Raw genomic sequence first — 72,089 nt, 5'->3', positions numbered from 1 at the left:
GGCAAAGGATTCCCCATGCACTACGGGTTAGCTATAGAGACAACACAGCAGTAGTAGCTTGCCTTTTGTCTCTCTTTGAATGAAATTTCAGACTGCTCCATGCATTTGGGGATGAGCCAAAGCTAACATTATATTATCCACATCTGTGTAAACAGACTTTACAGCCTGGAAAACCTGAAAAGTATCCTAAAGTCACGGTGAGTTCTACAACGATCACACTTCTTTAACCCATTTACAACAGCAATACGCATATATGCAGCGGCAGGGTGGGTGGGCCTTAACACCCAGCCACAGCACATTTGCCTTGTTCTGGGGTGCGCTCCATCAGCACCCCCAGAACTGTGACCCAGGATTGGGAGCTGATAGGTGCAGCCCCCAATTACATCAGCACTGTGCAGCCAGTCACAGTGTGTCATCATGGCCTATTTAAAGTTCTGGCTGCAGCCAGTGTAAATGGGTTAAAGTGGTTGTAAAGCCACAAGGTTTTTCATCTTCATGCATTCTATGCATGAAGATAAAAAACCTTCTCTGTGCAGCAGCCGCCCCCAGCGCCCCCAATACTTACCTGAGTCCTCCCTCGATCCAGCGATGTCCACGAGAGCCTTACTTCTCTTGGAACTCGCACTCCTGATTGTTTTTTGGCAGTGTTTCAGCCCTTGTACAGGCTCCTAAATAGCATCCAAGTCGGATCAAGTTGGAAAGAAGTCACAGGGAAAGTCATACGACTTTGCCGTTGCAGCAGTGTGAATTGAGCCAAAATAAGAAATGCTTCTAAATATCAATAACAGCTTATCTAATCTGCTATTGATAAACAATAGTATTCTCTGTTAAATCCTGCAAATTATACAATTCTTTAATAAATATTAAATATAATAAATATTAAATATTAAAAATTGTAAGTTTAAAAAACAAAAAAGAGGTTTATTAGTTTCCTAGTAATAAAAAAAAAAGCAATATGACTGCAGGCATACACCTTGTACTTTGGGGAGTATTTCTGAAGGATTAAGTAAAAATGTTCTCTCCATGTTGCAGACTTCTGGTACCAGAAGACATTGGTCTGTAGAGTATGACTTTGCTGTAACACTCCTTCACTATAATGTTTCGATGCTAGATTGGCCGACGGCCAACACAAGCATCGCTCTCTCCAACTTTGCTTTCTTAGTCATAAATCATTAGAACAGAATGAAAACATGTCATTTTCCCTGCCACTATTATACTGAATGCACACTGAACACCAGATAATGCCTCACTGTCTTTAATAAAATGTGGTTATTGAAGTGTCTACGAATGTCGGGGCTCAGCAAGGCTTTGGCTTGGGACAAGCAATCTATATGTTATGACCAGTAAGTAGAGAGGACGTCTGCGAGCTTGTAGACAAGGTAATTCCACCTGCATACCAAGCCCTAGGACTCCAGGAATTCTGGTGCAGAGAAAAAGCAACTTGACCTCTTCACATCCAGGAAAAGTATGACAGCGGATGCAAAGTGAAATAAAATTTCAACTTCTTTGGGTTGAAAATATCACGTAAGATAGATACATTTACAATTGTGCACATTTGCAGCTAAAATTAAGGTATCTATTGAAAAGCCACACGCTACTAATGAAGCAGGATCTCCCATTCTATGGATAGCGTAGGACCCACTAACTACGGGGTACTTTGTCGCAGATTCTGAGTCCGAGTTGGTCCATGAACTACCATCCATCACACTCCCCCAGTCACGCTGGACACGGAGAAGCTGTATCATCCGCTGTGTTTTCTGGGCCCTGGTCCACATACAAGCCTTAGGTCCACATACAAGCCTTAATAGCTTGCTTTCTGGTAAGCGTGAAATTCATGTGGTGGCGGATCACTACAAGTGGTGTTTATTTCAAGGTTTTCACACTTATTTTCACTGTGAACTATTGAGGGATTATGCCTTGGGACTTTTTTCACTTTTATGGAAGATTTTCTGTATCTCCCATCTTATGAACTTTGTTATGCATTATTGATTTTTTTTTTTTGCACTCACCTATTCATGTTAAGCGCAGGTTTTTCCTGTTTACTGTTGTTTTTTGTGTACATCTCACAATTTGAACTGCTGCTTTTTTGGGGGGTTTCTGTGTGGCAGCGCGGTATTTCTTTGTTTCTTTATCCCACACGCTACTAATGTTTTATTATACAGGTACTCCTCACTTAACGACCAGGTTCTGTTCCGGCGACCAGGTCGTTAAACGACGAGCGTTCTTAACTACTGTACTGCACTGTATTGTGAAAAAAAGGTCTAAACACAAAACTCCAGCTCAATAATGTTGTTTTTAATTTGCATAAGTACAGAACACAAACGAAAATTCTGTACTGTACAATACAATGATGTACAGCACGTCATTCGGGTGGGGAGAGCTGGTTGTAAGTTCGAGCAGTCGTTAAACAGGTTAGTCATTAAACAAGGAGTATCTGTACTGTAAGACCTTATGCACTCTGGGCATTTAGCCTCAGTGCATGAGATCCTGGCTTTTAGACCCCTTTCACACTGGGGCGGGCGGGCATCAGCGGTAAAGCGGCGCTATTTTTAGTGGGGCAGTTATAACCCCCACTAGCAGCCGAAAATGGGTTAAATCTGCCCGCAAAACGCTGCCGCAGCTGCCGGTGGTATAGTAGCGCTGCCCCATTGTTTTCAATTGGCAGTAGCCCTTTAGGGGCGGTGAGTTCACCGTTCCTAATGCGCTCCAAAGAAGCTGCTGGCAGGACTTTTTCTGACGCCCTGCCAGCGCACCGCTCTAGTGGGAAAGCTCTCGGGCTTTCCCACTGGAGTGAATGGAGCCGCTGTTTCAGGGCGCTTTGCAGGCGCTATTTTTAACACTATAGCGCCTGCAAAGCGCCTCAGTGTGAAAGGGTCTTAGGGTTGAGAGGACGGCACAGGCGCACCATACAGCCCCGGTGCCGGCAGCCTATTAAACTTTATGAGAGGCTAAGAGCTGCTGAAGCTGGGCGGTGCTATTTTAAGGCAGTATGGGCTCAGGGATAAATGCCCTGGATGCAGACTATTTGCATTCTGATTTATTGTCACTGGGCTCCAACAACCTCCCGTGTATTAGCAAAACTTAAGCATTTCAGGGCGCACCCCCTTCCTCAGCGCCCCCAAAATGTGTCAGCTTGATAGTAGAAGGGAGGTTGTTGTTGGAGCATTTGTACCTTACACTATATGGCATCTTCCGACGCGCGTGTTGGTTTACACTGCACTTTTGTGAGTATGCATTTTATTGGTTCCATTATCTTTGCATAAAAAAACTTTTCTCGGGTAATACACCAGGTGTTTTTCCCCTTTCTTGTTTTTGTAGTTTCACATTGGATTGCCCATGTATGTGACGTATCACCTGTATAGCCCTCTCTCTGTGGAGGACCTTTCCTGTGGAGTAAATAAAGCTTCTCCTATAAGCAAATAATTCCATGCACTAATAAACACAATCATAGCTTTCTTGTATAATGCTGGGAAAGCGCGCTTGTTTATCTCCAAGTAACACAGACAGACGCTGGTATCAGGTTGAGCTTAGCAAATCCTGACATAGAATGCTCTATTGCTTTTATTTATACTGTAAATATGAATAACAGGAAGGTGGTGGCTTCACAATCAGCCAATCAGACACTTGTATTCACAGTAGTGATGTGTGCAGATGATCGTGTGCAGATCCATGCGGCAAGCGTCCTGTGAGACACAAAGTGTCTCACAATTTGAACACTACTTACATGGCTATGAACACGATCGTGTGCACATTCCCACTGCTACCAATGAAGCGAGCCATACTCTATCATGTGTGTGCCCCCCAAGTATGTTTTTGTATTTTGTTTCCATACTCTATCATGGCTCAGTGGGCCATAATTTTGTATGGTTATGCTATGGTTCCCATGTACGCAGATCTGCTTGCTTGGAGCGTTATTGCAGTCGCCATGAGGTGGCCAGTCTCTTGGTGAAGCATACACAAATATCCCTAAAAGAGCAAACAGATCTGCCGTGTCCACGGGAAGGTTTCCGCAACCAATGATCTTCCACCATCTGTATGTGCGAATACGCTCGCATGAGCGTATTATAGCAAAATTGACACTGGGGGACATCTGACAACATACATTAATAAAACTGTCAACACCACCTTGGAGCGTTGGGAGCAATGCTTTTCTTTTCTTATTAGAACAGGGGTAGGCAACCTTTGAGAGGTGGAGATCTACCTGAGCATTATAGAGATCAAATATCACTGGGAGTCAGCTTCTTTTTTCCCCCACAGTTTACTATGCCTCAGTTAAGAATGAACACGGTGCACAATCGGTACCAATCACTCGCAGTGTTTTCATTCAGAAAAAGGAATGGGTTGGTAAATGACATACTTACTAGCCCCTTCCCCTGTTCTTTATCCTAAAAGGATCCCTCACAGCAGCCGGCAGGAGGGAAAGGAGGGGTACCTGGCAGCACTGCAAAGATGAGGGAGGGACCAGGGGAGCACCCAAGGGGGCCCATGCTCCAGAAAGAAGGGGAACCTGGACAGGAGAGGCGGCGAGGATGGCATTTACTGGAACTGATTCCCCTTTATTTTTCCTCCTGCAGCAGCTGAAATCCAGCTGGAGAAGCCAAATTTCAGCTGCTGCAGGAGGAAAGTACAGGGATTGGGTTCCAGTGAATGCCTCCCCCACTCCTGTCTGGGGGTCGATAAGAAAGGTTTTCAATATACCCGTCACCTGCCCGTGATCGACAGGTAGACAGCGGGTTGCGGACCCCTGATATATATAAATACATCATCTACATCAAAATTAAAGTCTTCATTAATAGGGATATATCAGGAGCTGCAAAACAATCACTGTGTGTGTGTTTTTAATATATATATATATATATATATATATATATATATATATATATATATATATATATATATATATATATATATATATATATATATATATATACACACACACACACACTATATTGTCAACAGTATTGGGACGCCTGCCTTTACACGCACATGAAATTTAATGGCATCCCAGTCTTAGTCTGTAGGGTTCAATATTGAGTTGGCCCACCCTTTGCAGCCTTAGGCAAGCCCCACGCCGCACATGACCCCCACACGCCCAATCACAGTGCTCCGGGAAACAATGAACACGGCGGCCAGAGCGCGGGGGAGACAAGCACTGGAAAGTGTGAGCCGCCGGGGCCGCTGTCTTCGCCTCCTCCTCCTCCTCGTATCCTCCGGACCGATGCAGGACAAGAAGGTGAGGAATGGATAAACGGGGGGGGGGGGGGGGCGCCATATATGTAGTGTCAGTATAGGAAGACTGTAGGCAAGACAGTATAGTGTACAGTGTAGTATAGTGGTCAGTATAGTGTAGTGGATAGTATAGTGGTCAGTGTAGTGTAGTGGACAGTATAGTTGTCAGTATAGTGTAGTGGACAGTATAGTTGTCAGTATAGTGTAGTGGACAGTATAGTGGTCAGTGTAGTGGACAGTATATTGGTCAGTGTAGTATAGTGGTCAGTGTAGAGGACAGTGTAGTATAGTGGACAGTGTAGTATAGTGGTCAGTGTAGTGTAGTGGTCAGTGTAGTGTAGTGGACAGTGTAGTATAGTGGTCAGTGTAGTATAGTGGACAGTATAGTATAGTGGTCAGTATAGTGTAGTGGACAGTATATCGGTCAGTGTAGTGTAGTGGACAGTATAGTATAGTAGTCAGTGTAGTGTAGTGGTCAGTGTAGTGTAGTAGACATTATATTGGTCAGTGTAGTATAGTGGACAATATAGTAGTCAGTGTAGTGGACAGTGTAGTATAGTGGTCAGTATAGTGTAGTGGACAGTATAGTGGTCAGTGCAGTGTAGTTCTCAGTGTAGTGGACAGTGTAGTATAGTGGTCAGTGTAGTATGGTGGACAGTATAGTATAGTAGACACTGTAGTGGACAGTGTAGTATAGTGGTCAGTATAGTATAGTGGACAGTATAGTGGTCAGTGTAGTGTAGTGGTCAGTGTAGTGGACAGTGTAGTGGTCAGTATAGTGGACAGTATATTGTAGTGAAAAGTATAGTGGACAGTATAGTGTAGTGGACAGTATAGTGATCAGTATAGTGTAGTGGTCAGTGTAGTGTAGTGGACAGTGTAATAGTCACTGTAGTGTAGTTCTCAGTGTAGTATAGTCGTCAGTATAGTGTAGTGTAGTGAACAGTGTAGTGTAGTGGACAGTGTAGTTCTCAGTGTAGTGGTCAGTATAGTGGACAGTGTAGTGTAGCTGTCAGTAAAGTGGACAGTATAGCGTAGTAGACAGTATAGTGGTCACCGTAGTGGAAAATATAGTGGTCAGTGTAGTGTAGTGGACATATAGTCTAGTGGTGTGGACAGTATAGTATAGTGGTCAGTGTAGTGGACAGTGTAGTGGTCAGTGTAGTGTAATGGTCAGTGTAGTGGACAGTATAGTGGTCAGTGTAGTTCTTAGTGTAGTGGACAGTTTAGTATAGTGGTCAGTGTAGTGTGTAATGGTCAGTAAAGGAATCAGGTTGGTCAGTGTTGAAATCAAGTAGGTTAGTGTAGTGGTCAGTATAGGAATCAGGTAGATCAGTACTATTGTATTTGAAGGGACTCGGGGAGTGCTAAAAGTCCGCAGGTTGGGGGGCACAAATTACTTGCCTTGCCCTAGGTGCTGACAACCCACGCTACGCCACTGAGTGTACATAGATTTGCAAAACAATGGGATAAAGGAATATTCCTGAACTTTGTTTTATCTCATGGTTACTGTGAAATTGTGTGAATGCATCAATGCCGTGCATGTTATCTCAGCTTGCAGAGCTTCGACTCATTGAATGAGTTTACAGAAAATGTAAATATTGCAGAATATACAGCCTCATGCTCCATATAATGCTGAATAAACGAATTGATAAATGTATCTCAAATAGAAAACTATCTTTAGATAGATTTTTACGTCAAAAGCATTTTATTAAAATAATAATCTTTTTTTTCTTTTTTTTTTTAAATCATTGATTTTTATCTACCCTGCCACAAAGTTATGCGCATGAAATTGTCCAAAATGTCTTGGTATGCTGACACCTTAAGAGTTCCCTTCACTGGAACTAAGGGGCCCAACCCCTGAAAAACAACCCCACATCATAATCCCCCCTCCACCAAATGATTTGGACCAGTGCACATATCAAGGTCCATAAAGACATAGATGAGCGAGTTTGGGGTGGAGGAACAGGCTGGGTGCAGGACAGGCCAGTAGCTCGATTGCATAATTGAACACGTTCTGGCCAGTGGTCCATCCTCAAGACCCAGTAACCCAGCGGATGCTCAGTTGGAAAAGCCTCCAAGTCTGCTCTTGCCTCTAGATAATCCTGCACCATATGATGCAGATGCTGCCAATGGTTGCTTAAACCTAACAGCCCTGGGCGCTGAGGACTAAATTGTTTGAAGGCATCGATCAGCCGGCCGCCTTCTCCACCGCTCTTCTTCTGACCGAACGAAGCTTCAGAAACACGTTGTCCAGGAAACGGTAACTTGCCAGTGTCTGGAAAGGGGTTACACAATTTTATTTTCAAGGTTTCATCCTCTGCGAAGGCAGGATGAGCTCTGCAATTTTAGCCTTGTAACGTGGATCAAGAAGGGTTGCCAACCAGAAATGATCCCTCTCCTTGATACCACGAATCCTCGTGTCCTTTCGCAGGCTTTGCAGAAGCAGGAAGCCCATGCAGCGTAAGATTGAGGAGGCATGAGAGTCCTCTGGGTCACTAAGGATGACATTGTCAGGAACTACCTCCTACCAGCCACGTACAGCTCCTTGGTTTTCTGGGGACTGAAAACCATCCCTTGAAAACTGTTGTATGTTATCCTCTACATCCATGCTGGCACAATCCTCCTCCTCCTCTTATGTGTTTGGCGGCCCCCGCAGGAATGGTAGCTGCATAAAGGGGGCCTTAAGAGGAAAGGAAGTCCTCCTCTTCCTCCTGCTGTTCTGCCTCAAGTGCCTTGTCCATGATTCCACAAATTGTGGGCTCCAGCAGGAAGACTAGAGGGACAGTGTCACTGATGCATGCATTGTTGCGGCTCACTATCTTTGTGGCCTCCTCAAATGGTGACAGGACAGTGCATGCATCCTTTATCAGTAGCCAATGGCGTGGTGAGAAGGTTGGTGCCATTGTCACATAGAACAATTCCTGGCTCAAGCTGCCGTGGCATCAACCACCTATGAGCCCACCCCTGCAGAGCTGACAATCTCTGCCCCAGTGTGGCTCCTGTCCCCTAGACAGACAGACTGAAGCACTGCGTGGCATATTTTAGCCTGACTGCTTGCGTAGCCCCTTGAACACTTAGGAAGCACTGCTGGTTCAGAGGACATTTCAGCAGAAGAGGCCATAGCAAAGAAGAAGAGGAGGGGGTGGAGCAGACAGATGTGGCAGAATCACCACCAGCTGTTTGGAGGCGTGGTGGCTCCAGCACTGAACCCTGTCCTGTATCCTTCCCAGCTGCCAGCAGAGTTACCCAGTGGGCTGTGACCGAAATGTAACGTCCCTAAACATGCCTGCTGGACCATGAGTCAGCAGTAATGTGAACCTTGCTGCTGACTGCCCTGTCCATTGAGGCCAAAACATTGCCTTCCACATGAAGGTACAGAGTTGGAAATGGCCTTATGTGAAAAGAAATTTCTCTTTGGAACTTGGCACTGTTGTAGAGCACATTCTGCAAATTCATGAAAGGGGGCAGAGTCTACCAGATGAAAAGGCAGTAGTTGTAGTGCTAGCAATTTGGCCAAGCTAGCATTTAGATGCTGAGCATGTGGATGGCTGGGACAGTATTTTTTTTTTTACGGTTCAGCAACTGGGGTAGCAAAATTTGCCTGGTGAAATCATAGCAACGAAGTAAAGAAAGTCATACGCTTGGGCGGGCATACACATGTATATAATATACATGTTACAAATAAATTTGTTCCTCTAGTGGGACTTTATAGGGCAGGAGCACCCCCCAAAAAAATCAAAATTGGATATAAAAAATATACATTTTATTGGAAAAGTTAAAACAGGAAATTGAGAATGCATAGTGGTAAGACTACAGAGGGTGCGAGTACAAACATAGATACATCACATATAAACTATATATATAACCACTGTCTCTGTCTGGTGGACACACATAGACAGAGTATGTACCCAACACGTTTCGAGTTAAAGCGTTAGTCCTCTTCTTCATATCTTCCAGATCTGTGCAGTAATCCAATATGAATCTTCATCTCTGTGCAGGAGCGTTTTGTAATAAAGACCGGGCTTGCCTCTGTCCCTCCCGTAGTTTTCTGCAGGCAGCCTGTAGCGGGTGGAGCCTGCTGGGCCCCTCCCATAGCTCTGCTCCCTGCACAGGACATATACAGCAATATTGATGATGTCACTGCCACTTCCATAGCTCCCAACTGTCCCTGATTTCAAGGGCCTTTCCCTGATTATGAGCAATGTGCCTCTGTCCCTCTTTCCTCCTCATTTGTCCCTCATTTTGGTCTGATCTATATAGTTGTATATAAAATGCACTTTTTAGCTTTCAAAAAGTGTTTGCAAGTGCTAAACCTTTGTTCCAAATTCTAAATTGCTGCATTTGTAAATTTTAAAAGCCAATATAAAGGAATATTAGTGGTTAAAAAAAAGCACTTGTGGATTTAATTAACCTTTTTTGGGGGTATGTCCCCTTTAAGGGGCATGGCAGGGGGCGTGTCCTATGCCTACATACGTTTGCTAGTAGGTGTCCCTCATTTCCATCTCAAAATGTTGGAAGGTATGCACTTCTGCATGGTAATATTTGGGTTTGCAAAGGCATTTGGTGGAATATAAAGTGGATTTATATAATTTTTGGATAATGAGTATACTTAAATTAAAGTTTTTGTGCTTGGAGCTCAACTTTAAGAACTGCGTCCAACAACTCTCATCTACCAACTACAGAAATATAATACAAGGCCTTTCCCACTCTAATCAAGATCACCCTCTTCATGGTTCCTCAAAAAAGAGGTACAATTGGTTCATGTCTGACTTCTGATATGAAAGAACTGATTTGCTAAGGATTTTCTAACAATAAAACCTTTATATTTTAAAGACATACCTTTTTTTAGACCCAGTAATATCATCATTGTTCTCTGTGTTTTTCTATGCAATGCAGACAGATCTGAAATCCAATGAATGAAAAGGATGGGCCAGGGACAGTCAGGCTAGAAAGGAAATGAGACAGGTTCTTTCCGAATTGCTAAAGATTTTATTGCAAGAAGCTCATAGTGAAATCAGAGTAAGCTATTTTAGTATTGGAGAGGAGTCTTTACAACTGTGCAAGACTGAAGGGAAGGCTGTAGTTCAGATGTAAAGTGGTTGTAAACTTTAGACATGAAATATGAACAAAGTATATCCCTCTATAGTATGTACTTGTCTCAATTAAGAGCCCGAAGTGTCATTTCTGTCTGCTACTTCATTCCTCTGCTATCAGCATAATTCACTTCTGACAAGTTTTCCTGACACCAAGAGAAAAAAGGTGACAGAGGAGGGACCTCCAGCACACAGCCTGTTTGACAGTCTCAGCTCTGTTCCTACAGTATGTGCTGTGTGAAGGATGGAGAAGAGAAGACTGCAGATAAACAGGTACAACTTATGTAGGAGGATTTGTTTAACCTCTGTGTATCACCTGAGGCCAATGACTTCACTGGGTATATGGAAGGGTTTACAACCACTTTAAGAAAACCATAGACCTGGGATAGATGCTAGCATATGCAGAGATTATGACGTAAAGTAGCTTTTGTATGAATGACCATAACAGCTGACCTAGGCTTGAGAACATCATCTGAAAAATCATTTAGACATGCATGAAAATTTCGGATGCCAAATTCTTTTGAAGTATAAACTCAGAAATGTATGTGATGAGGAACAATCAGTATGGGCAGAGTACATATATCAGGAGAAAAAAACATTGTATCCTTTAAATTGTGATTAAAAAAACTTGTAATAGCACTCCATATACAGTATTGCCAACCTACCGGATTGAAATTTACTGACATGACACCCAAAATTTACTGGCACAGCCAAGTTTTTTGCTGGTATTTCCAAAAGTTACAAAATTACGGTTTTAAGTGCAATTTTCAGTATTTAGGCTACAAACAAGTACAATATGCAATTAGCAACGTAATTAAGGAAGATATTAAGGCAAAAATCATATGTCTTATTTTATTTTCGACATAGTAAGTAAGTAGCTCAGGGACAAGACTCAAGAGGGTAAGAAATTACATTGGGCGGCTGACACACATGAAATTGACTCTCCCAGTGACATTGACAGCAGTGTGCAGCAGCTCCAGGTCAAAAAGCCCTGACAGTCCCGCTCCCAGCTTGCCTTGCTCCCGTCCCACAGACTTGCACATGAGACTCCAGACACTCCATTCGGCTCCCTTGCACTATGACATCACTCAACACACTCAGGCACCGCCTCTGCCAGACCCGTCCACCGCCGGCGCAGTCCAAACACACTGTAGCAGGTACTTCAATAGTCTCAGCCAACATGAGCAGTTCCGAGCCAAGCATCACAGTCATATTTTTTACTGCCAACCTTTTCCTGTCACCGGCATTTACTGGCAGTAGAAAATTGCCCGATTTTTACTGGCTGCCAGTAAAAATACAGACGGTTGGCAACACTGTCAATATAACCTACACCATCTACTGAAGGTGATGCATAGGAACCATTGTTACCTTGGTAAATACAAAGTCCTAACTGATACACAGAGTGCCCATCTTGGGTGGATCATAAAGTTTGCAAATTGCTAGCAGAGTTCTGTAAAATATCTATTCTGACTGCTTTAATTTTTTTAATTTCTTTTTTTTACTGAATTTCATGCTTTGCCTACAGCTCTCCTTCAACCACAGCACAGTAAATGCACATCATAAAAAATGAAAAAGTATGTGGATTTAAATGTGTTAATTTGCCAAAATGCGCACAAGCAAAGAAAACACAGATGAAAATGTTCCAAATTCATGTCATTGTACCACAACATACATTTCAAAATTTGCACTCTTTTTTTAGTACCGAGCCAAAATCGTTGTTGCTCAAGACAAAGTTTTTGAAAATTGCTGTGGAAACGCAGTTAACAATCCCGGTGCAATTCTTTTTAATAATAGCACGAGGAAACTTTAATAAGAAGAGCTATTAAACAGTATTCCTAAGTGAAAACACGTACTGGAAAAGTGACGACAATTCTTTTGGGAAAGTTGCCAGGTTTCTGAGAAGGAGGTGGGGGCAGAGATTTCTATGAACATATAGTGAAGTTGTTTTCTATTCATTAAACCAGCCCTTGCCATTCTAGGCCCCGTATACAAGAAACACTAAAACTGAGTTTAAACTAGAAAGTCCACTTAATGTCTCTTTATTTTGAGTATTATGTAGTTTCTGGCAGCCAAATTCATCAGGGTTTTTACCAGGGCGGGATTTTCGTTACTGGAGCCTGTAGGCACACAACCTTTGGCGCCCAGAAGAAAATACCCTCTGCTATGATCACCTTCTTTACAGAGAATGTTTTCTTGTTTTACTGGTCTTTACACAGCTTGGAATATTGTTATTGTGTAAATAAATTTGAAGGAGATGACTGTACTCTGCTGATGGTGGGGAAAATGTGGAGGCAATAACTGTACAGGCAAAACCATCCTTTGCCTTTTGTGCCTATAGGCATCAACTTACTAATGGTCCTGTCCTGGTTTTCACAGAGCTTCTGGGATTGACTATAACATCTCATTACACAAAATTCTGTGCAACCTCCCTCTCTGAGAACTAGAGAGGGTAGAACTAGAACCAACGAACACACTCTTTAGCCCAATGTTTCCCAACCAGGCTTCCATGAAACTCTAGGGTTCCTCCAAAGGTTCCTAGGGTTTCCTTGAGCAACAATCTATTTCTGTCTCTCAGATAAGCTATCACAATGATCTTTTTAGCTATCAGTAATGAGGGGATTTTTCCACTGACTACAAATTTAAAGAGAATTTTTCCCATTGACCATCACACTAATGTACCATTACCTGTGGATAGAGTAATTATTAGCAGGGGTTCCCCAAGACCAGTCAGTTATTTCAAGGGTTCTTCTATGTTAAGAAGGCTGCGAGAGCCTGCGCTAGCTTGTTTTTCTACTCAGGTCCAGAAAATAAATAGTATTAAAAAACAGCATGGCGAGGAGCTCCATTCAGTGGATAGGTTTTTTCCCTGTCTTAAGTCAAATGTTCATTTCCTGTTCAAAGAGGGCCAATAAACACCAAATAGAACCTAGAGGGTGGCTCATGACGTGAAGGCAACATGCGACTAGATAGAGCCGTTCAGGACTGGTCACGTGACATGTGATATGAGATACCTAGCCTGGATATTCAAGCACCTCAGGACACTGGCTGTCAACTACAAGTATGCCTACTAAATTATCTTTGACAGAATCTTAAAAGCTTAAAGTGATATTAAAGCCGTGGTTTTTTCTGTTTATAAAAAAACATTTTATGAGAAATACAACAAATAACCTCCAAATACATTATGCCATCATAACGACAAACCATGAAATAAGTCAATAAATTAACAGAGCCTACCGTGAGGTAGGTGATAGGTGGAAGACACCCTAAAGAAAATATAACAAGCTATACAAGCATTATTAATATTGAGCCATACTAATGAAAGCATTTCCTGAGATAACCAGTTAATGGCCACCATATGAACGTGAGGAGCATATAGGTCATTTATGGGGAGGTTGGTCTACAGGCAATAAAGAACATGAAAATAATAGGCAGCTATCTCGGGTCATTCCTTTCCCTTCCATCGACATCCACCAGAGCCAAACTATGGTAAAATTAAAAAAGGGAGGGGGGGGGGAATAGAAGTGGGGAGAGGGAGGAAGCAGATAAAAAATAAGGAGTGGAGAAGGGGTGGGGCCACCACCAACTGCCCTCTCCACCCATCTCTGATGAGTATACGTAGTTATATGACACCAGAGGCAAGATTTTTAATAACAAACATGTTATACTTACCTGTTCTGTGCAGCCCAGATCCTCCACGCCTGCACTCCTGGCTCCTCCCTCCCGCTGGGTGCCCCCACAGCAAGCAGCTTGCTGTGGGGGCACCCAAGCAGGCAAGCTCCTGAGCCATGGCTCTGTGTGTCCATTCACTCATGGAGCTGCGGCTCGGCCCCACCCCCTCTGTCTCTTGTTTGGCTCACTGGCTGTGATTGACAGCAGCCAGAGCCATTGGCCAAAAGCCAATCAGGAGTGCCTGGAGAGGCGAGGCTCTCGCGGAAATCGCTGGATTGAGAGGGGGCTCAGGTAAGCATTAGGAGGGGCTGGGGGCTGCACACAAAAGTTTTTTTTTTTACCTTCCTGCATAGAATGCAAGAAGGTAAAAAGCCTTGTGGCTTTACAACCACTTTAAAGCTTAATTTGAAAGTCTAGTGGCTGTGAGGATAAGGCTCACACTAATTTAAAATAATGAACAACCTTTTTTTTATTGGTCTTAAACTGTAATAAAATGCAAAGCTTTTTTTGGTTTCAATAGAGTGGGGAAAGAATCAGCTTCCCACAAGGCCACAAACATCAGTAAAAACCTGACACTGGTTCTAACACCTTCCTTCTTTGTCTGAGGCTTAAAATTAGCACAGCCATGTTAGAAAATATTCTGTGCGATTCCTACAACTGCACCATGGTTTAGAGGTCCAAGGGACCAGGATAAACCCATCTCTGAATACCTACTATTAGGAGTGTTAAAGCTCCAAAGGGTTAATATCTACTCTCTATTCCCACTTGCTACACACAAAGCTCGGTAAAACTCCATTGGCTATTAAGACCAAATGGCAGAGCCTATTACCTACTACGTCTACAGAGGAATGGGATAATATATATGCTCCTCTTATATGTTGATCTCACAAGTAATTTATAATAGTTTTATTAAATTGTATATTATACACCAAAACATACCTATCTCCTGGTCGACTGCACAGAATGGGATGTAGCATGGCTACATCCAACTGTATACAAAGTAATGAACCCCAAGCCGATTTCATGCCCTGCACTTGTGGATGTCAGATTATATTTGAACTCTGGTTCAAGTTATTACTGTGTTCATCACCTTACTGTAGTCCCTTTTACCCTGTACATCTAATGTTTATATGGTATACTAGACCAGTCCAATATGCGGCCCATGGGCAGGATGTGGCCCTTTGCTTGCCTTTATCTGGTCCTTGGGGCACTATTCTTCATACTGCTACAAGGGACTATTCCTGCCACTGACACTAATGATGGGGCACTATCCCTCCCTTTGATACGAATAATGGGGCACTATTCCTCAAACTAACTCCAATGATGGGGCATTATCCCATGCATTGATACCAATGATGGGGCACTATTCTGTCAACTGACACCAATGATAGGACACTATTCCTCCAACTAACACCAATGATGGGGTACTATTTCCCCAACTAACACCAATGATGATGATGATAATGACGGGGCACTATCCCTCCCTTGATACGAATAATGGGGCACTATTCCTCAAACTAACTCCAATGATGGAGCATTATCCCTCCCATTGAAACCAAAATTGGGGCACTATTCCTCCAACTTATACCAATGATGGGGTGCTATTCCTCCTCCTATTGACTATGTAATTATTTTACTCTCACTAACCTCCAAGCTATGTTTACTCCCACTGATTTCTGGATATTTTTCACTCCCACCACCCACAATAACCCCCCCCCCCCCCCCCAAGGTCCAAAGGACAGTAAACTGGACCCTTTATTTAGAAAGACTGGAGACCCCTGTACTAGACAAAGAATATTGGCCATGCTATACTAGAATATTATTGCAAGAAACGATGTTTATGGCTCGTAGTGCTATTAGATGGATGAGACCATCCTTCTCTGTTGTAACCCAGTAGAAATCATCGGTTAACCAGATTATCCCTTATGGAAAAGTTATATATGAGAGTAGGAACTGTCCGATAAAATCCAACAAAATATGGGACCTGTGGTGTAATTCTACTCCTCAAATAAGTTTGGGGTGACCTCCACAGACTTAAAGTTATAACTACAGTAAGGGAAAAAAGTATTTGATCCTCTGCTGATTTTGTACATTTGACCACTGACAAAGAAATTATCAGTCTATAATTTTAATGGTAGGTTTATTTTAACAGTGAGAGACAGAACAACAACAAAAATATCCAGAAAAACGCATTTCAAAAAAGTTATACATTGATTTGCATTTTAAGGAGTGAAATAAGAATTTGATCCCCTATCAATCAGGACGATTTCTGGCTCCCATGTGTCTTCTATACAGGTCTCTTGAAGGGAGTGCTCCTAATCTCAGCTTGTTACCTGTATAAAAGACACCTGTCCACAGAAGCAATCAGATTCCAATCTCTCCACCGTGGCCAAGACCAAAGAGCTGTCCAAGGATGTCAGGGACAAAATTGTAGACCTACCTAAGGCTGGAACGGGCTACAAGACCATCGCCAAGCAGCTTGGTGAAAGGATGACAACAGTTGGTGCGATTATTCGCAAATGGAAGAAACACAAAATAACTGTCAATCTCCCTCGGTCTGGGGCTCCATGCAAGATCTCACCTCATGGAGTTTCAGTGATCATGAGATTGGTGGGGAATCAGCCCAGAACTACACATGAGAATCTTGTCACTGATCTCAAAGCAGCTAGGACCATAGTTACCAAGAAAACAATTGGTAACACTACGCCGTGAAGGACTGAAATCCTGCAGCACCCACAAGCTCCCCTGCTCAAGAAAGCACATGTACAGGCCCGTCTGAAGTCTGCTAATGAACATCTGAATGATTTAGAGGTGAGCTGGGTGAAAGTGTTGTGGTCAGATGATACCAAAATTGAGCTCTTTGGTATCAACTCAACTCGCCGTGTTTGGAGGAGGAGGAATGCTGCCTATGACCCCCAAGAACACCATCCCCACCATCAAACATGGAGGTGGAAACATTAGGCTTCAGGGGTGTTTTTCTGCTAAGGGGACAGGACAACTTCAACGCATCAGAGGGATGATGAACGGGGCCATGTACCGTCAAATCTTGGGTGAGAACCTCCTTCCTTCAGCTAGGGCATTGAAAATGTGTAGTGGATGGGTATATCTGCAGGACAATGAACCAAAACACAAGGCAACAAAGGAGTGGCTCAAGAAGAAGCACATTAATGTCAGAGTGGCCTACCCAGTCTCCGGACCTTAATCCCATAGAAAATATGTGGAAGGAGCTGAAGGTTCACGTTATCAAACATCAGCCTCGAAACCTTAATAACTTGGAGAGGATCTGCAGAGGAGTGGGACAAAATCCCTCTTGAGATGTGTGCAAACCTGGTGGACAACTACAAGAAACGTCTGACCTCTGTGATTGCTAACAAGAGTTTTACCACCAAGAACTAAGTCATGTTTTGCGAAGGGGTCAAATAATTATTTCACTCATTAACATGCAAATTAATTTATAACTTTATAAAATGTGTTTTTCTGGATTTTTTTTGTTGTTATTCTGTCTCCCACTGTTATGCCCTGTACACACGGTCAGATTTTCCGACGGAAAATGTGTGATAGGACCATGTTGTCGGAAATTCCGACACACAAAGTTTGAGAGCTTGCTATAAAATAATGGATTTTTGTTGTCGGAAATTCCGATCGTGTGTACACAAATCTGACGCACAAAGTGCCACGCATGCTCAGAATAAATTAAGAGATGAAAGCTATTGGCTACTGCCCCGTTTATAGTCCCGACGTACGTGTTTTACGTCACCGCGTTTAGAACGATTGGATTTTCCGACAACTTTGTGTGACCGTGTGTATGCAAGACAAGTTTGAGCCAACATCCGTCGGAAAATATCCTAGGATTTTGTTGTCGGAATGTCCGATCAATGTCCGACCGTGTGTACAGGGCATTAAAATAAACCTACCAGTAAAATTATAGACTGATCATTTCTTTGTCAGTGTACAAAGGTATGAAATCAGCACGGGATCAAAACTTTTTTCCCTCACTCACTGTACCTCCTTCAGTATATGTGAACTTCTTGGCAATGTTTTTTAAAATGTATGCACAGTATGTAAAAAAAAAAAAAGCACATGTGAGGCTGTCCCAGTTCTTTATTTTAGGGAACATATTTAGGTGTTCTATATGATTACTGTAATTGTGAATACATACAGTATGCACTTTTATACTTATGTAGAAATGTTTGAGTTTAATAAACAGTTAAAAAAAAGTAAAAACATATACAATGCTCAGCATAAATGAGTACACCCCTTTTGAAAAGTAAGATTTCAATCAATATCTCAATGAACACAAGAACAATTTCCAAAATTTTGACATTTTGTTTAGCTTATTACATGAAAGTAAGGTTAATATTATAACTTAGATTACAAAATCTTTAGTTTTACTCAAATTAGTTGATGCAAAAATGAATACACCCCACAACAAAAACGACCACATCTAGTATTTTGCATGACCTCCATGATTTGTAAGGACAGCACCAAGTCTTCTAGGCATGGAATGAACAAGTTGGCGACATATTGCAATCTTTTTCCATTCTTCAAGAAAGACCTCTTTAAGAGCCTGGATGCTGGATGGAGAATGATGTTCAACTTGTGTCTTCAGAATTCCCCATAGGTGTTTGATTGGGTTCAGATCAGGAGATTACTTGGGCACTGAATCACTTTCATCCTGTTCTTCTTCAGAAATGTAACAGTAGTCTTAGATGTGTGTTTTGGATCATTGTCATGTTGGAAAAGTGCACAACGACGAAGGGCACGAAGTGATGGTAGCATCTTCTCTTTCAATATAGAGCAGTACATCTGTGAATTCATGATACCATCAATGAAATGAAGCTCCCCGGCACCACCAGCACTCATGCAGCCCCACAGAAGGACACTGCCACCATCATGTTTCACTGTAGGCACCATGCATTTTTCTTTGTACTCCCCACCTTTGCAACGCCATACAGTTTTGAAGCTAATAGTTCCAAAAACATTTCTCTTGGTCTCAGCACGCCAGAGTACAGAGTCCCAGTAGTCTTTTTCTTTTTTAGCATGGGCTCTGGCAAATTCTAGGTGGGCTTTTTTGTGCATGGGCTTTAGGAGAGGTTTTCTTCACAGATGACACCCATTCATGCCCTTCCTCTGCAGTGTAAGCTGTATTGTGTCACGGGAAACAATCACCCCAGTTTGGCTTTCTACTTCTTTAGCTAACTGCAGTATACTTGCATGGTGATTTCCTTCAACCTTTCTCATCAGAAGATGCTCCTGCCGAGGTGTTACCTTCGTTGGACGGCTTGGACATCTCTGTGAAGATGGTTGCAGTTCCATCTTTGTTAAATTTTTGTATCACTTTTGCTACAGTATTCTGACTGATAAGTAAAGCTTTGCTGATTTTCTTGTAGCCTTCATCTTTCTTGTGTAAAGAAATTATTTTCTTTCTCAGGTCTTTTGACATTTCTCTTCCATGTGGTGCTGTTGCTGACAGCATGAAATGGGAAGGGGTTTTCTTTGTTAAGTAACACCCTTTTATAATAAAATGTCTGCTGGATACCTGTTTAATTCATAATTAGACTCACCTGTAGTTGTTTAGAATTCTTGTTAAAGCGGAGTTCCACCCAAAAATGGAACTTAAGCTTTAAGTGCTGGTGACCCCCTGACATGCCACATTTGGCATGTCATTTTTTTTTGGGGGGGGGGAGCGGGTACCCTGTTTTACAGGCCGCGGAGCCGGAAAGAAGATCACCTTTCCCCCTCCCTGCAATCTTCTGGGATGCGTCACAGGTCCCAGAGGATTACCAACCACAGTGCGCAGCGTGGCTCGCGCATGCGCAGTGCGCGCCCCGCAGTGAAGTCACAGCCGGGCACCGACAGTTAGAATGCCGTCGCTGTGGAGAGGCGGGGAAGAGGAGTGGGGCTTCGTGCGCCCCCATCTCTGGACCGTGGGACAGGTGAGTGTCTGATTATTAAAAGTCAGCAGCTACACTTTTTGTAGCTGCTGACTTTTAAATGGGTGGAACTCCGCTTTAATTGGGATTTTATTATCTAAAATTTAGCTTTGCTCCTAAAGTCTGGTAAACACGATCAGATTATCGGACGGATAGTCGTCCGTTTTTTTGTTGTATGTTAGTCTCATAAGAAAATTCTCGTATGACAAAGTACAACTTCGGAAGTAATATAATGTGTTGAATTGTTTTGTAATATATTTTTTTGTTTCCGAGCATGTAGAGTCATGCTCCTATGATTTTTTTGGGCCGAAAACTGTACTAATTAAACGAAAATTGGACGTTGTGTTCACGTAAGATAAAAATTTTATAGCACGCACCTTTGGGTTTTGTCGTCCGATAATCGGACGATCATTCGTCGCATGAAATTTTACTTCCAATTTTCTTGTTGTATGTACGGGCCTTAAGACTTTCTTTGGGGTGTATTCATTTTTGCAACATGGTCTTGAATGAATTTGTTAGGAAAAACACTTTTTGTGTGTGCAAATTAACAAATCTTGGTTGCAATCAATGGCCCACATTTGTGGGAGTATTTTGTAATTTAGTGTCCCATAGAAAATGTTGATTCTGAAAAGAATTTAAAGGTTTTCTAACAAATCTGTTGGGGTGTAACTGTACCATTCACTGCCCCGCTGCCATCATTCAGCTTCAAGCTGTCATGGTTATGCAATAGAGTTTTCTCTGTCAGCTTACCTGTCTCCATGTGTTCATCTCTAGAGACCAGCTGCCTCTCACCTGACCAGTTTTATAACCTCTCCTCTAAGCATGGCCCCACCCCAGGCCCTATCAGGGAACCCTATATTAACCTGTGCACTGCAAGCCAGCAGTGCTGATCAACCATTGTGTGTTAGCCTCCGTGTGTACTTGCTGTGTTTCCTACGTCTGATTCCTGTTACTGACTTTGGCCTGTTCTCGACTCTCCCTGTCTGCTTTTTACCCTGACCTTTGACGAGCTATGTTTATCCTTGTCTGCTAGTCACGCTGACCTTTGGCTTACCCCTTACTTCCCTGTTGTTCCAGCCTGCTGCCTCCTTCCTCTTCTCCTGTAAGTCTACGGTGAGCGTGAGCTGTGAGACCCTGGGGGCCGCGACCTGGAGCCAGACTGTAGCGCATTCCATCCTCACCACTAGAGGCTCTGGTGAACACCCGCTGGCTCTTAGACTCCGTGCCCTGGGGAATCTATGCTCTAGCTCCCACTGGGATCCATGTTAGTTATCCTGTAGACCTGCTTCCTGAACCTTCCAGGGTTCAATCCGCAGCAGTCAGTCCTAGGGTCCACTACCTTAGCGGTGCACTTCCGACTCCTACAGAGTGCATCTGTCACCTGGTCTCGGGTGACCTGACACAAGCTTTCTTTCCCCAGTCATGTTTTCTGTTCAGATTTCAAACTGATGGTGGATGTGAGGCACTGACTTGGCTTTTGAGAAGTCACTTACCATGTGCACACTTGACTGTTACTGAATTAATGCATGAGCTTATGCAGTAATATGAATATTTAATATTTTATTATGATTTTGCAGTATTATAAAGACCACTCTTTCACTAAATTAAACAAAAACAGAAAAAAAAATGGAATGAGGGTAGTAAATACATTCATCGTTGCCCACACCGTTAAACACTGCAATGTGAAATGTTTGGATAAAAGCCACTTTATTAGCCTATCAAGATCCCGGGGTAACTCTGAATTTGGAATCCAAGCTCAGCTTTCAGTAGTTCACTTTATAAAGCTGTGAGATAAACAATGCAGCCAGCTTCTTAGGGCCTGTTCACTTCACACCTGAGCGATTTTCTGCTTGAAGTTTGTAGCAAAAACGCACAACAAGCCAAATACCATTCATTTCAATGGTCCCTGTTTACAATCCGGCACGTTCTGTCACCTGAAGCAAAATGCTTGTCGCTCAAAAAAAAAACCCATGAGCTTCTTTTTGGAAACTTGGAGGCAGATTGGGCCCCATAGACTTCAATGAGAATGCCTGAAAATGTGCGACATGAGAGTTTCATGAGTGTTTGGACAATTGTTTTTTGCTCACCCCTAATCTCTTCCTAATCTCATCTAGTGCTTTCTATTGGCTAAACAAAAATGCCTGAAGCTGTAAAACTCTTATAATACGCTTCTAAAACACTCAAAATACACTTCTAAAAATGCTCAAAAACTCCCAAATAAAAATGCCTGAAAGTCACTCTGCTCAGATATGAATGCATCTTCACTGAAGGTATTAAAACCTTGGAAACTGATTCATCCATGTGGGACATCCTAGCCAAGTCTGTGGCCCTTATTTTTCAACATTGCACATATGGTTGATCACCAATTTGCCCAAGGCTTGCTGATTAGTCAATGAAGGAGCATCACCACACTGATGAGGTTAGTAAACTCCGCCTCTTATCAAACTTCCAGTATTACAATGATGGCAAAGTGCATACCATCAAAGCCTGCCTTCCTCAGACTTATAGTCTTCCATTTTCCAGTCCTGCTCCACAGAAATCTACATGACTAGGGTAAAAACAGATGTCACCAATCACTCCCCCTTAATACCACTATGCCTTAAATGCCCTTCCTATCTAATATACCTAAAATAAATCAGACCAACATCAGATTGTGATGAAAAATTGGCCATAGCGGCCATTTATTTACAAATAACCAATGTAATATTCCTTTCAAAAGAAACATACTGACAATAACGATAATAACCACAGTTGCCGATCTTTGAAGACACCAAAAGACTAATCCTCGGTTTATGTCTGCGGAACCAACTAAAGGTCCCCAGCCACAAGAAACTGGCGCGGGGACAATCCAAACTCTCCGCAGATACCTCCATGTCCCAACTTCCAATTTAACCAAGCGTTAACTGTAACTTCTCCAGAGGACGCCATACCTTAGATAGGTCCCTAGTATGTGATATCACTGATAATTTAGATTGCCTCCAAAGATCCCAACCGCCTGGCCACTACAACCTCTGAGGAGCACCAATCCCAAAAAAATGATAGGTGGGAGGAAGGGAAGTTTATTTTTTGTCTGTTGTCTTCCAACTGCTTGAACTTTTCTCCAACCGGCCCCTTTGGAGCCCTTTCTAAAATGTAATCCCACCAATCATGGTGAGTAACCTCATATCTCCTGACTCCTGACATCCCAGATGTTAACCCTTTATCTCCTTCCCTCCCCTGTTCACCCAGTCATGTCCGCCCGTCGCCTATTTTTAATAAAAGAAAAATAAAAGATTTGAGTTTTTGCACTTGCTGAATTTAAAATTACAGTATATGTATAGCCTATTTTTTAAATAAAGGGGGATAAGGTTAGACTATGCCTTCGTTTCCAGTCGATGCCTTGTATGAGGAAACGCGTCAGGGTGGAGCTATAGGTCTTGACGTCACCACGCATCAGCAGGCTGGCTTGAGTCGCGGCTGTTTTGAATATACTGAATGCCGTTTGTTGGATGTCAGTGCCTACGAATTTTGAATAAAACCTTTTAAGTGGAGTACTGCAAAATGAAGCCCCTTTTTTTCATTTTATAAAATATCCCATGTTTGGAGTCTACCTGGAGAAATGATATTCCTCACTGATAAGGCAGAAAACCTATCAGAGTCTGCTATAGGAGGAAAGATCCCGCTATCGGATGAGCATGTGGACATGCTTTCTTCGGCTGAGTGATCCCTTCTGTGTGTGCCCATTTGATCTCTATAATTTGAGATCCATCAAATCTGGTAAGCGGCGCTGATTGCTTTGTTGTTTGATGAACAGAACAATTGATTGCTCTCTAGAAAAGTCCGTTATTGTCATTTGCACAGATTGACTATATGGACTATAATATATAGTCTGTTATTGTCATTTGCACCAATTGAAGTACTTTATGGACTATAATATATTATATTGCACTTGCATGATTATAGCACATATTTGCATTTTTATATATGCAGAGAGGTTTTTTTTTCATTTTTTTGGGTTGGCAACTTTGTTACAAGTTTTTACTGCTACATGTGTCCCTGTAGGGGAGATTCATCCCTCTATTTTTAATGGTCACAATTGTTACTAAAAATAAGGAATGGGAAATCCAAAATTGTAAGGTGGTCCCCAGAATGAAAGGTTGGAGTAAATTGTCTAAAGAAGGACACCTTTTCTAGGGACAACCGTCTAAGAGGAGAGGTTTCCTCACTTTGGTAGATTTCTTCTACCATTCCTGTTGAGCCTTTGGTACAAGAAGTAAAGGGAAATTACCCCAACGGTACAAAATCAGCAAAAAATAATCTGACTGGGTTTTTAACCTTTCCCTATTCTATCCAAAAATGGAAAGGTTTTGGCTATGCACACACTTTTATATTTATTGATTACATAACTGGATTAAATGATCATCTTTTATATCATATTTAAAATAGGCAGGAGAAAATCTGATTGTACATGATATTTCTTTTTAAAGAACAAACAAAAAAGCCATAATCCGCAACAGCACCATCTAGATGGTCAAGACCATGCAAAACCTTTTGAAAATGCCACTGAATTATGGGAGTCAAGATGAATTATCCATAATATTAGTATGTAATACTGGCCAAGCTGGAGGAATGTGAGCTACGGATCTCCAACAATTTACTAGGCTCCGAGGATGGAAAAATAGGATTAGCCATGGGCTGAACGTTTCAGAGCAGCTGGATAAATGCTAGTATCTTGCCCCACATCTGGACAGCAGATGTCTCTTCACGTGACCTGTGTGCTCTGTTGGCCAGATGGAGAAGTGAGCCTGAAGGGCTTGTTAAAGAGCCTCTCAGAGGGCCAGCTACATTACATGGACTGGTCAACTAAGGCCATTTCCTGACCCCAATTCCTCTGCCATACTGGACATCATATATAAAACTGGAGTGGAGGAAGGCATTAATAGTGGCTGTTGCAGCCATTTACACCCTACCTTTGATGTTCCAACTTCCAACCACTGGTACATAGACAGAAATTAATACAAACGTGTCTCTAAAAAAATAATAGAAAAATCTATTGGAACCTAATGAGCAGTGGACGTAATGGTACTTTCACCATCTGTGCTATGCATTGTTATGTCAGTTAAGTTGCAAAGAGTTACAGCTAACCTGCTGCACATAAATTTAATATACATGTGCAAAGGTTAGCTGATTTCCTGCCCGGTCCCGAACAATATTTAAATAGATAATGTTGGGGTGGCAAAGATGGTGACAATCCATATACAGTGCCTTGAAAAAGTATTCATACCCCTTGAAATTTTCCACATTTTGTCATGTTACAACCAAAAACGTAAATGTATTTTATTGGGATTTTATGTGATAGACCAACACAAAGTGGCTCATAATTGTGAAGTGGTAGGAAAATGATAAATGGTTTTCCAATTTTTTTACAAATAAATATATGAAAAGTATGGCGTGCATTTGTATTCAGCCCTCCTGAGCCAATATGAGAAGGGGGGAGGGTGCTGCGCTAACCAGAAATTAGCTATAGATCTCCGTGTGTGATCCCTTACTATGTGCTAATAGCCTATAGCACATAAAATCGCATCAATAAATACAAATACAAAGGGTTGCAAAATAAAATCGCATAGGTTGGTGTTAAATACTAAAAACCTTGTGAACTGTAAAATTGCTGTATTAATGTGATAATCCAGGGAAGTGATATAAATTAACTGATAATGAACAATAAAACATAAATATATCTATAAACCATACGATGCATATGTTATAATAAATAGTGCAAAAAATAACCATATAATAAAGTGCTAGTGCTTGGGTGACCTGAATATAGTAAATCAGACAGATTATAACAAAGCATATAGTGAATAGATGAATAAATTATAAATCAACATTGCAGTGAACAGTGGCCAAAATAGGTAATATAATGACCCAATATAAGTGATTTAAATAAATGACATGCCAGTAATCCAGCAGCAAAACGTGCAAAAAAAGCCTTATACGGGTGCACAGACAACAGTGCTCAAAAAACAGCAGTGGGGTGTTGTGGGATGCAATATACTCTGTGTCCTCTTCGTGCAACATACACTAGTGTGGGTAATGGCCCCTTACCTAGCTGTGCTAGGTCAACCGCAATAAGAGTCGCTACAATGCAGGGTCTTGGGCCTCAATCGCGTCACTATGTCCACGCTTGCCGGCATTAAAAGATCCTTATGGCAGCTGGATGTGTATAGCTATAGTCCTAGCTGGGGTCCTGGACCAGTGCGGGTCCTAGCTCCTCCTCCACAACTCAGATGTATATATGAAAAATGGATATGCAGGACAAAGATACCAGATAGTGAAGTATGTTTTGAACAGGGGGGTCACTTTATTCAAAAACATAGGTTAAAAGTACTCACATTGAGCAGTACACAGATCAAAGCCTATCTCCTACGAGCAGCGAGCTCGTAATGCTTCCAGCAGTATGAACAAGCCTATTCCGTCCCTACGCGTGACGTCACCGAACACGTGACTTCTTCAGGGGATGAACAAAATAGGCTCATTGTGGCCTCCTGAGCCAATACTTTGTAGAACCACCTTTCTCTGCAATTACAGCTGCAAGTCTTTTAAGGGATGTCTTTACCAGCTCTAGATAGAGAGTGACATTTTTGCCCATTCTTCTTTGCAAAATAGCTCAAGCTCTGTCAGATTGGATGGAGAAAATTGTTGTTCACAGATGCTCAAGTCTTGCCACAGATTCTCAATTGGATTTAGGTCTGGACTTTGACTGGGTCATTCTAACACATGAATATGCTTTGATCTAAACCATTCCATTGTAGCTCTGGCTGTATGTTTAGGGTTGTTGTACTGCTGGAAGGTGAACCTCCGCCCCAGTCTCAAGTTTTTGGCAGACAGGCTTAACAGGCTTTCTTCTAAGATTGCCCTGTATTTGGCTCCATCGATCTTCCCATCAACTCTGACCAATTTCCCTGTCCCCCCTGAAGAAAAGCATCCCCACAAAATGATGCTGCCACCACCATGTTTCACGGTGGGGATGGTGTGTTCAGGGTGTTGTGCAGTTTAATTTGCCGCCACATAACGTTTTGCTTTTAGGCCAAAATGTTTAGTTTTGGTTTTCCCTTGACCAGAGCACCTTCTTCCACATGTTTGCTGTGTCCCCCACATGGCTTCTCACGAACTACAAACGGGACTTCTTATGGCTCTCTTTCAACAATGGCTTTCTTTTTGTCACTCTTCCATAAAGGCCAGAGTTATGGAGCTAACTTAAACTACGAACCTCGCTAGACGATAAAAATTGGAATAAAATCTTAGGAACAAAGAACACGGAGGAGAGGTGGGTTCGCTTTAAGAGCATATATTTAATAAGGACATTAGCCAATGCATCCCATTGGGTAATAAATTTAAAAGAGCGAACAAAAGTCTTGGATGGCTTAACTCCAATGTAGAAATTCATATAAAAGCAAAGGGGAAGGCCTTCAAAAAATTCAAGGTTGAGGGATCATCATCAGCATTCAAACTTTATAAAGAATGCAACAAGAAATGTAAGAGTGCAATTAGGGCGGCTAAGATAGAACACGAAAGACACATAACGGAGGAGAGCAAAAAAATCCCAAGGAAATCCCAAGAAGTATGTAAACAGCAAAAAAGGGAGAACAAACCATATTGGTCCCATTAAGAATGAGGAAGGACATCTGGTTACAAAGGATGGGGAGATGTGCGAAGGTATTGAATTTATTCTTCTCCTCAGTCTTCAGGAGGGAATTGGGGGGCTTCAGTAACCAAAACTGCAGTGTTTATCCTCATGACACTTAGCCGGATCAGAGCAGATCAACAGGTCCGTCGGTGCCCACGATCGTTCCGTACACAGACAGAAGGGCGGTCTACCTAAGTAAACAAGGCAGATCGCCGTTTTGTCAGTATGGAAGACATTGATCCTGTGTTCCTGCAAAGCAGGGACAGGGATCTATGCCTTCCCCTAGTAAAAGCCCCTCCCCCACAGTGAGTAAACACTTGTTAGGGACACATTTAACCCTTCAATTGCCGTAGATGTTAATCCCTTTCCAGCCAGTGTCATTAGTACAGTGACAGTGCATATTTTTAGCACTGATCATTGGTTCCCACAAAGTTTTAAAAGTGTCACTTAGTGTCCGATTTGTCCACCGCAATAGCGCAGTCCCGCTATAAGTCGCTGATTGCCCCCATTACTAGTAAAAAAAATATGTCCCCGGATTTCATTTTAAAAATCTGGTCAAATTATCTTACATGTTTTACAGCTACACACTATAATATCTATGCCTTTTTAAAAGATGTATTGTGCCAGGACAGAAAGAACTAACTAAACTGAATTATCTGAAATATTTGCCCCACAAACAAAATGGCTTCATGGAATTATATACAGTCTAACAGGTATATGTGGATCAAAAGGAAGTGAATTAAGCAAACTTGTGAACTGAAATGTGCCTTTAAACATGGATGTATCGAGTATCTTGTGGTCGGTGTCTGAATTACATGGGCCTCTGTAAGTATTCAGCATCAGTCTGAAGACTTCTTGACAGCTATGTAAACTGCGGCGGCCTGTGTTTATATAGCTCTAGTAAGCAGTACTTTGCAGTGTTTAATATTCTCTTCCCTCTGGATCAGCTGAGAGCCAGTGAACCGTAAGAAAACTCCTCACACACTATATATAACATCATTCTTTGCCTGTCATCATCTCCAGGCCGACTCCTCTGTGCTATGGGTATGCTAAATAAGCCATGAATCCAGGGCCTTATGTTAACTATGGACACACAGCAAAATGAGCGCAACTGCTTCATCCTACCAGTAAATATACAATGAAAATAAAATTATACGATGTGAAAGAGCTATCACAGGCAATCATAACTACTGTAAGTATGTCATCGTTCCCACGCCTTCACAGAAATAGTATACTTCTTTTCTATTTACTTTTATTATCTAACATTTTACTATATGGTATGAATCCAATATTTCTAATAGGTAACTGAAGTTCATGCGACAATATATATTTTATGAAAGAAGAGGCCCTGGAGAACAAAATGGTGGCTGCTGAAATTTTTTATGTCAAGTGACATTTGCGCAGCTGTTTATAAAATGCTAATTTTCATGAAAAAATATACCTAAAAGAGAAGTATGTTTTTTTTTTTTTCTTTGGCTATTCATACTTACCTACTGTAGGTGGATGCAGCATCGGACCAATGCTGCATCTGTACTGGGAACCGAGCCACCGAACATCTCCGATGGCCAGGGCTGTCTTAATGAGAGGGCACACCTGGGCACTGCCCAGGGGCCCCAGCTGCATGGGGGACCCCTGCACTTTCCCCAAAGCAGTTGGTCCTCGTGCCCACGCTGCCCCGAAATTGGCCCCATGATGGCACTGAGAATGATGGATACACAGGGGAGGCAGGCTGGTAGCGGTGCGCAATGCTGTGCAGAATGATACCTAATATTTCACAGCCAGCAGGGAGCGCCAGTGATGCTCTGACCCCGCCCCATGCAGCTTGAATGCTCGGGACACGAAGGCTGTGGGGTAGCAGCTGGAGTGGGAGCTGCTGAGTCGGCAGCACTGAGAGCCCACCTGCGGAAGTAGCATTGTGGATGGTGTCAAGGTGAGCCCAGCTGTTCAGCACGTTTTGCACGAAAGGCTTGGAATGCCCAGGGGGATGCTCCCTCCTCCGCCCCTCCTTTTGCCTAGTTGATTGGTATAGGTGAGTGCAGTGCTGGAGGTGGGCACATAGCCAAAATGGTTTACATGCACTGTATCTCCACTGGAAAAGAGGGGACTACATGGATGGAATAATGGTGCTGGGGGATATCAGGGGGATCTGGGGTGTATAGGGGTAGCAATGCTTGGGGTAGCTTGGGTGGCTATAGTGCTAGAGGTATCAGGGATGTAGAGAGGCCATCTCTGGGGTGTAGAGGGGTTAGAGTGCTGGGGAGGCATCAATCTAGCAGATATATTATATGCACAGGACAGCTTTGTTACTGTATGTATGTAGTATTTTCCCACTGTTTTTTTGCTGTACAGAATGATTGGTCATGTAGTTAATGCGGAGCTCCACCCAAAAGGGGAAGCTCCACTTGTCTGCCTCCTACCTACTTGATGTATGTTTACCTGCGCTGTCTCCATTGTAGGGGCCCCAGAGAATTACTTTGCCCAGGGGTCCATGATGCTATTAAGACGGTCCTGCCGATGGCTCCGTTCTCTCACCTCCCCGAGCAGAGAGATGCTGCCTGTCAGTCAGCATCTCTCCTGCTCTGCTCCTCCACGCTCATTGGAGCATTGAGCTGTGGAGGGGCAGGGAGCGGCCGTCTCAGCCTCTCAGCAGCTCGCTGAGAGGCTGAGACTGCCATCAGTCCAGGCAGCTGGCAGATCCAGACTTCCTAAGTCGGGATGACGCGCTGTCTCAAAACAAATTGCACTCCTGTGACCCTTAGGAGAAGCCGAGCCTAAAAAGCTCAGGCTGGACTTCTCCTTTAACCACTTCCCATCTACCCGAAAGCAGTTTTATTGCACCTGTGTGCCAGATCACGTATATATAAGTGATCCGACACTCCCAGGTAGGATGCAAGCCGCCAACGGCTGACGACTCGATGTCCGTCGGCATCCGCCGATCGCGCGGGGGGGGAAATACACAGAACTACGATCTGGCTATGTAAACAAGGCAGATCGCCGTTCTGACAGGAGGGAAGGGATGGAATTTGTGTCCCTGCAAAGCAAGAAATAAATTTCATCTTCTCCCCTAATACAATCAACTCCAACAGTACACTAAAACACTGGCTAGGCACACAGTTAACCCTTTGAGCTCCCCTGATGTTTAACCCCTTCCCAGCCAGTGTCATTAGTAACAGTGACAGTGCATATTTTTTATCACTGATCACTGCATTAGTGTCACTGGTCCCCAAAAAGTGTGGCACTATGGCAGTCCCACTGATCTGACAGTCACTGATCTCCGCCATTAGTAGTAAAAAAAATAAAATAATTATATATATATATATATATATATATATATATATATATAGATAGATAGATAGATAGATAGATAGATAGATAGATAGATAGATAGATAGATAGATAGATAGATAGATAGATAGATAGAGAGAGAGATTTATTAAAAATATCCCATAGTTTATAGACGCTATAACTTTTGTGCAAATCAATCAATATACGCTTATTGGAATTTTTTTTACCAAAAGTACATATTGGCCTACATTGATGAAGAAATTAGATTTTTTTTTTAAAAAAATTTATTGGATATGTTTTATAGCAAAAAGTAGAAAACATTTATATATTTTTTTTTTTCAAAATTGGTCTTTTTTTGTTTCTAGAGCTAAAAATAAAAACTGCAGAGGTGATCGAATACTGAAAAAAAGGATATTTGTGGTAAAAAAAGGATATACATTTTATTTGTGTACAGAGTTGCTTGACGGTGCAATTGTCAGTTAAAGTAACAGTGCTGTATCACAAAAAAAGGCCTGGTCATGAATGGGGGTAAATCTTCCAAAAATTAAGTGGTTAAATGTGTTTTGGTGCACACAAACACAATTTAACCCATTCATGCATAAGCCTATTTCTGCCATTTGTTGCTTACTAGTTAAAATCCATATTTTTTGCAAGAAAATTACTTAGCACCCCCAAACATTATATATATATATATATATATATATATATATATAAGCAGAGACCCTAGAGAATAAAATGGCGATCGTTGCTAATTTTTTATGTCACATGGTATTTGCGTAGCAATCTTTTAAACAAATTTTTTTTGGGAAAAAGACACTTTCATGAATAAAAAACCCCCCCAAAAAACAGTAAAGTTAGCCCACTTTTTTTGTATAATGTGAAAGATGATGTTACGCTGAGTAAATAGATACCTAACATCGTTTGTAGAGTTGTGACCGACTAAAGATGAACACCCAGTATTTAGCACCTCATCCCAAATAGTCAAATATTCAAAGAAGGGGGAGGAGTTGGGAAGGGATTATCACAGTGCTTGCAAATAATGGAAACCATATATATAAAAAGTTAAAGTTTAATAGAAACAAAATTAAAAACCAAACAAAGCCCTTTGTTGAGTAATGTTTAACATTTGATTGTGATGGTGGTCACGTGGTGAAAGTTCATGTTGAACCCAACATGTTTCGCCTAATGGCTTCATCAGGGGATATACTAATCAACCAATGACTAGGTGAGACTGTACAAAAAATATAGAAAATATAACATAAACAAAATATATCAAATATAAACATGCATCAATGCATAAAACATACAAAATTACATCATTTGCCAATGTCCACCCCAAAAAAGGGGAGCTTACCGCCTTAAAATTCCCAGAGAGGGCCACCGCCAGGAAAGGGACCACCAAAAGGGGGAAGGCACTATGCGGCCACAGAGGACACACAATGACCAGGCTAAAAAGCAGAACAGAAAACCGAAAAAAAAGGGACGTAAAAACCCACATGTTTGCAATATTAGTCATTTTTAAAAAAATCGCACCAAAATCACAAGAAGGTGCATAAAGATTAAATCTATGATTGATAGAGATTTTTCAGACAAAATACTTACTTAAAAGAGAATGAGCTCAGAGCATATGGTGGAGGGTACCTAAGATATAGAACAGCTTATGTCCAATAAGGATGGAATAAGTAGCTCTGGAACAAAGAGGAGGAAAAAATAAATAATTGATTAAATAGAAGTTTAGAAATACAAAATGCAACCGGAAGAAGAGAAATGTGAAAAGAATAATTAAGAACAAAGTATGAGAGTAACTAAGAGTTTTACTGAAACAATTGAAGGAATAAAGGGATCTGAAATTTACATTTTTACATAGCCCATACATTGAAGTATTTTGGAATATTGGCAAATGAACCACAATAATCAAAATTAATTATAAAAATATCCATTTAAAGATTCGATTTCGTAAAACGGTACCACAAGGTACGCATGTATTCTCCATTCCCAGATATATTCCATCTCATGGTGTCCACCTCTTTTTTTTTTCAGCACACCAATTCCACCTATCAGTGTGGTGTTTTTCTCTCCCCCTAGCTCCATTTGATTTGCATGTGATTCTTCTTCTTCTGATTTTGGTGCAATTTTTTTAAATGACTAATCTTGCAAACATGTGGGTTTTACGTCCCCTTTTTTCAGTTTTCTGTTCCACTTTTTAGCCTGGTCATTGTGTGTCCTCTGTGGCCGTGTAGTGCCTTCCCCCTTTTTGTGGTCCCTTTCCTGGCGGTGGCCCTCTCTGGGAATTTTCAGGCAGTAAGCTCCCATTTTTTGGGGTGGACATTGGCAAATGATGTCATTTTGTTTCTTATATGTATAGATGTACGTTTATATTTGATATATTTTGTTTATGTTATATTTTCTATATTTTTTGTACAGTCTCACCTAGTCATTGGTTGATTCCTATATTCCCTGATGAAGCGATTGGGCAAAACACGTCGGGTTAACCACTTAAGGACTAGCCTCGTTTTGAGATTTTGGTGTTTACAAGTTTAAAATAGTTATTTTTGCTAGAAAATTACTTAGAACCCCCAAAAATGATAGACTGATTTTTTTTCTAACACCTTAGAGAATAAAATGGAGGTCATTGCAATACTTTTTTCACACCGTATTTCCGCAGCGGTCTTACAAGCACACTTTTTTTGGAAAAAAATCACTTTTTTGAATAAAAAAATAAGACAGCAGTAAAATTAGCCCAATTTTTTTATATTGTGAAAGATAATGTTATGCCAAATAAATTGATACCCAACATGTCACGCTTCAAAATTGCGTCCGCTTGTGGAATGGCGTCAAACTTTTACCCTTAAAAATCTCCCTAGGAGAAAAGATTCTACAGGTTGCATGTTCTGAGTTACAGAGGAGGTCTAGGGCTAGAATTATTGCTCTAACGATTGCGGAGATACCTCACATGTGTGGTTTGACCACCATTTTCATATGCGGGCGCTACTCATGTATGCTCGTCGGGACGGGGTGCTTTTAAAATATATATTTTTTGTTCTTATTTATTTTACTTGATTTTATTTATTTTTTCACTGTTTTTTTTTTTTTTTTAAATTTGGGTCACTTTTACAAGGAATGTAAACATCCCTTGTAATAGAAAAGCATGACAGGTCCTCTTAAATATGAGATCTGGGGTCAAAAAGTCCTCAGATCTCATATTTAAACTAAAATGCAATAAAAAAAAAAAAAAAAAATTGTCATTTGAAAAAATGACTCTGAAAAAAATGGCCCTTTAAGACGTATGGGCGGAAGTGACGTTATGACGTCGCTTCCGCCCTGCTATGGTATGGAGACGGGTGGGGGCCATCTTCCCCTCACTCGTCTCCATACCCGGCCATGGCCAGGTCCCGATCGCCTCCACCGCTGCCGTCTCCGGTAAGCGGCGGAGGGCGCAGGAGAGCGGCGGGAGGGGGGCCCTCTCCCGCCGCCGATAACAGTGATCTCGCGGCTAATGCGCCGCAGAGACCACCATTATCGTAAACATGACCGGATCCTAAAGAGATGGATATCTCGGTTGTGGCAGCAGCTGCTGAAGTTACCGAGATATCCATCTTCAAACTGCCGATGTATATGTACAGGAGCCGGTCGGCAAGTGGTTAATATACAAACATGAGATCCCTGTTCAACATGAACTTTTGCAACGTGACAACCATCACAATGAAATGTTAAACATTACTCAACAAAGGGCTTTGTTTGGTTTTTAATTTTGTTTCTATTAAACCTTAACTTTTTATATATATATGGTTTACATTATTCTTTGCAAGCACCGTGATAATCCTTTCCCAACTTCTCCCCCTTCTTTGAATAGATACCTAACATGTTATGCTTTAAAATTGCGCATAGTCGTGGAATGGCGTCAAAGTACAGTACCTAAAAATCTCCATAGGTGACACTTTAAAAAAATGAAATAGTTATGCCCCGTACACACGGTCGGACATTAATTGGACATTCCGACAACAAAATCCTAGGATTTTTTCCGACGGATGTTGGCTCAAACTTGTCTTGCATACACACGGTCACACAAAGTTGTTGGAAAATCCGATCATTCTAAACGCGGTGACGTAAAACACGTACGACGGGACTATAAACGGGGCAGTAGCCAATAGCTTTCATCTCTTTATTTATTCTGAGCATGCGTGGCACTTTGTGTGTCGGATTTGTGTACACACGATCGGATATTTCGACAACGGATTTTGTTGTCGGAAAATTTTATATCCTGCTCTCAAACTTTGTGTGTCGGAAAATCCGATGGAAAATGTGTGATGGAGCCCACACACGGTCGGAATTTCCGACAACAAGGTCCTATCGCACATTTTCCGTCGGAAAATCCGACCGTGTGTACGGGGCATTAGAGTTCCAGAGAAGGTCTTTTGCTGAAATTATTGCTCTCACTCTGATGATCGTGGCAATACCTCACATGTGTGATTTGAACACAGTTTACATTTGGGGGCGCGACTTACATATACATTTTCTTTGCTGCGCAAGCTCGCAGGGACGGGGGTGCTTTAAAAAAAATAAATTCTTATTTATTTTTAACATTGTCCCTTTAAAAAAAATTAAAATATGATCACTTTTATTGCTGTCACAAGGAATGTAAACATCCCTTGCGACAGCAATAGGTGGTGACAGGTACTCTTTATGGATGGATCAGGGGTCAAAAAGACCCCAAATCCCTCCTTTGCACTTAAAAGTATTCAGATTGCCAAAATCGGCGTTTCTGAATACTGTCATTTTTCTTTTCAAATCAGGGCCATTGGCAGCCGAGTAAACCAAAAGTGACGTCGTGAGGGGTGGGGGGGACGTCCCCTCCCGATCCTTTAGGATAACAACCGAGTGGCTTTTAGCCGCATCGGTTGGTATCACTAACAATCCAACGGCTGGCTCTTAAAAATGGTACCGGGGTAATGCCTGCAGCTGCAGGCATCTCCCCGGTATAACCCCTTCTTCAAGCCATGAACACATATTTGCGTACGGCCGGCGTGAAGGAGATAATACCCAATTTTTGGTAAAATATAAAAGATTAAAAGATGATGTTGCATCGAGTAAATAGGTACCAAACATGTCAAGATTTAAAACTGAGCTATGATATGTCGACAAACTACATTACCTAAAATTGTCCATAGTTCACGCTTTAAAAGCCTTTACAGCAAGTCCAACCTGCAGCCCATGGGCCGCATGCAGCCTAAGATGACTATGAGTGCGGCCAAGCACAAAATTGTAAACTTAGTTTTTTGGGGGGGGGGGGGGGTTTTGTAAAAATGTGTTTACAATTAGTGAACACATGCAGCCGCAGAAAAATTAGTGTCTCTTTCCTGCACTTTTTATGTTTTATCTTCCCAAAGAAAAATCTGCCACTCTTCACAATCACGCCTTATTGGCATCAGTTTTAGCAACTATCTTGAAGGATGAAGCACATGATGGGAAAAATTAAAACCAAAATATCTGATGAGCACCTTGAGAATTCATTGAGATTTGCTACTCCGTCCATGGAACCAGATATTGATGCGTTAGTTTAACAAAAACAGTGTCAAATATCGCACTAGTTTTATGTTGCCCTCTTTTACAATAAAAAATATTTTTTTTTAATTAAGTTTTATTACTCAGATAGGTACATTCTCTATATCAGTGATCGTTACCTTGTGATCTGCCCAATTTTTTTCTGCTCATCAGCTATCCTTATTGTTAGTGTACTTTATGTGTGGCCAAAGACATGCCCTCTTCTTCCAATGTGGCCCAGGAAAGAGATAAGGTCGGACCCACCTGTTTTACAGGTTATTCGTTTAGAGTTAATTGTGAATTATGGCCCTAGAATTATTGCTCTCACTCTACCGTTTGCAGCAATACCTCACATGTGTGCACAGTCTTAGTTTACATATGTACATTGGACCTTGCTTGTGTGCTTTGAATTCTTTTTTATATTTTTATTTATTTTATTGAAACTTTTTTTTTTTTTTTTTTTTTTTTACACGTTTTTTCATTTAACTTGCTACTACCAGGGGCGAACAAGCCCACTGGGGACAGCTTTGGACAGTGACAGATACCCTTTATGGAGACATCAGGGGTCTATTAGACCCTCAGTGTCTCCCCTGCCCTCTAATGCCGTACACACGACCGGTGTTCTTGTCGGAAAAGATATGATGGCTTTTCCGACAGGATTCCGCTCAAGTTTGCCTTGCATACAGACAGTCACGCAAATGTTCGCTGAAATTACGACCGTCAAGAAGGCGGTGACGTGCAACACTACGACGAGCCGAGAAAATTAAGTTCAATGCTTCCGAGTATGCGTCAAATTGTTTCCGAGCATGCGTAGGGATTTTGCACTTTGGAATTGCCACAGACGATCAAATGTTCGGATAGGAACTTTTCCGGACCGAAAAATTAAGGGCAAGCTCTCAATCTTTTGCTGGCTGAAATTCCGATCGTGTGTACGCAGCATAAGGCAGTTGATCAAACACAGATTGTGTCTGATCAGCTGCTTCCCTGGCTGTAACAGCCAGAGAAACACAGCTCTAAAACCAGAAGTGACTACATTATTGTCACTTCATTCGTCACAGAGGAGATGGGGGAACGGATGTTCCTCCATTTCCTCTGTGGGAAGACAACCTGACTGTCTACTACTGTCCCAGGCTCCCCAGAGGAATGGGAGAGCCCGGGAACCACCATGGGTGGCGGCAGAAGGCTGTACCTTTTTTTATTGAGACTAATGTAGCCATTTCAATACTGGGCACTTTCGCTCCCCTTTTTCCCAGACCAATTTTCAGCTTTCAGCGCTGTCACACTTTGAATGAGAATTGCGTGGTCATGTAACACTGTACCCAAATGACATTTTTATCATTTTTTTTTTTTTTTACAGAAATAGAGCTTTTTTTTGGTGGTATTTAATCACCGCAGGGGTTTTTATTTTTTACGCTACAAAAAAAAAAAAAAAAGAGGCATTTTTCTTAGTTTCTGTTATAAACTTTTGCAAATAAGTAATTTCTCTTGATAAATTTTGACCAAAAATGATGCTGCTACATTTCTTTGGTAAAAATAACCCAAATCAGTGTTTTATTTGGTGTTGTCAAGTGATGGGGGACAGACAGATGTTTTATGGGGACACCGAAATGTGTATAGGAACAGGGGTATAGGTGGTGCTTGTTGTACTGTTTGTGGGGTGATCTGTAACAGCTCTCTGTGTAAAATCATCCTCACACAGAGAGCTGTCACAGATCTGAAGATCCCCCCCGCACTGAGCTCTCACTGAGCTCGGCGGGGAGAACTGTCACGGAGACACGCGTCGGTTTACCTTGTGACGACTGTGATTGGACACAGCCGTCTCGTGATCGGGAAGGCCAATCACTGCACCCGTATCCCGATCTCTGCTCAGCTGGATTCTGTGATCATAATGATCACAGGATGGAGCCGCAGCGCACCTCGTGGCCGCGCTGCGAGCACTCGTTCTGAGGGACGTTCCTGAATGTCCACTCAGAACGAGGAAAGGACCACCCGGCCGTTTATGTGCAGTGGCCGGGTGGGAGGTAGGTAGACAGTTTGAAGCTTAAAGTGGATGTAAACCCTCACATATACCCAGTGAAGTGAACACAGGGATGAAACAAATCTCCCTACATAAGTTTTATTTGTATATCTGCTGTCTTCAGCTTTATATATCCTTTACAAAATGCACATCCTGGAGATTTTCTCTTTCTGTTCACCACTGCAGTGAAGCCTGGGCATACAGCCAAGACAGCTGATTGGAGGAAAGGCACACACCCGCTCTCCTCATAGATAGTGTCAGGGCTGGCCTCAGCCCTTTCTTCTCTGAGCTGGCCGCTCAGCTGTTGGCTAATTGCCAGCTCCCATCTCTCTCCACAGTTACCCAGCTTTGTTGATTCTGCTCGTCAGTCCTCCCTACTTAAAGTCGTCCAGCTCCCTTGATCTCTGCCTCTGCCTTTGTCAACATCGGAGACTTTTCTCCTGCGTTCCTTTTGAAGACTTGCTCGGCCAAAGTTCCTTCTGGCTTCTGATCCTGCTTGCTGTACTACTACGTTTATCTCTGGCTCTCTACCATTTGCTTGGCTGACTACCTGATCCGGTTACTGAACTCTGGCTTGTTTTGACTACGCTTACTCTGTTTACCTTGTTATTGTTATTATTATTATTATTATTAAACAAGTGTGATTTAACTATACTTCTGTCTCAGTCTGATTCATGGTTCCTGATAGTAGGTGAAGGCCATGAATTCAGAAGATACAGTCAATCCACTTCTTGGTAATATTTTTTCCAGATTGGATGAGCAAGATCACCGCATGGGTCAGTTTGCCATAGCGTTACAAACGCTCCTGAGTTGCACGGCTCACCTGGAAACTCCTACTGTGGCTGCTCCGGTACAACCTGAGTTGCAGGCCATCCCTGCTGCTGCGCCAGTCTCTGTGCAGGCACCTGCCTTGAGTATTACTTCTATAAGAGGTATGTCTGGTTCCACTTTGCTTCCCCATCGATTTGGAGGCGATCAAGTTCAATGCAGAGGGTTTTTCAACCAGTTGAGATTTACTTTGAGATGCTGCCCAAGGCGTTTCCCACTGACAGAAGCAAAGTAGGCTTTGTGACATCTTTGCTTTGTGAGAGAGCCTTGGCCTGGGCAAACCCTCTGGGAGACGCGGCCTCTTTAAAAGGGTATTTGACATTGCCGCACACTCCGCTTCTGCTGCCAAGTGACTCGTGTCCATCAAACAGAGTACGAGAACTGTTGTCGACTACTCCATTGAATTCCGTACTCTGGCAGCAGAGGTTGCTTGGAACAATGAGGCCCTCATGGCTGCTTTTTCTCATGGTCTCTCAGATTCCATCAAGGATGAGATAGCTGCCTGAGATATACCCACTGAGCTGGAGAGGTTGATCACGTTTGCCATCCTCATTGACTCCAGACTCAGAGAAAGACTCTCTTTTAAGGAGCGCTTGCGGAAGCCTCCTGTATATTTGCCTCCGAGCTTTGCAGTCCCACCCGTGCCTCCCTCACCTCCCATGCCTCCTGGTACAGAGTCGGTCAGTGAAGGTGAACCCATGCACTTGGGCTTCATGCGTCTCTCTGCGGATGAGAGAGCCTTTCAGGGTAGGGAGAGATGGTGCCTTTATTGTGGCTAGACAGGTCACTTTTTGAAGTCTTGTCCTACCCGTCCAGGGAACGCCCGAACCTTGAGGTTCTGTCATGGACAGACCTTAGGTGGCGTTGTTTCGTCCCCAGTTATCCAGAAGGATAAGCACCTGGTCGTCCATCGAGATACAGGCTCTAATCGACTCTGGGGCAGCAGGCCTGTTCATTGATGCTGCCTTTGTATCACAGCACTCAATTCCTCTGCAGCTGCGTGACACTCCACTTGCCATTGAGGCTCTTGACGGGAGATCTCTACAGCCTGCCCATGTGACTCATGAGACGGTTCCATTGTCCATGGCCGTAGGGGCTCTTCACCATGAGATAATCCAATTCCAAGTTATTTCCTCACCTAGGTTTTCGCTGGTTATTGGTTATCCTTGGTTACAGAGGCATAACCCCTCTTTTGATTGGCTCCGTGCTGAGGTTTTCTCCTGGTCACCACAATGCAGCGAGACATGCTTCCAGAAGGTAGCCAAGGTCCTGTGCACCGCTTCACTCTCCTCCCTGCCGGAGGAGTACCGCAATTGTAGCGATGTCTTTGACAAAGGTCAAGCTGGTAGTTTGCCTCCACACCGGCCGTATGATTGCACAATTCACCTTAAACCTAGTGCCATACCCCCTCGTGGCCGGGTTTACCCTTTGACGGTCTTGGAGGATAAGGCCATGGAGGAGGATGCTGCAGATGTACTTTCTCGAGGTTTCATCCGCAAATCCTCGTCTCCTGCTGGTGCTGGTTTCTTCTTTGTGAAGAAGAAGAGTGGTGAACTGAGACCTTGTATTGATTATAGGGGTCTCAATCGTTTCACGATTAAGAATGCCTACCCGATTCTGTTGACTACAGAGTTATTTGACCGCCTCAAGGGAGCAACGGTTTTCACAAAGCTTGATTTGAGAGGGGCATACAATCTCATGCGGATTAAGGAGGGTGACGAGTGGAAAACTGCGTTTAATACCAGAACAGGCCATTATGAGTACCTAGTAATGCCTTTTGGCCTTTGTACCGCCCCGGCAGTTTTCCAGGAATTTATTAACAATGTCCTCCGAGATTTGTTGCAGTTATGTGTGGTGGTTTATCTCGATGATATCCTCATATTTTCCAAGTCCCTGGAAAGCCACCACACAGATGTCTGGCGTGTGCTTCAGAAACTAAGAGAAAACAATCTCTATTGTAAGACACCACCGCTCCAGGCAGATCCACCGAGACAGAGAGCCCCAGGTGCTGGCTAATGCATATACAAATGAAGATAAGCGGACAAACTCTGGACAGCCGCACTCTGGAAAAAATTTCTTGTGCCTTTTATTGAAAACTTGGGATCACATAATGCATTTCACAGCAAAGCAATACAGGAAAACTGACGCATTTCACACTATAATACTACATCCCCCTTACTCATGAGTAAGCACTTATTATAGTATTATAGTGTGAAACGCATCAGCTTTTTCCTGTATCTCTTTGCTGTGACATGCATTATGTGATCCCAAGTTTCCAACAAAAGGCACAAGAAATTTTTTCCAGGGTGCGGCTGTCCAGAGTTTGTCCGCTTATCTTAATTCGTTTGGGCCATTTCCCAACACTTCTGTTGGCCTAATCTAAGGGCTGATGCAACGGCCTTCATAGCTGCCTGTTCCGTGTGTGCTCAGAGTAAGACTCCACGACACCTCCCAGTGGGCCTCCTACAGCCCATACCCAATGGAGAGAGGCCCTGGACCCACCTGTCTATGGATTTCATTGTGGAGTTACCCAACTCCCAAGGCAACACTGTTATTCTTATGGTGGTTGACAGGTTTTCAAAGATGTGTCATTGTATTTTAGGCATGTGCAATTCGTTTCGTTCCAAATTCGTTTTTTAACGAATTTCGACAAATTTGTTAATTCGGGAATATCCGAATTAACGAAAATCCTTTTAACGAATTTTTTCCGAATATACGTAAATTCGATAAAGTTGGACATTTGTAAATTCGGGCATTCGTACATTCGCAATTTACGAATGTACATTCGTACATTAATAAATTAGTGAATTCGTAAATTTGTAAATTCGAAAATTCGGAAATCTGAAATAATAGTTAACTAATAATAACTTAACTACTAGTAACTTTTAAATTATAGGTATTGTAATTTCCTTTCAAATTTGGCTGTTAGTGAACTTAACACATACAAATTTATCCAAAGTTATGAATGATCCGAAAAAACGGAATGGAACGTAATGAATTAATAATAATGAATAACAATAATAATAACATTTTATTATTATTATTTATTATTAATTTGTTCCGTTCCATTTGTTTAGGTGCAGCATTTGTTTTGGATAATTCGTAACTTCGGATAAATTCGTATTTGTTACGTTCACTGACAGTCAAATTTGAAAGGAAATTACAATACCTATAATTTAATAGTTAGTTACTATTTCAGATTTTTGAATTTTCGTGTTTTTGGATTTTCAAACTTAGAATTTACAAATTTCCCAATTTTCTAATATACAAATGTACGATTTTAAGAATTTACAAATGTACGAATTTACGAATGTACAAATGTAAAATGTACGAATGTACGAATGAACGAATGTACGAATGAACGAATGTTCGAATTTACGAATGTACGAACGTATGAATGAACACATTTACGAATTTACGAACGGCGATCATAACGAATGACCTGAAAAACAAAAAAAATAATAAACGAATGAAACGAAAACGAAAATGAACAAATTTTTTTGGCTGTGCACATGTCTATTGTATTTCACTTAAGAAGTTGCCCACTTCTAAGGAACTGGCTTCCATTTTTGCTCGGGAGATCTTTCGCTTACATGGGCTACCCAAGGTGATTGTCTCGGACAGGGGTAGTCAGTTTGTCTCCCTGTTCTGGCGAGCCTTTTGTGCACATTTGGGAATTCAGCTTGCTTTCTCCTCTGCGTATCACCCGCAGTCTAATGGGGCCGCAGAACGAGCCAAGCAGTCCTTGGGGCAATTCTTACGTTGCTATATTTCTGACCATCATAACAACTGGTCAGACCTATTACCGTGGGCAGAGTTTGCTCGCAACAGTGCCTTGAATTCTGCTTCCCAATTGTCCCTGTTTATGGCGAATTATAGTTTCCAACCTTCCATGTTGCCTGACTCGTTTGTTCCGCAGAGTATTCCGGCATTAGAGGAGCATCTCCATGGTCTTCGTTCCACTTGGGCACAAGTTCAGGAGGCTTTGCAACATGCTAACGATAGGTACAGACTCCATGCTGACCGCAGACACCTGCCTGCACCTTCCTACCAAGTTGGGGACAGAGTCTGGATGTCGTCTCGCAACCTCCGACTTCATGTTCCTTCTTTGAAATTTGCACCTCGGTTTATTGGGCCTTTTCATATCCATAATAGGATTAACCCAGTGGCTTACGCCTTGGACCTTCCTCCTAGTATGCGCATCTCAAATGTGTTTCATGTCTCCTTATTGAAACCTTTGGTCTGCAATCGCTTTACCACCTCGGTGCCACGTCCTCACCCTATACAGGTTGAGAACCATGAGGAGTATGAAGTACAATCCATTGTTGACTCCCGTATTTTCCGTGGGTGCATACAGTACCTGGTGCATTGGAAGGGGTGCGGTCTGGAGAAACGCTCTTGGGTCTCATCCTCGGACGTACATGCCCCTGTCCTCCTCCGTGATTTCCATAGATGTTTTCCCCTCAAGCCCGGTGGTCCTCCGAGGGGGAGGGGTCGTTGAGGAGGGGGTACGGTCAGGGCTGGGCTCTGCCCTTCCTTCTCTGAGCTGGCCGCTCAGCTGTCGGCTAATTGCCAGCTCCCATCTCTCTCCACAGTTACCCATAGAAACCAAAATGTGTAGCGCTAAATGGAAAACACACCTTCAAACTAATGAGGTGAAGAGCTAATGCTCTACATACAGTTTAACCAAAAAAGAAGAACACAGATAAATGTCCATCACTGAAAAAGATTGAATATAAAAGTCCGTGAACATAGAAACTCTACTGGTCACCACTTGTGAGTGATGTGTAAAGTACCTTCACCAGCATATAACCATAAAAGTCTTAAAGAGATGATGTACAGCTGGTTCATAAAGAGTCCCACATGTATATGTTGAATAGTGCGTGGATGGACCAACTCTTAAACATCACACCACAGTGTCTTTAAAAAATGTGCAATTCCCTCAGCCAGTAAAGATGGGGGCTTACCGGAGGGTTTGGACCCAAGACAATATATACTGTGAGGGTCAAACCGGCTTTTATTGCTCACTGGCAATAGTAGGAAGACCTTGACAGCCTAAAGGGATCACAGGGGGTTCCAAAGACGGTGACCACCGCTGAAGGGCTTAATTTTACAGCCATATGTGGGGAGATCCATCGTTATATTTGGAGAAGACACGTCTTTGGAACCCCCTGTGATCCCTTTAGGCTCACAAGTGGTGACCAGTGGTGACATCACTCACAAGTGGTGACCAGTAGAGTTTCTATGTTCACTGACTTTTATAATCAATCTTTTTCAGTGATGGACATTTATCTGTGTTCTTCTTTTTTGGTTAAACTGTATGTAGAGCATTAGCTCTTCACCTCATTAGTTTGAAGGTGTGTTTTCCATTTAGCGCTACACATTTTGGTTTCTATTGATTTGTTTGGCAATTATTCTTTTTACGGTGTTAGCGGCTTACCATTTGGAGCAAGCGCAATTTTACTACTGGTGTGGTTTTGGTGTATCCACAGTTACCCAGCTGTTGTTGATTCTGCTCGTCAGTCCTGCCTACTTAAAGTCGTCCAGCTCACTTGATCTCTGCCTTCGCCTTTGTCAACATCACAGAGACTTTTCTCCTGTGTTCCTGTTGAAGACTTGCTCGGCTGATGTTCCTTCTGGCTCCTGATCCTGCTTGCTGTACTACTACGTTTATCTCTGGCTCTCTGACATTTGCTTGGCTGACTACCTGATCCAGGTTCTAAACTCTGGCTTGTTTTGACTATGCTTACTCTGTTTACCTTGTTATTATTATTATTAATAAACAAGTGTGATTTAACTATACTTCTGTCTCGGTCTGATTCATGGTTCCTGATAGGTAGAGACAGGCAGAGACTTGCAGTGCTGTCCTGTGACACGGCAAGCTCTCTGCTAATCTATTTAGAGCAACCTCCCCGACACAAATTTCTGTCTGCTTTTATCTTGTGTGTTGGAGAACTTGTCAGAAGTTATCAGGCTGATAACAGAGCTACAGAGCAGGAGGAAGCTACAGGACTTAGTCTTTTGAAGGGAGATAAGAAAATACTGCAGATATATGTGCTCAGCTCAAATTTCATGAATCGGGTTTACATCCACTTTAAGTGATACCCTTTTTGGCTAACTTGAGTTATTAGCTACCTCAATACCAAACACACTTTCACCCTCTTCCTGCCCAGGCCAACTTTCAGATTTCAGTGCTGTTACACTTTGAATGATAGATACTCAGTCATGCAACACTGTACCCAAATGATTTTTTTTATCATTTTTGAGACAGATAGAACTTTTATTTGGTGGTATGTAATCACCACAGATTTTTTTGTTTGTTTGTTTGTTTTTTGCTATATAAATGAAAAAATACCAATTTTTGTTTAAAAAAATGTTTTACTTAACTTTTTGCCTTTGGCATTTGGCCATGTGATTGGCACCAGAGGGGAGATAAGTTTTCAGGTCTTCTCATTATTTGGCTAGCATGGCTGCTGGTGGTTTTTGCAGTGTGAACAGCACTTACGAGACTGAATACTGCTAAAGTGCTGCAGTGATTTAATTGGATCTTACATATAAAACTTTCTTTGAACTTGAGCACCTTCCTGGGTCGACCAGTTACCACCAAGGAAGGTTTCAAGTCGCATGCAAAGTAACAGCACATTACACTTTTTTTTTTTTATAAACTGCCATGAAAAAAACTGAACTCCATCTCTACTGAAATCACCCAGACTTAAATATTATGGGAAGAGAAACGCTCCTGAAACTCAAAGCGGCTATTGTTACTGAGCTCTGCTGCCAAGCTGCCCAGAGCAAAAGGGGCTTGTTAGAAAGAGCTACTGAATAAAGGCCCTCTCAGAGGGTAAGTGAACCATGCTAAATGACTTAAACTAACAATAATGACATTGCACCCACTCTTACTCTCAGGGCAGCCTTCTGTCTGTTCATCACAAATTCATAGCAAGGGCCCTCGGGCTCCTTTGTCTGGTCCTGCTGTTCAGAAGTTCTACTTTCATTCTGTTTTGTTGTTTCCAGTTCGGTGGCTCTTTTTTTTTTTTTTTTTTTTTTAAAGGAGCAAAAATAATGCTTAAAGTACAGATCAAGTAGCCTTTTAACCACGACCTAACTCCCTAGAGATGTGTTTAATGCTACTGTATAGTCACATGACCCACTGGTCCACATTCTCAGCTGCCCTGTCATGACGAGGGGATTCAGAAGGGCTGGCAGGAGATGTCCATAATTAATGTGCCCGGTGTCCCGTAATAAATGCAGGGTTGATTTTTCACTTGGATTCTGGGAACTAACTGAGCGGTCGCATAACAACCTTGCAAAGCAAACTTTTATTTGGAATGTTATATAACTGAAAAAAAAATTGGCAATACAAGCTAGCAACAAACAAGGACAACAAGACAAGGCAAGATGACAGAGATAAGATTCCCAGGGCAGGTGTATTCATTACAGACAAGCAAGCCCTGTTTTCACTGAAAGGAAACCCATCAAAGGGGCAATACATAGCCTGCCCTTTGAAAAATACTAGTTCCCTGGCTATCTTGCTGATCTCCCCTTTTGACCCTTTTTTTGACTATTTATAGACTCTATACTATAAATATATTCCTAGTCTGTAGATTTTTTTTTGGAGTGAAAATACAGTTTTTATAACTTACACTCCAGTGCTCTGTGTTGGCATAGCTGAGTAGCAGACACACCCCTCAACACAGGTTTCCTCATACAAACTTGTAATGCAGAGGACAAAAGGGGATGTCTAATCAGGTCTGTTACTAGTGTTGATTACTGAAAACAATGGGTCTTGAGCTGGCCATACACTGTAAGATTTCTCTCATCCAGCCCTGTGGGCTGAACCAGGGAGACCCATTTATTCCCCCTTGCCTTCTAAAACCGAATAGATAGAGGAATCCCCCCTGCCGGCTACTGTACTTTGACAGTTCGGACCCACGGTTGTCAGAATACCCAAACAATATCTACATATGATTGGGATGCAACCAATGTTCAGCTAATTTTCCACCTAGCCTCTTCAATTTTCAGATTAAAGGATGTCGGGCAGGAGGATGCTGACAGGGCCATCCATGGTTCCAATTTTGTCCAGTTCATCAGTAAATGGCCAAACTTCGCTCCATGTATGGCCAACTTAAAAGCTAACTCCAACTTTAAGACCATGTTACATGTTACACCCTTATTTAGGGTGTAACATGCAACATGATGCCAAGTGGATCCCCAAAATGGCACCCCACCAGCATGCAGGAATTCTTCTCCCCCCGCAGCAGGTGTCAGATTTGAAATGGGCCCACACAGCTGCTTCATTCACACATAGATCTGTGACTACACGTCCCATGTTCCACCGCAGCAGATTGACCTGTAGTGCTCAATAGGACCCAAGTGTGGTAATCACTGCTCTCGTAGTCCATTGACACTTTCTATAGCTATGTAATTGAAAGTCTGTACCTCAGTACAGACAGAAATCTAGAGGAAGAGTCTGTAGAAGCCTGGCATTGTACCTGCAATCCGCTGATTGCAGTTGCAATGCTTTGCAAGCTCATTTGAAATAAAATAATAAATGCACCATATTTGCAGGAAAAAAATGTGCATTTATTTATTTTTTGTAAAAGGTAGACTTAAAGCGGTAGTATACCATCACAAAAAAAAAAAAAAAAAATCAGGCCCCTTGCAGGTTTAAGTCATAATGTACTAGTATGCACCACATACTATCACATTATGACAGACTTATCTGTACACAGAGCCCTGTGCTTTCATGGCTCCCTGGCGCTTCCATCTTCACTTGATCTGTCTCCTGGGTTCACGGGCTCCAGCTGTATGTTTGGGTATGCTGTCCCTTCAGAACGCATGCACCGGTGATGTCACTGGCTTCATTTTGTGTGAATATCTCCTAAATAGTGCAAATTTAGGAGATATTCACTGTACCTACAGATAAGCTTTATTACAGGCTTACCTGTAGGCACAAGTTAAAAAATGGACTTTACTTCCACTTTAACCTTTGACTCTGCTGACTGTTGGACTCAGGGCCACTGATAGGGGGGAACCACCGAACTCCTGTAGGGGGCCCAGGCACACAGGGGGCCCGAGCAGCAGGGGGAATTGGTGCGGTCGGGCGGAGGTACAATTACAGAAGGATGCCCTGTGTGGCTCTCTGCAGTAGCTGACAGCCGGTTTCTCTCCCTCCCACCGGATTTCAGCTCCTGCAGGGAGAGACACAGACACAAGGCATCATTATCAGAAACCATGAATCAGACCGAGACAGAAGTACAGTTAAATCACACTTGTTTAATAATAAAAGTAAATAGAACAAACGTAGTCAAAACATAGCTAAAGTTCGGTAACCGGAACAGATAGTCAGACGAGCCAGAAAGTCGGGGAGCCAGGGATCAGCGTAGTGGAACAGCAAGTAGGATCTGGAGCCAGAAGGCATGTCAGCCAAGCAAGTCTTTAACAGGAACGCTGGAGATAGTCTCTGTGATGTTGACCAAGGCGAAGGCAGAGATCATCTGGGCTGGATGGCTTAAGTAGGCAGGACTGACGAGCAGGATATCATCAACAGGTGAGTGGAGATAGGAGCTGGCAATTAGCCAACAGCTGAGCGACCAGCTCAGAGAAGGAAGGGCTGAGCCCAGCCCTGACAGTACCCCCTTCTCAAAGGAGGACCACCAGGCTTGAGGGGAAAACGTCTATGGAAATCACGGAGGAGGACAGGGGCATGTACATCCGAGGATGAGACCGAAGAGCGTTCCTCCGGACCGCACCCTTTCCAATGCACCAGGTACTGTATGCGCCCACAGAACCTGCGGGAGTCAACAATGGACTGTACTTCATACTCTTTATGGTTCTCAACCTGTACAGGGTGAGGACGTGGCACCGAGGTGGTAAAGCGGTTGCAGACGAAAGGTTTTAATAAGGAGACATGAAATACATTTGAGATACGCATATTAGAAGGAAGGTCTAATGCGTAAGCCACTGGGTTAATCCTGAGAAGAATACGGAAAGGCCCAATAAACCAAGGTGCGAACTTCAGAGAGAGAACACGAAATCAGAGGTTGCGAGATGACAGCCAGACCCTGTCCCCAACCTGGTAGGAAGGCGCAGGCAGGCGTCTGCGGTCAGCATGGAGTCTGTACTTATCATTAGTCTATCGCAAAGCCTCCTGGACTTGTGCCCAAGTGGAACGAAGACCACGGAGATGCTCCGCTAATGCAGGAATACTCTGCGGAACAAAAGAGTCAGGCAACATGGAAGGTTGGAAACCATAGTTTGCCATAAACGGGGACAATCGAAAACAGAATTTAAGGCACTATTGTAAGCAAACTCTGCCCACGGTGAGATGTCTGACCAGTTGTTATGATGGTCAGAAATATAGCAATGTAGGAATTGCTCCAAGGACTGATTGGCTCGTTCTGCGGCCCCATTAGACTGCGGTTGATACACAGAGGAGAAAGCAAGCTGAATTCCCAACTGTGCACAAAAGGCTCGCAAGAACCGGAACACAAACTGACTACCCCTGTCCGAGACAATCACCTTGGGTAGCCCATGTAAGCGAAAGATCTCCAGAGCAAAAATGGAAGCCAGTTCCTTAGAAATGGGCAACTTCTTAAGTGGACTACATTGAGACATTTTCGAGAACCGGTCAACCACCATAGGGATAACCGTGTTGCCCTGGGAGTTGGGTAACTCCACAATGAAATCCATAGACAGGTGGGTCCAGGGCCCCTCTCCATTGGGTATGGGTTGTAGGAGGTCCACTGGAAGGTGTCGTGGAGGCTTACTCTGAACACACGGAACAGGCAGCTACGAAGGCGGTTAAATCAGCACGTAGACTAGGCCACCAGAATTGTTGGGAAATGGCCCAAAAGAGTTGATTCTTCCCAGGGTGGCCAGCAGCCTTGGGAGAATGGTAAGTCTGGAGCACGGCAGTATGGAGACTCTCTGGGACAAAGCAGCGGTCACAAGGTTTCTCAGGAGGAGCATGGACCTGAGCAGCAAGAATTTTATCACCCAAAGGAGAAGTGAGACTGGTGCGAACCGTAGCCAGAATACGATCAGGAGGAATCACAGGAACCAGAACCGACTCCATCTTGGAAGTGGAGGAAAATTGTCGTGACAAAGCGTCAGCCCTTACATTCTTAGTACCGGGTAAGAATGAGACAATGTAATTGAAACTAGACAAGAAAAGAGCCCATTGCGCTCTTCTGGGAGAGAGGCATTTAGCTCCAATGTTTCCATTCTTTCTGGGCTAAAATGATTTCTAACAGCTCTCTGTCACCAATCTCGTATTTGCACTCCGCAGGTGACAATTTCTTGGAAAAGTAGCCACAAGGATGCATAGCGCTCTCAGAGGTAGGACGTTGAGACAGAAGGGCGCCAACTCCAATCTCAGAAGCATCAACCTCAAGGATAGAAGGTAATATAGAATCAGACTGTGCCAACACAGGAGCAGAAACAAAGGCAGCCTTGAGACTCTCAAAGGCCTTAATGGACTCCGAAGACCAACTCTGTGGGTTACCGTCCTTTCTGGTCATATCATTCAGGGGCTTGACCAGAGACGAGAAGTTACGAATAAACTTCCGATAATAGTTGGCAAAGCCAAGAAAACGCTGCAGAGGACGTAAACCCATGGGTCGGGGCCACTGTAGGACTGCTGAAAGTTTCTCTGGGTCCATCGAAAAACCAGCAGTGGAAATGACATAACCCAGGAATTTAACCTGTTCACGATACAGATTGTTCTCTCTTAGTTTCTGAAGCACACGACAGACATCTGTGTGGTGGCTCTCCAGGGACTTGGAAAATATGAGGATATCGTCGCGATAAACCACCACACATAACTGCAACAATTCTCAGAGGACATCATTAATAAATTCCTGGAAAACTGCTGGGGTGTTACAAAGGCCAAAAGGCACTACGAGGTACTCATAATGGCCTGTTCTGGTATTAAAACACAGTTTTTTCACTCGTCGCCCTCCTTAATCCTCACAAGATTGTATGCCCCTCTCAAATCAAGCTTTGTGAAAACCGTTGCTCCCTTGAGGCGGTCAAATAACTCTGTAATCAACAGAATTCTTAATCGTGAAACTATTGAGACCCCTATAATCAATACAAGGTCTCAGTTCACCACTCTTCTTCTTCACAAAGAAGAAACCAGCACCAGCAGAAGATGAGGATTTGTGGATGAAACCTCGAGAAAGTGCGTCTGCAACATACTCCTCCATGGTCTTATCTTCCAAGACCGACAAAGTGTAAACCTGGCCACGAGGGGGTATGGCACCAGATTGAAGGTCAATTGCGCAATCATAAAACCGGTAAGGAGGCAAACTACCGGCTTGACCTTTGTGAAAGACATTGCTAAAATCGCGGTACTCCTCAGGCAGGGAGGAGAGTGGAGAGGTGCACAGGAGCTTGGCTGCCTACTGGAAGCATGTCTTACTACATTGTGGTGACTAGGAGAGAACTTCAGCATGGAGCCAATCAAAAGAGGGGTTGTGCCTCTGTAACCAAGGATAACCAATAACCAGCGGAAACTTAGGTGGGGAAATAACTTGGAATAGGATTATGTCACGGTGAAGAGCCCCTACAGCCATTTACAACAGAACAGTCTCATGAGTCACTTGGGCAGGCTGTAGAGGTCTCCCGTCAAGAGCCTCGATGGCAAGTGGAGTGTCACCCAGCTGCTGCGAAATCGAGTGCTTCGATGCAAAGGCAGCATCAATGAACAGGACTGCAGCCCCAGAGTCGATTAGAGCCTGTATCTCGACGGACGAATCAGCCCACGAAAGGTTAACCGAAACCAGGGGCTTATCCTTCTGGATAACTGGGGATGGAACAACACCACCTAAGGTCTGTCCGTGACAGGACCTCAAGGTTTGGGCATTTCCTGGACGGGTAGGACAAGACTTCAAAAAGTGACCTGCCTGGCCACAATAAAGGCACAATCTCTCCCTCCTCCTAAGGGTTCTCTCATCCGCAGAGAGACGCATGAAGCCCAAGTGCATGGGTTCACCTTCACTGACCGACTCGGTACCAGGAGGCATGGGCAGTGAGGAAGGCAACGGTGGGACTGCAAAGCTTGGAGACAAATCTACAGGAGGCTTCCGCAAGCACTCCTTAAAAGAGTGTCTTTCTCTGAGTCTGGAGCCAATGAGGATGGCAAACGTGATCAAGTTCTCCAGCTCAGTGGGTATATCTCGGGCTTCTATCTCATCCTTGATGGTATCGGAGAGACCATGAGAAAAAGCAGCCACGAGGGCCTCATTGTTCCAAGCAACCTCTGCTGCCAGAGTACAGAATTCAATGGCGTAATCGGCAACAGTTCTCATACTCTGTTTGATGGACATGAGGCACTTGGCAGCAGAAGCAGAGCGTGCAGGAACGTCAAATAACCTTTTTAAAAGAAGGCACAAACTCAGGGTAACTCAAGACAATAGGTTTTTGTGTCTCCCATAGAGGGTTTGCCCAGGCTAAGGCTCTCTCAGAAAGCAAAGATATCACAAAACCTATTTTGCTTCTGTCCGTGGGAAACGCCTGGGGCAGAATCTCAAAGTATATCTCAACCTGGTTGAGAAACCCTCTGCATTGGACTGGATCACCCCCAAATTGCTGAAGAAGCGGAGTGGAACCAGACATAACCCTTAGAGGTAATAATCGAGGCGGGTGCCTGCACAGAGACTGGAGCAGCAGCAGGGGTGGCTTGTAACACAGGTTGTACCAGAGCAGCCACTGTGGGAGATTCCAGGTGAGCCGTGCGACTCAGGAGCGTTTATATTGCCATGGCAAACTGATCCATGCGGTGATCCTGCTCATTCAGTCTGGAAAAAATATTACCAACAAGTGGATTGACTGCATCTTCTGAATTCATGGCCTTCGCCTGTCAGAAACCATGTATCAGACCGAGACAGAAGTACAGTTAAATCACACTTGTTTATTAATAAACGTAAATAGAACAAGCGTAGTCAAAACATAGCCAAAGTTTTGTAACCAGAACGGATAGTCAGACAAGCCAGAAAGTCGGGGAGCCAGGGATCAGCAAGCAGGATCTGGAGCCAGAAGGCATGTCAGCCAAGCAAGTCTTTAACAGGATTGCAGGAGATAGTCTCTGTGATGTTGACCAAGGCGAAGGCAGATATCATCTGGGCTGGACGGCTTAAGTAGATAGGACTGACAAGCAGGATATCATCAACAGGTGAGTCACTGTGGAGAGATAGGAGCTGGCAATTAGCCGACAGCTGAGCGGCCAGCTCAGAGAAGGAGCCCAGCCCTGACAGTCATTCCTATATTTTCTACTCCCCGCAATGAACCCCCCCCCCCAGTTCTGCTTGCTTCTGATTCCCCCAGTTTTTAAAAAAATGATAAATTTAAAAAAAAAAAAATGTAAAAAACAATTAAAAAAGGGCTAATTCACACATGTTCTCTGTTATGTTTGTGTCCGCTAATAATGATTTTAGTGTATTTTTAATGAGAATTTTGTTTTGATATATTCGTGGGGGGGTGGGGAGGTACCTGCCAGGTAGGCTTTCTGGGAACCCGTGATTTCTAACAGCAGCCCTGGTTGGACTACATGGTAAGACTCTGCAAAAATGCTGTAACATCAAAGTGGAGGTAAGACTATAAAAATGGAACTTGATATTGCAATGTCTGCATATGTACAGTATCTATGTGGCTTTTCAGTTGGGCTTTAAATACTTTCTGAGTCACTAACCCAAAACACGTATGCAGTAGGAGTGAAGTCAGATCTCCTGATCTGTGTATTTGTGCCAGGTCAGTGACTCAGACAATACTGAAGCCATTGGATTAGGATGACAGACAGGTAGCTGGAAGTTTTTTTTTAAAAACGGACAGCATAAAGTTATTCCTATCAGGAAAGTTTTCCATTAAAGAAAAGCTCGAGGCAACAGTTAAAGCACAACCAGAGCCATTTTTTTAGTTTTGGATAGAGTGGGAAGAGTTGTGTCCCCTATCAGGTATTAACTGCAGTCAGTGTGCCATTGAGGAGATTTTTTTTTCTCAAGTTGTAAGTGCAGATTTCCTCTCACTAAGGGCTCATTTACACTTGCAGCAACCCCCTGAGGAGCCTTTCAGAGGGCATTTGACAGGAGCTGAGGAGGCATTTTGTCATTTCCTCACTGCTTGTTTTAACCCCTAAAAGCTTGCACCACCAAGCTCCAACCACTTGCATCGCATGTGGTTGCGGGGCTATTGCGTCATGGGCCCATTCACTTGAATGGGACACGTTCAGCAGGCGGTACTGCATGTCGAATGTGGGAGCAGGGATAGAAGTATCGCAGCCGCGACATGTGTATATATCATACGGCTGCCTTTGCAGCTTAGGGGGAGTAGCCGAGGTGCAGTAAAAACTGGGCTTAGCCAACTGCAAGCGTAAACTAAGGCTGGCCATACATTAATCTTTTTTTTTTCGTTCAATCAGTGTGTGTGAACGAAAACAATTGACTTGGTTCCCCCCTTCACACACTTGATGAGGATGGGGGGGAAATCACTCACGCTAGGCTATTGTAGTTTGACAGTGGGGTGGCTTCCTTACTGTCAGAATACACTGATTGATGCTGCTGGGTGGTTGTACAGCAGTCGATCGGTAGATCAACTTTTGTACAACCAGCCTGCTCATACATGGTTCAAAATTTGGATGGCCTCTGCTGAACCGCCTGAATTTTGATCCATGTATGGCCTGCTTAAGCCTTAGGGCACATGTAGACTTGCGATTGTGGGAGGTAAAAACACACAGATGTACTGAGTTATTAATGCCCCCCCCCCCCCCAAACCCCCACCAACTGCTCTACCATAAGCTGCAAAGGCAGCGGATGGGGATGTACACACGCCAAGGCCACAATGCTGCGGTTTGCAGCAAGTAATAAACCCCCCGTTGCATTTGGCAAGAAGCACCACCCACCGAAAGCATTAGCTCCCATCTGTCCCTGATTTCGAGGGACTGTCCTTGATTCAGAACAAAGTCCCTCTGTCCCCCTTTCCTCCTCATTTGTCCCTCATTCTGGTCTGATCTTTAAAGTTGTGTATAAAATGCACTTTTTATCTTTTCAAAAGCGTTTCCCAGCGCTAAACCTTTCATCCAATTTCTAAATTGCTGCATTTGTAAATTTAAAAGCCAATATAAAGGAATAGTAGTGGTAAAAAAAGCCCTTGTGGGTTTAACCAATCATTTTTTTTGTATAATTCCCTTTGAAGGGAGGCGTGGCAAGGAGTGTGTCCTATGCCTACATAATTTTGCTAATAGGTGTCCCTCATTCCTATTTCAGAAAGTTGGGAGGACATGTGCTGGAATATGTTACACCCTATATATGGGTGTAACATGCTTCAGAAGGTGAACATATCCTTTAACAAGCTTGGGCTGTACAAAGGTCTATTCTCAGAAAAATATGTGAAAAAAAATGTAAATTAAAAAAAAGGCAGATTTGATAGACCACATGGTCTTTTCCTGCTGTCAGTCATCTATGTTAAAGCTGAGCGCCGGTTAGTTATAAAAAATTAAGACTCAACAGCTACAAATACTTTAGCTGCTGACATTAAATATACAGACACCTGTCCAGGGATCCAGCACTGTCTTCACCCAGGTTGGTTCTTTGCTGGTCTTTGGGTCTCAGGTACTGCCGCCTTGCTTGTAAGAAGCTGGATGTGGCTTCCCGGCGTTTCACAGCCAGCTTCCCACTGCACATGCGCAAGACACGCTGCACTTTCTTAATGGTCCCTGCTTCCTGCTCTATTCAGCCCTCTCTCGCAGGTGGACTAACCCTTTCAGGACCAAAGCACTCATTGTCAGGTTTGTTGGCTCTTTCACACCCAAAATCTCTCATAGCAAATTCCAAGGCACATATAAGGACCTAATAATCTGAGGAAAGCTGCAATTAAATTTTGCCCCCTCACTGAATCACCCTGGAACCTCTCACCCTTCATGCGTGAGAATCCCTGAGTACTCCATATCACTTCTTGTCATCCCCCTAAGGCTCGGTTCACATAGGTGCGATGCGGAAAATGCTGCGAATCCACTGAGTGTTCCTGCATCGCACCTGACTCGCAAGGCAGTTCACACTGCCTTATGTGAACCGTGGAGAGTGTCAATACAATGTTAGCGACACCCCAGATCGGTTCGCATATCGTAGTGTGAACTGTCAGTTCGGACATGAATCGTATTGCATGAGTGTGAACACCCTGCGATTTGAGTCTGGTGCGGACTTAATTCTGTCATAGGATTCCCCTTAACCACTTCAATGCACTGTATTATATACTCTGCACTGCGTTATATACACTATACTGACTGCACTATATACTCTGCACTGCATTATATATACTACACTGACTGTACTATATACTCTGCACTGTATTATATATATTACACTGACTGCACTATATACTCTGCACTGTATTATATATATTACACCGAATGCACTATATACTCTGCACTGTATTATATACACTTCACTAACTGCACTATATTATATATACTACACTGACTACATTATATATACACTACACCGACTGCACTATATACTCTGCACTGTATTATATTACACTGACTGTACGATATACTCTGCACTGTATTATATATACTACACTGACTGCACTATATACTCTGCACTGTATTATATACACTATACTGACTGCATGCTCAATCCACTAACTAGCCTACCTAATCTCTCTTAAAGCAGAGTTCCCTTGAAAAAAGAAAATTAAAAGCCTGCAGCTACAAAAAGTGTAGCTGCTGACTTTTAATAATCGGACACTCACCTGTCCGACGGTCTAGCGATGCGGACGTACGAAGCCCCACTCCTCTCCCCCTCCTCTCCACGGCGTTGGCATTCTTACTGTGGGTGCCCAGTTGTGGCTTCATGCTGTGAATGGCCGGGCAATCTTCTGAGACCTGTGACGTGTCCCAGAAGATGGCAGGGAGAGGGGGGAGGGGGAGAGGTGATCTTCCTTCTGGTGCCGCCGAGCCCCAGGAGGAAGTGGAAGCTGGATGCCTCTAAAAAGAAGGTACCCCCACCAAAAAAATCACATGCCAAATGTGGCATTTTAGGGGGTCACCGTCAGGTAAAGCGGAAGTTCCATTTTTGGGTGGAACTCCGCTTTAATTCACACTTTACAGGGCCGCCATATAAGCAGCCTCATATGGTTTTGGGGCGTGGAGTTAGCCCCTGAGTCATGATTGGCCAAAGGCACCCTGCCTTTGACCAGTCATGGCTCTCACAGCACGTCGTGCTGTGATTGGCCAAAGCATACAGGTCATGTGCATGCTTTGGCCAATCAGCAGACTTCAATGCACTGCGATCTCGCAGTGAATTATGGGGCGCTTTGCGGTGAGCGAACTTCCCGCAAGCGCCCCATATGTTTGTTTGTTCTACGAACAAACAGCTGATGTTTGAGTCAAACTTACTTTCGACTCGAACATCTAGCCCATTACTACTTGATCTGGGTGTATCTTAGACTGATCCCCTGCTGAGTTGGATCAGAACAATATGGATGTCAAATTTGTGACACCCATGTCCATTAGAATTTTCCTCCATGAAAAAAATGGACCTATGTATACCCAATCGGTGGGTGGATAAAAGTTGACTTGCATCCAGCTATATCTAACCACCTGTGGTCCAGTCAGTAAAAGTGGACCCAAAAGCAAACCTTTTCTAAGTGGACCTGCGTCTGTCTACATCCTCCCAATTTCAGGTCTGTCAGACCAAACAGGAAAAGTCTGCATTTGGGTCACTTTTTACTATATCCTACCAGAGGTGAATTCATCTATATCCCACTGGAGGTGGATATAGATTGATCCTATAGAGATGTATTTCTGCCCATTTTAAAATGACAGGTCAAACAACGGACAGATGAACTGCCTATGTGAAACGGGCCTTAGCAGACAGCCTGAAAAAAGGCAGGGTTTGTAAGAACTTGCACAACGCTCGGGGTTCTGCTGGCAGCCAATCATTGTACTAGTGTCTGGACTGTGTATTGCTCTTCATTCCAGCATCCTGGTTTTGGCGGTGGCATTCTCCTTGTCTGTCTGTCTACCTGCAAGGTGATTGATGTGGCCAGTCCCTGGGTGGAGACCAAACTTGATTTAAGCCAGCCAAGCCTACAGTCTCATGCTTGTGATATTGCGTTTGTTACACATGCACTAAACTCCCTGTTTGTCTGTCTTCCCTTGCTAGGTTGGATCCCCTTGTTGACAACCTTGGATCAGATATTGACTGCTCTCTGAACTCTGCCTGCCCTTTGATTGCGGATTTGACCCGCACTATTCTGAACCTTGCCTGCCTTGTACCTGGACTGTCATTGAATCACTCTGTCTACCAATTGCAAGTACCGGTTTGCTTTGCTCGTTTTGCACCTGCCCCAGCGTGGTGGCCAGGCACTATAGCATTGTGTATAAGGTATAAGTCCTGGGGGCAAACAAGTACCAGAAAGGCATGCTTGCCTTATGGGAAAGGGAGCTGCTATAGGTGGCGAACACAGAAGCTAGCTATAGTGTCTGACCACCTGCATTAGGGGTAAAAGTGACAGCTAGGTTGTATATGTGCTGAAATCCAGGGATAAACAAGCATGAAGGTTCTACTACTACATACCACAGTACATACCCCCAAGAAGTTAAGACCCTGTGTAAAATCTACATAAAAACAAAATGCAAGGATTTGCAAATCTCATGATTTGCTCCATCCCAACTTTGTAGAGGCGTATTGCTGCCATCATTTTTAAAATTACCATATTTTTTCTTAAAATGGTACATTTTCTCAGTTTAAACATTTGCTATTGTAAATAAAACATGGATTTATAAGATTTGCAAATGGTTGCAAACTTTTTGGGAATTGTGTTTACACTATTATTACAAGAGTAACCGTTTTTTTCTTATATTTTCATGGATTTGTGATTTGCTTTTAAGACGGTAACACTGTACTTTAGAGTATGTTACTGAAGGGCATTTTGGTTGCCTTTGGCCCACCTCACCATAATCTAACACGTTATACTATCTGTGATTCAACGGTATTCAGCAAAGTGAAGAGCAGTCTTTCTGAATCTGCATCCCTTTGGTGATGGAAGGAGAGGAGCAGCCGCCCCTCTCTCAGGAATGCAGTCCTGCGGTTTCACATCACAAAAATCTCCATTATTAGGTCAAGGGAGAAAAGAGAAGCCAAGAGGGACTTTGTGGTTAAAATTGATCCTAACAGAGTAAGACAAGTCATTTTTTCACCTTAACCCAGAGTCCTGGGGGAGCAACGCTGCTCAAAAGCCAAAGCTTTTTCTCTGCTTGCAAGAAAAGAAACAGCCATAAAATTGTAAAGAAGTGACGAGGGGGCTCTATGATGGCTACGTCCTCCTAGAACAACATTTCTAATTGTCTAAATTTACAAGTCAAGGCATGAAGAAATGGATCTGGCCAAGTCATGGTGGGCGGAACAATGTCGCTGGGACAGTCTGCCAGCTACTGAGGGTTAAAAGGTGTCATAAAATAACATGAGGGGCAATAGGGCATCATTAAACAGTTAGCAGAATGCTACAAACATCCTGAACTGTGTATGATGTCATATTCAAGCACAGCTAAATGTTTTTATGTAAAAATATGATGTCATATTCTCTGAACTATAAACATGTGTTGTCAGGATTCTCACCTAGGCCATATCTACAGGAAGTGAAAAGTCTGTAACTGTTTATGGCAACTTGTACAGCTCTTACTACCTCTAGTATACAGTTTCTTAGGATTATTTAAAGTGGTTGTAAACCCTTACATATACCCAGTGAAGTAGCTGGCCTCAGTTGATACACAGAGATGAAGCAATCCTCCTGCATAAGTTGTGCCTGTTTATCTGCAGGCTTCTCTTCTCTACACCTGCTTAAAGGTCAGAATTTATACAGCTTGTCTGAGCTTTCAGAAAGCAGGTGGCAGGGAGCTGAAGTTACACTCTGCAGAGCTCAGAGAGTAATGATTGGAGGGAAAGGACCCCCCCCCCCTTCACACAGGGACAGAGCAGATGCTTTCAATCACAGACTGTGTGCTGTAGCTCCCTTTCCAGTCACCTTTTTACCTCTTGGTGTCAGGAAAACTATCCGAAGTGACTCATACAGATGGGAGAGGAATGAGGCCGCAGAGAGAGATTACACTTAGTTCTCTGGACTGAAACAAGTACACACTATAGGGCACAGGTGTCAAACTGGCAGCCCTCTAGCTGTTGCGTAACTACAAGTCCCACGAGGCATTGCAAGGCAGACAGTTACTAGCATGCCTCCCACAGTCAGAGGCATGATGGGACTGGTATTTCCGCAGCAGCTGGAGGGCCACCAGTTTGACACCCGTGCTATAGAGGGATATGTTTTTTGTTCATATTTCATGTCAGAGGTTTACAACCATTTTAAAGTAGATGTAAACCCTACTTGAAATATATTGAATTATTTGCCAACGACCTTTGTATAAAGTAAAAAATTACTATTTTCTGTCATAAAAGTTTTTATACTTTGCTGCATTTTAGTGCTGCTGGTCTCCTGCATCCTCTTTGTAGCCCTGTCAACATGAATCCCAGCGAAGGCTGCATGCCATTTCCAAAGGGTGGGTTTCCATATGGTCACAACAGTGGACCATTCCTGCGTAATGTGTGTTGAAAAAGCCACTTGTTGTCTCTAACAGAAGCCTGTGTGACACAGTGAAAATGTGGGAGCTCAACTGGGAAACAGGAACAGAATGTTGTCACTCTATATATGCCCAATTTAAAATGGGCAAGGGTAGAGTTCCTACAGTGAACCCAAACTTCCCAGTATACTCACCTTCACCTTCCAGCAATGTGAGGAGTACAGTGCCTTGAAAAAGTATTCATGCTCCTTGAAATGTTCCACATTTTGTCATGTTACAACCAAAAACTTAAATGTATTTTATTAGGATTTTATGTGATAGACCAACACAAAGTGGCACAAAATCTTGAAGTAGAAGGAAAATGATAAATGGTTTTCAATTTTTTTTTTACAAATAAATATCTGAAAAGTGTGGCGTGCATTTGTATTCAGCCCCCTTTACTCTGATACCCCTAACTAAAATCCAGTAGAAATAATTGCCTTCAGAATTAGTCCACTTGTGTGTAATTTAATCTCAGTCTAAATACAGCTGTTTTGTGAAGCCCTCAGAGGTTTGTTAGAGAACCTTAGTGAACAAAGAGCATCATGAAGGCCGAGGAACATACCAGACAGGTCAGGGATAAAGTTGTGGAGAAGTTTAAAGCAGGGTTAGGTTATAAAAAAAATATCCCAAGCTTTGAACATCTCACAGAGCTCTGTTCAATCCATCATCCGAAAATGGAAAGAGTATGGCACAACTGCAAACCTTCCAAGACATGGCTGTCCACCTAAACTGACAGGCCAGGCAAGGAGAGCATTAATCAGAGAAGCAGCCAAGAGGCCCATGGTAACTCTGGAGGAGCTGCAGAGATCCACAGCTCAGGTGGGAGAATCTGTCCACAGGACAACTATTGGTCGTGCACTCCACAAATCTGACCTTTATGGAAGAGTGACAAGAAGAAAGACATTGTTGGAAAAAAGCCATAAGAAGTCCTGTTTGCAGTTTGCGAGAAGCCATGTGAGGGACACAGCAAACATCTGGAAGAAGGTAGCCATCAGAAAAAAAGAAACAGCTGGCAACTCCATAACCTCAATATGTATTTATTGTAAAGCCTTCCCAGTGAGTACAGACAGTAGCAGACGCGTTTCGGAGATGAGACCAAAATTGAACTTTTTGGCCTAAAAACAAAACGCTATGTGTGGCGGAAAACTAACACTGCACATCACACTGAACACACCATCCCAATCGTGAAACATGGTGGTGGCAGCATCATTTTGTGAGGATACTTTTCTTCAGCAGGGAAAGGGAAGCTGGTTAGAGTTGATGGGAAGTTGGATGGAGCCAAATACAGGGCAATCTTAGAAGAAAACCTGTTAGAGTCTGCAAAAGACTTTAGACTGGGGCGGAGTTTCAACTTCCAGCAGGACAATGACCTTAAACATACAGCCAGAGCTACAATGGATCAAAGCATATTCATGTGTTAGAATGGCCAGGTCACAGTCTAGACCTAAATCCAATTGAGAATCTGTGGCAAGACTTGAAAATTGCTGTTCACAGACACTCTCCATCCAATCTGACAGAGCTTGAGCTATTTTGCAAAGAAGAATGGGCAAAAATGTCACTCTCTAGATGTGCAAAGCTGGTAAAGACATCCCGTGGCTGCACCCATATTGATATGATCATTCAATCAACTAAAATGATCAAATTGAATAAGAATACTAAATCACAAACCCTATATTTGATCATTTTAGTTAGATTTTGATTGATTTCAATGTTGGCAGGTTAATCAACCATGGTGACATTTTATTGATTGTTTCTCTTCAATTGAACAAATATCTGTGGGTTTATGTATCAGACAGTCGATCGTAATGCAGAACGATCATTTTCAATTGATCATCTTTCCTAGATTTTTTTTCAACCAATACCATATGTGTTGTATGGTTCACTAGTTTAACCACTTGACTTCAGTAAGATTTACCCCCCCTTCATGGACAGGCCATTTTTTTGCTATACGGTACTGCGTTACTTTAGCTGACAATTGCACGGACATGCAACGCTGTATCCAAATGACATTTATACATTTTTTTCACCCACAAATAGAGCTTTCTTTTCGTGGTATTTCATCACGACTGGGTTTTTTTTTTCTGTGCTATAAAAAGGAAAAAAGACCCAAAATTGTTAAAAAAAAAAAAAAAAAAACTATATTTTTTACTTTCTGCTATAAAAACATATCCAATAAAAAAAATGTAAACAAAATCAAATTTCTTCGTATAGTTAGGACAATATGTATTCTGCTACATATTATTGGTAAAAAATCCCAATAAGTGTATATTGATTGGTTTGCACAGAAGTTATACCATCTACAATCTATGGGATATAAAGTATACTGAAATTTTTATTTATTTTTCATACTAGTAATGGCGGTGATCATCAGCGACTTATAGCAGGACTGCAATAGTATTGTGGGAACCTGTGACTCTAATACAGTGACCAGTGCTAAAAATATGCACTGTCACTGTACTAATGACGCTGGCTGGGAAGGGGTTAACAATGAGGGCAATCAAAGGGTTAAATGTGTGACTAATCAGTGTTTATGTGCACTGTGAGGTGCTTTCACTAAGGGATGTCCCGAGTTTTATTCCCTGCTCTGCAGGGAAACAAAAACTGTCACATACCCACTGACAGTACAGAGCTCTGTTTTAAAAGTAATTTTCAGATTTTATAAATCTGTGCCCTTCACCTGGTTATCTTGCCATGGGGTCCATGGTCAGTCACTTCCTCTTAGAGGGTGACAACACTCTCCCTCTGTCTCACAATCTCTCCTGCGTTGTCATCCTGTCACTCCGACTTCCAATGGAGAATACAAATGTCCATTTCAACACACATTACAAAGACATGGTGCACAGCTGTACAAAGAAAAAAAAAACAAGTGTGCAGTAGGTGATGAGGAGGCTCTCTGAAGGGCAAGGCTCATGAAAACAAACCCTAAGGCTACTTTCACACTGAGGCGTGCGGGCGCTGGAGGTACAGCGGCGCTAAAAATAGCGGCGCTTTAGCGGCACTAGCGGGGGGGCGGTTTTAACCCCCTCGCGCTAGCGGCCGACAGAGGGTTAAAACCTCCCGCAAAGCGGGTTTGGAGCACTCCCCCATTGTTTTCAATGGGAAGGGGCGCTTTAGGAGCGGTAAATACATCGCTCCTGCAGCGCTCCAAAGATGCGGCTTGCAGGACTTTTTAGACCGCCCTGCAAGCGCACCGCTCCAGTGTGAAAGCCCTCGGGGCTTTCACATTAGGTTGCATTGAGTGGCTCTTTCAGGGAGCTTTGCAGGCACTATTTTTAGCACTTTAGCGCCTGTAAAGCGCCTCAGTGTGAAAGGAGCCTAAGAGGTAACTACAGAGTATGTGGACTCTCTTATAAATGCCTCAAAATTTATATGAGTGTTCTGCTTGTTGTTCATAGTTTTTAGTTCTGGACATAATTTTAAACAAGTATGTAATTGGGTCTAAAAAAATTAAAACTTAATATAACAAATTCAAAACATATCCAAATGCTACACTGTGGCAAAGTGCATAGTGGGAGGTGTAAAGTGCATCCAATCAAGCATCAAGTGTTGGCCACAGTGGCAGCTGGTCCATTAGGGGTGCCTGGACGCCACCCCCTTTGTCACGCCAACCCCCTTTGTGTAGAATGGATAGATTCATGCATAGCATGATACTACCCATGGCCATTGTAGCCACCCCCTATTCAGGCGTCCAGTCCCTTTTTTTGGACGCCGGGCACCTGAATTACAGCGGCGGGGGTGTTTTTTGAAGCACCTGCTTAGAGCAATAGGCTCTAATAGGCTTCAAAAAAGTGGCATTTCATTGCGCTCGGAGCCCACTTAGGTGTGTTAGAAAAGCAGATGAATATTAAACTGAACCGCCTATCAGCCAATCAGGAGGTGCAGGTCTAATACCAGTCACCTGATTAGCTGAAGGCACAGGTGCTCCCATTAGATGACTAGCAGAAAGGAAGAAAAGACAAATTGGGGACACAGGAGCCAACGCCTGACCCGCTGCTCATCTCACCATCCTACAGCTCGCCGCAGTCACCCACTTCCTGATCCTCCACCAAGATGGGGTAAGTGCCAGGCAGTCAGCGAGTGGGCAGACTGGGGCGGGGGGGTCACAGTGGCTGCATTTGATGGGCACATTGGCTGTATTTTATGGGGTACAGTGGCGGCATTTGATGGGCACAGTGGCGGCATTTGATGGGCAAAGTGGCAGCATTTGATGGGGCACAAGTGGCTGCATTTGATGGGGCACAAGTGGCTGCATTTGATGGGGCGCAAGTGGCTGCATTTGATGGGGCGCAAGTGGCTGCATTTGATGGGGCGCAAGTGGCTGCATTTGATGGGGCGCAAGTGGCTGCATATGATGGGGCACAAGTGGCTGCATATGGTGGGCACAAGTGGCTGCATATGGTGGGCACAAGTGGCTGCATATGGTGGGCACAGTGGCAGCATTTGATGGGCACAGAGGCTGCATTTGAAGAGCAAAGTGGCGGCATTTGATGGGCACAGTGGCTGCATTTGAGGGCACAGTGGCTGCATTTGATGTGGCATTGTGGCTGCATTTTATGGGGTACAGTGGCTGCATTTGATGGGCACGGTGGCTGCAATTGATGGCACAGTGACTGCATTTGATGGGTTTTTTCAGTATTTTGCGGAATGTTTTAGTTTGTTTGCGCCCCCCCAAAAAATGTTTGAGCACCAGCCTGGGCCGTCTAAATAGCATCATGGACCCCTGGGCAAAGTAATGCTCTGGGGCCCCTACAATGGAGACAGCACAGGTAAACAGACATCAAGTAGGTAGAAGCCAGACAAGCGGAGCTATCCCTCTTGGGTGGAGATCCGCATTAACTACATGAATAATCATTCTGTACAGAAAAGAAACTGTGGGAAAATACTACATACATAAAGTAACAAAGCTGTCCTGTGCATATAATATATCTGCTAGTTTGATGCCTTCCCAGCACTATGGCCCCTCTACACCCTAGATATCCCCCCAGCACTCTGACCCCTACACACCCCAGATATCCCCCAAGCACTCTGACCCCTCTACACCCCAGATATCCCCCCCAGCACTCTGACCCCTCTACACCCTAGATGTCCCCCCAGCACTCTGACCCCTACACACCCCAGATGTCCCCCCCAGCACTCTGATCCCTCTACACCCCAGATATCCCCCCCAGTAATCTGACCCCTCTACACCCCAGATATCCCCCCCAGCACTCTGACCCCTCTACACCCCAGATATCCCCCCCAGCACTCTGACCCCTACACACCCAAGATATCCCCCCAGCACTCTGACCCCTGTACACCCTAGATATCCCCTCAGCACTCTGACCCCTGTACACCCTAGATACCCCCCAGCACTCTGACCCCTCTACACCCCAGATATCCCCCCAGGACTCTGCCCCCTCTACACCTCAGATATCCCCATGGACTCTGACCCCTCTACACCCCAGATATCCCCCCAGAACTCTGACCCCTCTACACCCCAGTTATCCCCCAGCACTGTGACCCCCTCTAAATCCCAGATATCCTCCCAGCACTCTGACTCCTCTACACCCCAGATATCCCCCCAGCACTCTGACCCCTCTACACCCTAGATATTCCCCCAGCACTGTTACCATATATCATAAGATACCTCTTGTATTGTGACACCACTACATCCCTGATACCCCCTACACTGTGGCCTCTCTACATCCCTGATACCTCTAGCACTATAGCCACCCAAGCTACCCCAAGCATTGTTACCCCCTATACACCCCAGATCACCACTCAGCATTGTTATCCCCCATACACCCTTGATATCCCCCAGCACCATTATTCCATCCATGTAGTACCCCCTTTTCTAGTGGAGATACAGTGCATGTAAACTTTTGGCTATGTGCCCACTCCAGCACTGGACTCACCTATACCAGTCAAGCAGGCAGAAGGAGGGGCGGAGGAGGGAGCATCCCTCCGAGCATTCCTAGCCCTTCAGTGAAAACAGTGCTGGACAGCTGGGCTCACCATGGCACCATCCACAATGCTACTTCCTCAGGTGGGCTCTCAGTGCTGCCAACTCAGCAGCTCCCACTCCAGCTCTTAACCCACAGCCTTTGAGTCCCGAGCATTCAAGCTGCATGGGGCAGGGTCAGAGCATCACTGGTGTTCCAGCCCTGCCCCTTCCTGCTGGCTGTGACATAATAGGTATAGTTCTGCACAGCACGGCGCACCGCTGCCAGCCTGCCTCCCCTGTGTATCCATCACTCTCAGTGCCATCATTTTGGGGCAGCGTGGGCTCAAGGACCAGCTGCTTTGGGGAAAGTGCAGGGGCCCCCATGCAGCTGGGGCCCCTGGGCAGTGCCTGGGTGTGCCCACTCATTAAGACAGCCCTGGCACCAGCCACCACTGGTTGGCGATATCTAGGTTATGCATTATTATGCTTTTATATGCATAGCCTGGAAACATGCATGAGAAATGAACATCTGACCTATGTTTTCAAAAAGCTTAGTGAGCAAGGAGTGCCCTTCTTTTAGAACTCTACTTGACGTCATACAAACGTGCATGCTGCGCCACATTGGTTTTAATGGTTATTTAAAGGGGGAAGAATTAGGAACTAGAAAAACAGTGTTTTTAACTAATGAGTTGCGTTCCTTGGCCCAGCTTACTCTGCTCAACACCTTTGACCTCTGCAGTGCCCCCAGTGCGCCAGGGGCCAAAGCCTCTAAGATTCCTTCCAGCCATCCTTAAAGTAATTATATGACCAAACTGAGCATTTCTCATGTATCAGTCTGTAACACCTGCCTGCAATTAGGAGTCCTCCTCGCTCCCCCCCCCCCCCCCGCAGACTCCCGTGCCCCCTGTCTTCTTTCATGTGAAAAATTGGAAAAATATGAAATGCCAAAAAAATTTAACAAAGCACATTGTAGATCAAGGAATGGAATGGTTGGCTGGTGGGATTGATACCGCGCCTTCACTGCTGCATCCGTCTTTGGTCTCCTGCAACCCAAAACTATCACCATGTGCAGGCCTTTGGCAAAAGTATTTATTAATAAGCCTTTATGAAGACCACATGTGAGAAGAACAACAGGCTGCAAGAAAGGGCAGCACCTTCCCAAACATTCTCTCCTGTCATGTTTGTGATTTTAACTAAAAAACACAATTATGGCTGAAAAGCGACCAGGAAAATAATTAAATTTAAGTACTGTCAATATTAGCACGCTCCAGTGGTGATTTTAAAAGGTTCTGTCTGTTGGGTTTTGTCTAAGAAAAGGTCTTGTTCCCAGATGAGTCCTTCATTATCAACAACAGCTGGAACTGTTTTCAGGGTAAAACATGGAAAAAAAAAAAATACACTGGCCATTAATTTCTGATTGTGTCCTCTGCCATCCTTCCTCCACAATCATTTTTCCACTCCTTGCCCACACTACAGCTAACATACTGTACATACATACATACATACATACTCTTAAAAGTACCAAGACATTTCAGCATCTTATAGAGTTACAGTTTAAAAAGAAAAAAAAAAAAAAAAAGTTATCATTGATAGTGCCTATTTATAAATTTCTCTTCCATGCAGCTAGTCCTTAGTATGCACGTGAAAGGTTTGCAAATATGTGTGGAAACCATAGCATCCTGTCAAGAATCCTCTGGCCACAGACTGGCAATATTTACCAAAGAACTACCACCAGATGATATATGGAAGAGTTGTCTGAGTAACTGTGACACTTGCACAATAGTAACAGAGGTGCAGCTGCTTTACTTTTAATTTGAAGGATCTTAAGGATTGGGCCTAGCTACAAGTTGCAACTGGAAATCAGGAACTTTGCTTGCTTTTATCTGTCTGTATGGTCCTGCTCAATGTCACCAAACCCTTATACATAAGGAGCGTCAAATGAAGAAAAAAAAAAAATCACAGGCAAACAGATATTCACAAAAATAAATGATTGGTATATCACGCATGAATGCACCTTTACAGGGTTCCAGATTCAGCAGCATGTAGTGACTTGTGAAGACAGTGCTCCCTAAGACTTGACATGATGGATGTCACTGCCCAGACTTACCAGCAATAAATTCAATGGTCGTTTCAGATTTATTTGTGCACACCCATTACAGGGCGCTGTTTCCAATTACCTTATTTTCCTATTAAAAAATGATTCATCTCTTCCCAGCCAGAAAAAGGTTGGACCGATCATGAAGTGTGGACAGAGTGTCACAGAGTCTTTCTGTTGGAACGACTCAGAAAATGAGATCATTACGAAGACAGCCAGAAACACCTACACACCGTAATATCAAGAAGGGCCATCCCAAAACAAAGAAAAGGCAGAGGAGGCGTTGCTTTAAAGGAAACGGTTTTAAAAAGATCTTCAGCTGATGCATATTGCAGGGACAATCAATCTTTTTGCAGCCATCCAAAAGCATTTAACTGTCAAATAAAGAAAATCTGAAACAGGACATTCATTTTAAGAAACGTACCGTATCTAATACATTATTGGTGTTAAGGGGAGTCAAAAATAAATGTATAATAAAAATGACTCAGCAGTACTAATGTATTCATTTAGGTCTCTGTAAACATTCTTGGTCCCAAGTGGAACCAGTAGAAACTCAAAAACACAATGGCCTCAGCTAAAGAAAAGGAAAGAAAAAGGATCCATAAAGAAAAATGCCTTAAAGATTACTTGTAGCTTTGGTTTGGATCTGAAATATACTGTATTATTATTATTATTATTAATAGATCACTTAAACTTCTGGCGTTGAATGTTGGGTATGGTTGAAATGTTGGGTATGGTTGCATAGACTTCCGTCTTGCCATTTGGCAACTGTATATAGGTACAAGCTATACAAAATGTAGGGTGAGGGCGTTATAATGAAGTAATTAAGTTATATAAACAGGTCATGTTATTTATAGCAATTAGGGTCTCCCTTTCATTCTCCCAAGCAGCACTGGAAACATGGAAAGGATCAGCTGCATCTCATGGCAAACTACTGTACATCATAGCAATTCATCGGTTCCCCTCTAAACTAAATTAAAGTGGATGTAAACCTGATTCCTGAAATGTGACCTAAGCACATACAGTTGTGCTCATAAGTTTACATACCCTGGCCGAATTTATGATTTCTGGGCCATTTTTCAGAGACTATGAATGATAACACAAAAACGTTTCTTTCACTCATGGTTAGTACGTGGCTGAAGCCATTTATTATCAATCAACTGTGTTTACTCTTTTTAAATCATAATCACAACAAAAACTACCCAAATGACTCTGATCAAAAGTTTACATACCCCAGTTCTTAATACTGTGTATTGCCCCCTTTAACATCAATGACAGCTTGAAGTCTTTTGTGGTATTTGTTGATGAGGCTCTTTATCTTCTCAGATAGTAAAGCTGCCCGTTCCTTTTGGCAAAAAGCCTCCAGTTCCTGTAAATTCTTGTCCCGTCTTGCATGAACTGCACGTTTGAGATCTCCCCAGAGTGGCTCAATGATACTGAGGCCAGGAGACTGAGATGGCCACTCCAGAACCTTCACTTTATTCTGCTGTAGCTAATGACAGGTCAACTTGGCCTGTGTTTTGGATCATTGTCATGTTGGAATGTCCAATTACGTCCCATGCGCAGCTTCCTGGCTGATGAATGCAAATGTTCCTCCAGTATTTTTTGATAACATACTGCATTCATCTTGCAATCAATTTTGACCAAATTTCCTGTGCCTTTGTAGCTCACACATCATCCAAACATCAGCGATCCACCTCCGTGTTTCACCGTAGGAATGGTGTACCTTTTATCATAGGCCTTGTTGACTTCTCTCCAAATGTAGCATTTATGGTTGTGGCCAAAAAGCTCAATTTTGGTCTCACTCAAAATGTCTTTGTGCCAGAAGGTTTGAGGCTTGTCTCTGTGCTGTTTGGCATATTGTAAGTGGGATACTTTGTAGCATTTGCATAGTAATGGCTTTCTTCTGGCGACTCGACTATGCAGCCCATTTTTCTTCAAGTGCCTCCTTATTGTGCATCTTGAAACAGCCACACCACATGTTTTCAGAGACTCCTGTATTTCACCTGAAGTTATTTGTGGGTTTTTCTTTGCATCCCGAACAATTTTCCTGGCAGTTGTAGCTGAAATTTTAGTTGGTCTACCTGACTGTGGTTTGGTTTCAACAGAACCCCTCCTTTTCCACTTTTTGATTAGAGTTTGAACACTGCTGATTGACAGTCTCAATTCCTTGGATATCTTTTTATATCCCTTTCCTGTTTTATACAGTTCAACTACCTTTTCCCGCAGATCCTTTGACAATCCTTTTCCTTTCCCCATGACTCAGAATCCAGAAACGTCAGTGCAGCAGAGGATGAGAGATGCAAGGGTCTGTCAGGAGTCCACACATACTAATTACAAGCAAACAGATCACAGGTGAGGATGGTTACCTTTAATAGCCATTCAAACCCATTTGTGTCAACTTGTGTGCATGTTATCAGACCAAAATCACCGGGTTTGTACACTTTTGATCAGGGTCATTTGGGTAGTTTTTGTTGGCATTAAGATTTAAAAAGATTTAAAAAGAGTAAACACTGTTGATTGATAATAAATGGCTTCAGCCAAACACTAACCATGAGTGAAAGCAATGTTTTTGTGTGATCATTCACATTCTCTGAAAAATGGCCAAGAAATCATAAATTCTGCCAGGGTATGTAAACTTATGAGCGTAGCTGTATATCTGTAGTCTTATCTCGCTCCAAAGCACTAAGACACGTGTCTTTCTGCTGTTTCCTTGCTCTGTTATCAGCCTGATAACTTCTGACAAGAAAACAAGCCTGAAAATTGTGTTGTGGGAGGTTGCTATAAATAGATTAGCAGAGAGCTTGCCTTGTCACAGCACAGCTCTGCACATTCCTTCCTTCCTTTGCCTATGTGGAGTGGGGTTGTGTGCGCCTTTCCTTCAATCAGCGGTCTTGGCTGTATGCCAAGAATCCACTGCCAGTGAACAGGGAGAGAAAATCTAACAGGATGTGCACATTCTAAAGAATATATAAAGCTGAAGACAGCAGATATAGTTTCACCCCTGTGTATGATCTGAGGCTGTTCACTTCACTTGGTGTGAGGGTTTACATCCATTTTAAGGATAGAACAAAATGATCATCTGATCATATGCCAAAAGTTAATTGAATATGGGATTAACAAATAAATTAGAGAGACTACTCCTAAGTAATTGAGAGGAATAATCATATCTAAGGTTAGACATAAACAGCCCC

The sequence above is a fragment of the Aquarana catesbeiana genome, linkage group LG10 (genome assembly GCF_042186555.1).
Source record: "Aquarana catesbeiana isolate 2022-GZ linkage group LG10, ASM4218655v1, whole genome shotgun sequence".
Classification (NCBI taxonomy): Eukaryota; Metazoa; Chordata; class Amphibia; order Anura; family Ranidae; genus Aquarana; species Aquarana catesbeiana.
Note: the sequence above shows the minus strand (reverse complement) of the source record.